At 44.2% G+C, this 60,948-nt stretch overlaps 3 protein-coding genes and 3 long non-coding RNA genes across 8 annotated transcripts; 3 read left to right on the forward strand and 3 right to left on the reverse strand.

The window, feature by feature from the left end:
- Positions 1–1,468: 1,468 nt before the first annotated feature.
- LOC111946259 (uncharacterized) lies at positions 1,469–4,272 on the forward strand. The gene is made up of 3 exons (XR_013655890.1): positions 1,469–1,650; positions 2,163–3,172; positions 3,408–4,272. It is a non-coding gene; the product is annotated as an uncharacterized LOC111946259 (long non-coding RNA).
- A 990-nt stretch (positions 4,273–5,262) lies between these two features.
- Positions 5,263–6,392, forward strand: LOC144992092 (uncharacterized). Its single transcript, XR_013655891.1, has 3 exons — positions 5,263–5,401; positions 5,471–5,592; positions 6,031–6,392. It is a non-coding gene; the product is annotated as an uncharacterized LOC144992092 (long non-coding RNA).
- LOC144992091 (uncharacterized) lies at positions 6,382–7,524 on the reverse strand. Its single transcript, XR_013655889.1, has 3 exons — positions 7,392–7,524; positions 6,858–6,966; positions 6,382–6,777 (listed from the first exon to the last, which is right to left on the reverse strand). It is a non-coding gene; the product is annotated as an uncharacterized LOC144992091 (long non-coding RNA).
- Positions 7,525–8,207: 683 nt separating this feature from the next.
- On the forward strand, positions 8,208–16,348 carry pdhb (pyruvate dehydrogenase E1 subunit beta). The gene is made up of 11 exons (XM_004086154.5): positions 8,208–8,361; positions 8,457–8,516; positions 10,453–10,560; positions 11,690–11,752; positions 11,826–11,861; positions 13,586–13,776; positions 13,881–13,975; positions 14,600–14,710; positions 15,249–15,340; positions 15,414–15,555; positions 15,950–16,348. Exons 1-11 carry the CDS (start codon positions 8,323–8,325, stop codon positions 16,093–16,095), a joined length of 1,083 nt encoding a protein of 360 aa, XP_004086202.4. The 5' UTR covers positions 8,208–8,322; the 3' UTR covers positions 16,096–16,348.
- On the reverse strand, positions 16,292–26,575 carry LOC101163393 (uncharacterized). The gene is made up of 5 exons (XM_004086153.5): positions 24,663–26,575; positions 20,573–20,734; positions 19,584–19,762; positions 19,269–19,509; positions 16,292–17,647 (listed from the first exon to the last, which is right to left on the reverse strand). The coding sequence occupies exons 1-5, from the start codon at positions 25,086–25,088 to the stop codon at positions 17,300–17,302; spliced, it is 1,356 nt and encodes a 451-aa protein (XP_004086201.1). The 5' UTR covers positions 25,089–26,575; the 3' UTR covers positions 16,292–17,299.
- Positions 26,576–30,673: 4,098 nt separating this feature from the next.
- pxk (PX domain containing serine/threonine kinase) lies at positions 30,674–60,655 on the reverse strand. Of its 3 annotated transcripts, XM_023954699.2 has the most exons (19): positions 60,348–60,655; positions 51,709–51,759; positions 50,747–50,794; positions 49,167–49,353; positions 48,376–48,453; positions 47,668–47,741; positions 46,015–46,089; positions 45,200–45,304; positions 44,998–45,099; positions 44,749–44,910; positions 44,558–44,675; positions 44,183–44,261; positions 38,483–38,531; positions 38,326–38,403; positions 36,897–36,983; positions 36,191–36,254; positions 35,336–35,395; positions 34,982–35,046; positions 31,462–31,597 (listed from the first exon to the last, which is right to left on the reverse strand). In XM_023954699.2, the coding sequence occupies exons 1-18, from the start codon at positions 60,447–60,449 to the stop codon at positions 35,030–35,032; spliced, it is 1,536 nt and encodes a 511-aa protein (XP_023810467.1). In that variant the 5' UTR covers positions 60,450–60,655; the 3' UTR covers positions 31,462–31,597; positions 34,982–35,029. The 3 variants fall into 3 exon arrangements, with proteins under 3 accessions (XP_023810466.1, XP_078802928.1, XP_023810467.1); XM_023954698.2 differs by lacking the exon at positions 34,982–35,046 and having other exon boundaries at positions 30,674–31,597; XM_078946802.1 differs by lacking the exons at positions 34,982–35,046; positions 49,167–49,353; positions 50,747–50,794 and having other exon boundaries at positions 30,674–31,597; positions 60,348–60,414.
- Between the last annotated feature and the right edge of the window lie 293 nt (positions 60,656–60,948).

The raw sequence follows: 60,948 nt of genomic DNA on the forward strand, positions 1-60,948 counted from the left end.
AAAGTAAGGACAAGTCCATATCATCCCAGAGGTAATCCAGTGGAGCGATTTAATCGCACACTTCTTAGTATGTTGGGTACGTTGACAAATGAGCAGAAAACTCACTGGCGTGATTACGTCAAAACTCTCGCTCATGCGTACAATTGTACGAAAAATGAAGTCACTGGATTCAGTCCTTATGAGCTAATGTTTGGCAGGCAACCCAGACTACCTGTTGACCTTGCATTCAACTTGCCAGTCAAAGAGGCACAAGCACCGACACACTCTCAGTACGTCAGTAACTTGAAAGCTCGTCTGGAGGAGAGCTATCAAAATGCCTTTGCAAACGCAGAGAAAGTTGCAAAAAGAAACAAGCAGCATTTTGACAAACGTGTTAGGGAATCCACCCTTGCTGTGGGGGACAGAGTTCTAGTAAGAAACTTGCGCTTGAGGAGCAAACACAAACTGGCTGATAAGTGGGAGCCCACAGTCTATCATGTTTTGAAGCAAATGGGAGATTTGCCAGTGTACATGGTTCAGCCAGTGAATGGGGATGCTCCAGCTCGAACCCTTCATAGGGATCTTCTACTACCTTGTGGAAATTTATCTGAAATGGACGAAAATGAGGGTAACATACCAAAACCTCCCTGTCGACCCAGAACTAGACAAACTCAGTCTCAGAATCCTGCACAAGAATGTTCTGATTCTGATGAGGATTATGAAGTACTACATAGTGAGCCGCTGAGTAACACTGAGACCTTTACCAAAGTTTATGACATTAACCAAGGAGGGGTCCTTTCCAGTGCTCCAGAAGGTCAAATGCCCAGTGACCAGGTTACACCTGAAAACCCTTCACTTCTCCCTGAAAGTGATTCTCAGCAAATGTTGGAAGGGGAGACAGGAAATGACATTTGTGAAAATATCGGTAATGAGGAGGTTGATAATGCAGCTCAGTTCCCTGGCATGGATGAGACGCAGTCAATTCCAGGCAGTGATAACAACCATACCGAGTGTTTGACAGATGCAGTGGAGCATATGCTGAGTCAGGGACAGAATATAACACCCCCTGTTGATGAAGCTGTTGTCACACAGACCGAAAAAAGGGAGGAAACGGTGGAATTAAATGACGATGACACAGCACTAAGAAAGTCTGAGCGGTTAAAAAGACCACCACGTCGGTTTCATTATCCGCAGCTTGGAACGCCTCTGATTTCTTTTGCTCAGAGTTTATTGGAAGGTTTTAATCGCGCACTTGATTCTATACACGAGACTGATCACCATCTAGTGTATGAGATATAGTTATTGACACGATGTAACATGATGGGACTCATGTTATTTTTTGGGGGGGAGGGTGTAACCCACTTAGAAAAAGCATTTATTTTTTCCTACAGGTTTTTAAAGGGTTAATTTTCCTATTGGCAATTAAAGGGTTAATTTTTCCTTTGCGGTAGAGATGGTTTGGCCCTCCAGGCATACCATGCAGGGCTCTGTGGAGGGTGCCATCTTGTGTCTGCGTTTTTTTCTTGCAAGCACGAGGCAGAGAAGGAGCTGCGTGACCAGCAGAGAAAGATCGGCAGTGTTATGTTACGGTTACGTTGTGTGCCGAAAGAACATTTTCAGAGCGGCTACGTTGTGAACGCGTGTCGTGTTTAAGAATTCTTGGAAACTCCGGTGAGTAGGAAAGAGTTGTATGTGGAGTTGACGGTTATGTTTTAAATTAAATTTTGTTAAAAAGGGGAACAAAACAATTCGGAGTATGTAGAAAATGTTAAGTTGTGTATTAACTGTGTTATAAATGTTTACTTTATTTGATCTCTTTCTGGTATACATATGCGTGAATATGTACTTTTGAAAAGTTAATTGAAAAGGTGGTTGAAGTATTCATTGTTTAAAAAGAATTGTATTATACCATGGTTATAATAATTTTATTTGTTAAAACTTTATTCATACAGTTATTTTTTTCAGATTTGTGGAAAGGGAAATTCCTTTTACTAATAGTAAATACTTGTTAAAAGGATTACTGAATTTTCTGTTCGTAAATTGGTTTTGGTGAACTAATAAAAAAAGAAAACCATAAAAACAATTTCCAAATTACAGGGAAAAGATACTGAGTTTATTGAAAGATGAGATCTCACTTGAAATATAGATTATAATGTGTCTGATTTATTCTGTACTATGTGCAGAATTGTTTTGATGACCCTCAATTGTAGCTCGGACTACAATTCTTCGTTGGAAGTGGATGGCGAGCCAGGCGTAGAACGAGAGTATCCTGTTGAAGATTGACGTACAGTGTGGCCAGCTGTTACTGATTCCCATCAACAGGATTTAACCCAATCTGACAGGACAAGAGATAAGGAATATTCCTATACACATTCATTTATCCTACCCGGGTAGAGAACAAATTGAGTGCACAAACGAGACAAAGGACAATTTATTTTATACTATTTTTTATAAAGCTGATTTATTTTGTAAAAGAATTCAGTTTTAGGAACAAATTATTGTTTATGTTGTTTTTCTATTTTGTGTTGTGAAAGGTAATGTAATAAACCTGCCCTCTGTTATTTAAACACATTGTTTTTTCTTCTCTTCATAAATAGAACCTAGTAACTTTGTATAGCTTTTGCTGGTTAAGTTTGACACAAGTGCTACATAAAACTTGGCGAGCCAGCCAGGAGAGATTTAAGTGTTTAAATCTTTAGAGTTAAATCCAAATACAGTTGGGCAGTTTTATTACAGAACCTTAATTTTTCTGATATTCCTGCTTGCACAATGGAGGTTGTAGCAGCTGAAAATGTAAAAGTACCAAACTCACTGCTTGTTAGTGGATTAACAGGTGCAGTGACAGACAATGAGGTAATCGAGTTTTTGCAGATGTATGGTCCAATTTCAAGAGTAGTGAAGCTTAGTAGTTCTGACCCCGATTTTAAGAATACTGCTATAGTTGAGTTTCAATCAGGTCATGCTGTTGAAGCACTTCAAGAGAGGTTACCATGCCAGCGACCCACTTGGCTGTGCCCTGTGTTGTGCCCAACGAGTTATATCACTAGAGGAGACGTCACGTGGTTCCTCATGGGAGGAGAGCACCGCCATCTTGGTGAGGTCAAGTCACTGCTGCAGTGAATGCATGTGAACACATTTCTTCCAAAATTCCAGAAAATGAGTCCACGAAGGAGGAAGGCACAACATTTCACAGGTAAGTATGATAATTTATTCTTTTAATGCTGCAGGGGCTTTATTAATAGAACACATGTTGACATGCATGATGCTGCAGGGCTGTTATCAACATGCTGCATGATGTATGTATAATTTGCTGTCGACATAAATGTATATTTTATTGTGTTAAACCTATATACAGTATACTAGGACTAGGCTATTATAGTAATATAGATTTATACATTTCTGACTCAGTCACTGAACTTTTCTTGCAGGTTTCCAATGGATTCAGACTTCAGGAAAAAGTGGTTCTTGGCTATCAAAAGAGCTAACCCAGATGGATCACTGTGGTACCAACTAGAAATACAGTCTGGATGTGTTCAAAACATTTTGTGGAAACTGGCCAGACTGTTAGCTTGAAACCGGGCACCATACCATCTGTGTTACAGAAATTGATCACTCACATGAATCAGTAATAATAATAATGGATTGGATTTTTCTGTGCTTTTCAAACAGTCAAAGTGCTTACATTGTGTCCATTATTCATTCACTCCTCATTCATACTTGGTGATGGTAAGCTACAGTTGTAGCCACAGCTGCCCTGGGGCAGACTGACAGAGGTGTGGCTGCCAGTTTGCGCCTACGGCCTGTCTGACCATCACCGGGGTCATTCATGCGCATTCACACACCAGTGGAGGCCACACTGGAGGCAAGGAGGGTGAAGTGTCTTGCCCAAGGACACAATGACATTTTTGGCTGGTGGGAGCAGGGATCGAACCGCCAACCCTTTGATCATTGGACGACCCGCTCAACCACCTGAGCCACTGTCGCCCCTAGTAAATCTTTTGTTTTTCTTTGTTTTTTTTAGGGTAAATCTATTGTTGAATTATGGACTTGTTGTTGTATTATAATTGATTTAATATTATTATTAATATTATTGACTTATTATCTATATATTGTTATTATTTATTATTAGTATTGACTTATTTGTATTTTTTTAAATAATTTTACTTACATGTCAAAGAGGTCTAAAATTTCTAAACGTTTGAAAGAAATTAGTTAAAAAAATTATTTGTTATAATTTTTTAGTTGTAAAAAGTCCTGCAACTTTGCATTTTTCATTAAAGTTTGAGCTTTTAAGGCTGACTGTTTGTCTTAATTAACAGCAACAAATGATTTATATATTTGAATTATATACATATATATTATGTATAAATATATAGAAATATGAATATATATATATATATATATATATATATATATATATATATATATATATATATATATATATATATATATATATATATATATATATATATATATATATATATATATATATATATATATATATATATATATATATATTACGGTGGCCCTGAAGTGCAAACCATTCAACAAATCACTCGATACAAAAACATTTTTAAGATCACAGCAACAATTTAAAAAGCGTATTACATATTAGAAAACAAAACAAAATTTCAGAAACCAAAACATAAAAAAGAAAAAAGAAAAAAAAGAAAAAAAGATTTCAGAAAACAAAATTAATTTCCAGAAAAAAAAGAAATATTACAAAATGAAAACATTTCAGAAAAAAAAATAATTTCCAGAAAACAAAATGAAATAAAAAAAAATGAAAACATTTCAGAAAAACAAAACGAAATATTAAAAAATGAAAAACATTTCAGAAAAAAAATGAAATATTAAAAAATGAAAAACATTTCAGAACACAGAATGAATTTCCAGAAAACAAAACGAAATCTTCAAAAATGAAAAACATTTCCAAACCGGAAGAAGCAGGTACTATGGGACAACGCTGATTGGATGTTGATGTTTGTCAATCATTTGAACTGAAAAGTATTTTAAATGAAGCGACGACGGATTTTATCGTCCAAACAACAATGTACCATGATAATTCCCGTATTTCCCATTTACATATTAAATCAAAAATGCAGCAAACAGATAATGAAGGTTTAAATTATTTTTTGAATATTTCGTCTGAAGCAGAACGGTCACCCGGAAGTAGTTTGTGTGGATGACGTCCGTTCTGCAGGTAAACAAAGAAAGGGATGGTAAAACGTTAACATAAACGTTAATCTTTGAATATTTAGCGGATGTGATGACAGAACGCACGCAGAAATATCAACACCAACCAGGTTTACAAATGTTTCAAAATGTCGTGAGAGGATTCTGTCTAAAGCAGCAGCTGCGAAGAAACGGGCGTAAAAGACGGCGCACATCAGGAAATGCAGTCCCGCCATCCACAGATAAGGTATGGAGGCACATTTATTTGATCTAATAAATGTAGCGTTAAACGTGATTTCTAGGTGGGTGTTTACAGACAGATCCAAGATCCTTCAGTCATACGTTAATGACAGGTTACCTCATCACCTGGAGAGGGGGGTCACGTGCGCAGGATTCTCAGACAGGTGTACCAGCAGCATAAATCAGCAAAGCTGTCAGGTAAACTGCAGCAGTTTGTGTCTCAGAATAACATTTATGAATGCTTCTTATTCACACTATTAAGATCTGTGACTTTAGACTAGAGTGTGTCAGTGCACAGAAACATGACAGTAAATGACTTGATGTGCACATCATCAGACACGTCCAGGTGTGTAACTAAAGGTGGCAAAGTCTGTAGTGTAAAATAAATCTTTAAAAAAAACATTTTAGTCTTTCAGGCAGAGGAGGAATACCAAATTGTTTTAGAATGTATTTTTTATAAGACTGAAATAATGTATTTTATTCTGAGTTTGGTGTTTTGACCCCTCCCTAATGAATTTCTGGTTTAACCCATTTTCTCCTCATTTTGATGAACTCAACTTTTTCCTGAATGAAAGATGAACGGCAGCTGATGTTTTTCTGTCAGGGATTTTTAATTTATTAATTTATCTCTGTCAGGGATTTCAATGGAGCTGGAGTCCAGTGCAGAGGAAGCTGCAAGCATGTACGAGCAGGAACTGGCGTCTCTTACCTGTGCATCTTCCTCTGGATGTGATGCTGAGCAGCAATGTGGACAAAACTTCCCTGACATGACTCTTTTTGATATAGTTGTTAAGCACAAACAGACTTTCCCAGATGCATTTTTTCCTCTAATGTGACTGACAGGTACGCTGAGTAAATGCTGAATGTAAGCGCAACATTTGATTAACTGCATGAAGAAGCCCATAAAGGAAAATCCACAACTGTTTCTTTGTTTCTGTTACTGAATAACGTATTCATGTTAAGTTTTCAATAAATATACTGCATTGCTATGAAACAAATTTGTTTATTTTCATATCCATTATTACAATCCTCACGTCAGCATTCAGTTTTTTCATTGACAAAAAAACATTTCTATACAACAGCTTTGAAAATCAAACATCATCTTTGTTAATAAAGCTTTAAAACCTAAAATGGTAAACATGGAAAAACTCCTAAATGAAGCAAGTCTAATATGAACATTTTAAACTGGAGTTTTGCTTAAAGGAACATTAAGTTGTTTGGAGTTGTACAAGTGTTTGATGCGATTCCTCAGATGTGATTTCCAGATCATCAGCCCGACGCTAAAGCCAGGAATTGTGCTTCGTTTTTCACTCCCCACTGCATCATTTACAACTAATCAGGCTTATGCAGCAGGTTAAAGACTTTTTTTTACAGGACCTGCAACTTAAAAAAAAAATTAGATATTAAGGTTAAATAATATTTATTGATTACATTGCACATAAATCATGGTGACTTGCCTTTACACTGCACAATGATATGAATGACTTTAGTCTTCTTGTATTCCCATGTAGAGCTGCCATCTGTTCTTCTGCAGCACAAACCTTTCTGGAACTTCGCTTTGAGAAACTTCACCTGCAGAAATATCACATGTTAATTCAATTAAGTATTTTATAAACTTTAAAGTTCATTTTTAAGTTTCAGTATATGTGTATATGCATGGTTCTAAAATATACAATGCACTTAAATATTATTTCCCATAAGAACTTGTTTACTGATTTCAGTCTTAAAGTCGATTTTTAGCAACACTGATGCCATATAATTACTGTAATTACTGTATAAATCACAGAATCAGGCTGGCTCGGAGCTTTTTCTCTCATGTTGTCACCGAAAACGGGAACGGCTATCATGTGAAGACGGTTCGTCTCCATCGGGTTCTTTTTGCGCATGCGCAAGATAAAAAGAAATTATCTTTTCAAAGCAGCACTTTAACATCCTAAAATTAACATCCTTAGAGACATGTGACTGACAAAAGAAAAGATCACAGAATTGATTCTTACCTAAAGATGATTGACAGCGTGAACCTCGCAGCCGTAGACATTAGCGCACAGCGTTCAAAGTAAAAGTGCTCACAAACTACTTCCGGGTGACCGTGTGTCAGGCGAAATGTTAAAAAAATAATTTTAAAGTTCATTAACAGTTTGCTGCATTTTTTATTTGATATATAAATGGGAAATACGTGGATTATTATAGTACATTGTTGTTTGGACGATAAAATCCGTCATCGCTTCATTTAAAATACTTTTCAGTTCAAATGATTGACAAAAATCATCATCCAATCAGCGTTGTCCCATAGTACCTGCCTCTTCCGGTTTGGAAATGTTTTTCATTTTTGAAGATTTCGTTTTGTTTTCTGGAAATTCATTCTGTGTTCTGAAATGTTTTTCATTTTTGAATATTTCATTTTTTTTTCTGAAATGTTTTTCATTTTTTAATATTTCATTCTTTTCTGGAATTTTTTTTTTTCTGAAATGTTTTTCATTTTTTAATATTTCATTTTTTTCTGGAATTTTTTTTTTCTGAAATGTTTTCATTTTTTTATATTTCTTTTTTTCCTGGAAATTAATTTTGTTTTCTGAAATGTTTTTTTTTTGTCATTTTTGTTTTTCAAGTTTTGGTTTCTGAAATTTTGTTTTGTTTTCTAAAATGTAATGCTGCTTTTTAAAATTTGTTTTTTTTTTAATTGTTGTTGTGATCTTAAAAATGTTTTTGTATCGAGTGATTTGTTGAATGGTTTGCACTTGAGATAGACTCTGATAGAGTCAGTGCTTCACGCGGGTGAAAGTTCCCGCCTTCTTTTCCTCTTCAGCGCGCTGATTTGCTTTCTTTTGTGACTCGTTTTCGACGCGTTTCTATGTGGAGCTTTGATTTGCTGACCCCTGTGACGTCATAGGAATCTCCTCCTACTCTCCAGTAGAGGACAGAGAAAATATGGCGTCGTCCCTGAGATCCTTCCTGCGGTCAGGAAAGGTGCATACATTCATATATATGTAGATGTTTTTAACCGTAATTTCTCCCCCAGTAAACAGCTGTTTTTTCCTGACAGACTGTCGTTTGTTTTTCAGAACGTCGTCCTGGTTCTGGGGCGGCGCAGGTTTCACGGGAGCGGATCCGCCGCTGTGCAGGTCAGCGTTAGCGGCTAACAGGCTAACAGTCACCGGACCATTGGTTTGGAGAAAAACAGGCTGTCGGCTGTTTGTTTTTCAGTTAATTGCGTGTTTTCTGACTGCTCTTATAATTTCTGGTGTTCAGTTTCCGATGTCTTCCTCTGGGCTTAGCTTCAAACGAGAGAAATGTACACGAACTGCTATGTAACCTGGATGACGTTAGCTAACTAGTGTGTTTCGTTCAGACGTTTGTGTTGTTGTTGTTGTTGTTCCCGTTTCATGGCTATGCTTTGGGGTATTCCAGAAAGCAGGTTATGCTAGCTCCCAGGGTAAGTTTAGGCTAAGGAAATTGATAACCTCAGTTTTCGGTTCCAGAAATGGAGGTATGTTTCAGAGTAGGTCAAGTTACCATGGCAACTCATGCTCTGAACATAACCTGGTCTGGAGCAGGTTTAGTTGAAGGTTAGTTTGTTTTCAGAGAGGTGAAGCAGAATGGCGTGTCCATTTGAAGATGATTTAGTGGATGAAAAAGCTCAGATAATACTTTTTCCACCATGAGAGGGTGATAAGACCACATATGGATGTTGGAAAGATAAACTTTTTTACTTTGATCTAACTTAATTATTTGCTTCAGTTAAGAAGCAAATTCGTTTTAGTTAAGTCAGTTTAAAAATAACACGTAGTTTCCAGACAGTTATTTTACTTTCATTCAAATTAATTCAATTAAGTAGGTGTAACTTTGGTGCTGCTGTTAGATTGGCACCGCAAGGGGTTGTGGGATACCATTCCCTTTGCCTGTCTGGACGGATTTGGGTTAAAGTGTGGGTTTCTGAAAAATTGTGTTTAGTTGTTGCTGTTTACTGCGTTTTGCCGAGTTATTTTGTCCTGTTATGTTTAATTCTTTCTGCACCATGAGTGAGAGGGAGGAAGAGGATGATGAGTTTATATAGCACCACTACTGGTTAGTGGTTTGACGATAAACTCAGAGACAAGGAATATGGTTAGATGAGTCAAAACTGTTTTGTTTCATTCATTTTAATGTTATAAAAATGAGAATATCTGCAGGCACAAATTTAGACATATGAGAGTTCAAGAAGTACAATAATTCAAGATGGAAAAAAATTTAATTGAATTGGAGTAAAATGACATTTAGTTTGATAAATATGTAAATTTGAGTTGTATAAACAATTATTGAGTTGGATTGACGTAAGAAATTAGGTTGAATAAATTTAACTCAATTACTTGTTATCAATTGAATCAATTTAAGTTGGATAAGTTATATATATATATGTTTCACATATGCGTCATAATGAAAATAGAAATTAGATCAGAAACTCGTACGTTCTCTTTGTCCGTTCTTTTCTCCAAGCAGAAACTCTTTCTTTTGCTGTTGATGCAGCCGTATTCCTTTTTTGATGGACGTATAATCTTCATACGCCGTCATTAAAATCTCAGACTCCGTCTCACTGAAGTATAACGCTCTCTCCAGGGTTACCAAGTCGAGCGTAATTACGCCAACTCATATCCGGTCTTTTGGAACCGACATACCCAGAGTAAGCAAGTTCAGGTGGATTTCAGCCAGAGTTCAGGGTTAAAGTCAGGCTAGTTTAAACATGCTTCCTGGAATACCCCCCTGGTCGTGAACTTGTCCCAACTGGTTCTGCTGGGACTTTCACTGCTGTCCTGTTGTTGTTGTTTTTTTAATTCTAGTAATGATTATGATCTGATCTGATCGTATGATCTAATTTAGTCCAGACTACTTCCTCCCCACTTATTCCATGCAGTCCGTGACTCTTTCCCGGTGTTGGGAGTTTAATTCCATTCACGGTTTCATGACTCTATTCCAAAGCAGGAGAAGCTGTTCCCCCTTCTACATGTGTGTGTTTCAGTGTAGGGAGGTGGGGTTCCGCTGCCACACGCGTGTTCCCTCATGCTCTTCTGCTGGTTCTGTCAGGTCACAGTCCGCGATGCCCTGAACCAGGCCATGGATGAGGAGCTGGAGCGGGACGAGCGGGTGTTCCTGATGGGAGAGGAGGTCGCCCAGTACGATGGTGCTTACAAGGTGGGCGGTTTCACGGATCACACAAAGATCAGTCGAGCGCTGGAGGCGTATTCAGGTCCCGGAAAAGAAGAGATCAGGGATGTTCCAATCAGGGTATTTTGGCCCCAATCCAATTATGAGTCATTTGATCTGAAGTCTGTAGATGCCAAGTCCTGATCCGATACTTTTGTGAAACATGTAATGAACAGATCCAGGCTGTCCCCATTTTTATTTTATTCCCCTTCTTTTATCATTTAACACCTAAACAGAGCACGTTTGGGAAGTAGCTCAATAGTAGAGTAAAAAAAAATTGCAAATATTACCTAGGAAGAAATAACTATCAGAACTATTGATCTTTTTTGATAAAGCTGGTCAAAGTCACGTGATCCATCAAGACGGACGGATGTGGTGAACAGAATCCGGTAGCTTTCCAAAATAAAACCTCCCTCAGAATAGAAAAATTTCAGCTGTTTTGGTCATCTCTTAAAAAATGCTGACTTAGGAAAGCATTATTTTGTAAGTAGCTTTTTTGTAAATTTATTTATTTTTATGATGTTATTCCTTTAGAATTTGTCCATAATGTCATGTCTTTACTGTCTGACATTCATTTCAAAAAATCCGCTGTTCCTCAGTACTCAAATATCTCTCTTTACTCCTATTAAAATACGTTTTTGGATGGGGATGGTACTTCCAATTTTACTTTAGTCAAAATATACTGCAGTGCTTTTCTTACTAGCGTACACTTTTTGGGGACTCTACCAAACCTCTGATAATACAAAATATATCAGCGATTCCTAAACAAGCTTGAAAAAATGTTTAGCAACGTGTGATATTATCTGTTGTTTTCAATGTGAATCCTAGAAATCCAGCTCCTGACATTTGCTTTCACATGTGATCCTTTTGTGTTCTGGTTTGGAACTGAAAGTCCTTTGGAAGTAATACTGTAAGACGCTGCAGATAAAAAGTTTCGTATCACACTGTCTGAGCGGTGCAGACGGTTGTCAGCTGAGCGAAGCTTTTGGAGCTCAGTTTCCGTTTCTGCTGGGCGGGAGACTCCTAAAGATGAAAGTCTGGATGCTGTGCTCATACGGAAAACACAAGGCTGAAACGGTGAGCGTCTGATGTTCTTCTGTGTGTGTGTGTGTGTCAGGTTAGCAGAGGCTTGTGGAAGAAGTATGGAGACAAACGCATCATTGACACGCCTATCTCAGAGGTGAGTGTACTGATGGTGTCAGTGTGTCATGTGTGCGTTCTCGCCTCACACCTTGTGTATCTGTGTGCTGCAGATGGGCTTCGCTGGCATCGCAGTGGGAGCAGCCATGGTGAGTTTGGGTTGTGACTGCCGTTGATCTTTCGTCAGTTAAGTGTGGGTCTAGTAAACCAAACAGGAACACAGAAAAATGACCTCATCTCAAACTTACTTTGATCAATTCTAGTTTTTACAAAAACCAGTAAGGAACCCAAACTTTGTTTTTTGTGATTGCCCTGGGGCAGTTTTGATGCACTGGTCGCTCCACCACAGTGCCACCGTTCCCTGGACCCAGTGTGGACGTGTTGTGAGCACACAATGTGAGCGAGAACATCTCCATGTCATGTACCTGGTTATTCCAGTCTTACAATAACTAAATAACTACATATAAGAGCATTTGGATTGAGACGGAAACCTTCCAAACACGACAACAAAGAGACTTTCTGGTCTGAGTTTCTGCTTGAAATTCAGACGAAACAGTCCACGAGTTGCTCTAGAAAACCCACAACATCTCACAAATAACCTGCAAAACCTGCAACCTTAGGAATTTTTGCGGATGTAACGATGACCAAAAATGTAGTGACACAATTAAAGAACACAAACCGGTGCTCTTTTTAAGGTAGATGAGCCACGATTTAAAGGCTCAGAAATCTTTGCTAGGTTTGAATTAATCACAGGTGAGAGCCAAAGTCATCAACATTTAAAAGAAAAGTAGTCTTTAATTATGTGTAATGATTCGAAATATGAACTTTTTCACTATATACATATAAAGTATTTATGTCTCTGGTAGGCCTGCACAAAAAATCACAAATTTATTGTTAGTACAATATCAAGTTGTGCAATATGCATATTTTAAAAGTCTGTGAAAGTTGCAATAAATGGTTCCTTTAAATGTGCTAAAACAGTTTTATGGCAGCTTGAAGTATTAAACAAATCCAAATCCATTTACTAGTCAGATGGAGGCCTTTATATAATGGTAGATGCTTGCCTCCTTTGTAGACGAGGGTCATTTGGGGAGTCAAGTTATGTTGACTCTTAGTTTAATTCAACTGTTGCAGTGAAATGGAAATGATATTTTTGATAGTTTTGCTATATATTCATGTATTGATCACTACTATCGCAAATTGTGAGTTTTCCTCATATCCTGCAGCTCTGGACTCAGGTGTTCTTGTCCTGATTTAATTCATTATTCACACGGAAACTTTTGGCTCACTGTTTATCATCAAATCAATAGCAAATGTATTTATAAAAAGGCATTCTCATGCTTTACATGAGAATGCCCCCTCCCTCCCTCCCTCCCTCCACTGACACACACACACCATGACCCCACACACAATGAAAACACGCATGGCTGTAATTATGAAGGAAACTTTGATTGTAAGGAAACAGTATTTGGGGAATCGTGCCAGTTGCTGGCTCAGCCATCGCCACAACGCCCACCCAGGTCGGTTTCCACTCCACAGCTGTGAGGCTGTGAGGGTGATCACCACGGCAACAACCACAGACCAGGCTGGCAGCCCCACAGGGGAAAAACAGTTCAAAGACATCAAACGTGTTTGAATACATCAGAAAATTAGATCAAATACTTAAAATAATAAAATTGGAATAAATAATCAGGTAAGAGTATCTGAAGCTGTGTCTTGAGCTTCTTCCTAAATGATGCCTGAGGTTCTCCTGCAGTCAGAGGACCTCAGCGTCCGCTCATGCTTTAAAGGAAGATCATTGAGATAAAATGAGCCAGACCATTACAACCCTCCTCCTGCAGCTAAGCCTGGTGTCTGTGTCTGATCTCCTTAGGCCGGTCTGAGACCCATTTGTGAGTTCATGACCTTTAACTTCTCCATGCAAGCCATCGATCAGGTGATCAACTCTGCGGCAAAGACCTACTACATGTCAGCCGGGCAGCAGCCAGTCCCCATCGTCTTCAGAGGACCCAACGGGGCCTCAGCCGGCGTGGCGGCACAGCACTCGCAGTGCTTTGCTGCCTGGTGAGTTTCTCTGCCTTCTTGTAGGAATATCTTTGCATCCTGATCATTTCTGCCATCAGGGGGCTCAAATCCTCGTGCCTGAGTGTCGGTGTGTTTATCTGCAGGTACGCTCACTGTCCGGGTCTGAAGGTTGTCAGTCCATGGAACTCTGAAGATGCTAGAGGTCTCCTGAAATCAGCCATCAGAGATGACAACCCTGGTGAGCCGCTGTCACAGCTTCAAGCAGCAGCAGCAGCAGCACATCAGCAGTCTGCTTTAAGGCCAGACTGAACATTTTTCTCCAGTTTAGTCCGTTTCACCTTTCAAGTCCCACTCCGGTCATCTTTTGATCCATTTCCAAAGTGTCCCCAGTCGTCCTTTAATTAGGATTTGTTTTTTTCTTTAGCCAAACTCAAAAAACCTGTGTCAGAATTCCTGCAATACTCACTAAATAGTTCACTAAATAGTGCATATGCCATTTTGTAGTGCTGTCTAAATTTTTAATTGCAAAATCGAGTAAACCAGTGTTCATCAATGCTCAATAGATTGGAGAATATAGATCACAATTCAGGAAGGAAGGAAGCTCATCGCTCACTGATTGTAGTTTGTATGTAACTACAAGCTTTTTCAAACAGCATTTCTTTCATCTGCTCCTGATTCACAACGATTTGAATTAAGAAATACAAGTATGTCCTCCATCATGAGAGAAATGCTACATGAAGGTGTTAAAAACACTAATAACACAGTTTTCTGTGGAGTGGGTCTTTAAAGAACCTCAGGTCAGGAGACTCTTCTACTGTCAGCGGCGTTGGAGATGACCCCGGTACTTGTGTTTTTGCTGCAGTTGTGTTTTTGGAGAACGAGCTAATGTACGGGGTTTCCTTCGAGATGACGGAGGAGTCGCAGTCCAAAGACTTCACCATTCCCATCGGCGAGGCCAAGGTTGAAAGACAAGGTCAGTGGGGGGGAATGTCAAAGCAGCTGAAACAGAACCCATGTTTCTGCAGAAAACCCAAATCTGTCCTGACTCGTCCTCTGTGGGGTTGTGTGTAGATTTCCTACCCACACAGTTATTCATCAGATTAAAAATGACCACAGCTCAGACGGTATGACGCATGCAGCCCTCCTGAGCTTTGGCTGCACATGGGAGAATGTTGGAGGGTGAAGGACACCTTGGGGTGCTCCTCCTAAAACCCAGATGTTTTTGGGTTTATTTTCTGGCTCCTGTTGTGAAGCTTTACGTTTGAACCAGGCTCCACGATGTAGGGGATCAGGTCCTACATACATCCTTAGCTGGTCTGTTTGGCCAGAGAAAGCTGAAGTTAGTTTGTGCCCCCCAGCCCAACAATCCAACAGGCCTTCCAGCTGAACCTGGCTTTGGCTGCATGACAACCATCAAAGCAGCCTGCCCCTCACCCACTGTAGCGGTTGTTATTCTGGGTTTCATGTCTGCTTCCAACGTTTTGCTCTGTGTGAACTCTGCTGCTCTGCAGGGAGTCATGTCACCCTGGTGTCTCACTCGCGCTACGTCGGCCACTGCCTCGACGCCGCCGCTGTGCTCGCAAAGGAAGGAATCGAGTGTGAGGTAGAGGAGGGCACTTCAGAGCCAACAGGTTGGCGTCACCGAACCCTTACCCTCCTCTCTCTGTGGGTTTCAGGTGATCAACCTGCGGACCATCCGCCCCATGGACGTGGAGAGCATTGAGGCCAGCGTGATGAAGACCAACCACCTGGTGACGGTGGAGGGCGGCTGGCCTCAGTTTGGAGTTGGAGCTGAGATCTGCGCCAGGGTCATGGAAGGTGACTGACGCACAAACAGCCCCCACCCCTCTAAAAGAAACCTCACCCTGCAAGAACAAAAGTGGGATGTTCTCCACTTCCAAAGGTTGACCCTTTAGAGCTTTTCCCCAGAAATCCTGGCTGAGCTTGGCCTTCCGCATACTTTCTAATTAGAACTACTTTACTGAAGGCCCCCTGGTAAAATTCTTCAATCAAAACCAAAATCTGGTCCTAACCTTCATTCCTGGAGTCCAGGTTCTCCGGTTACTTCTGTTACAACTCAGATCAGATGAACTCGTTTGGAGTCATCGGCCTTCCACATTCAATAGAACCACAGGAGCTCCGTCATGACTAGATGCTGGTCATCTCCACCTGAAGCTCTGCTGCTCTAAACTCCTCTTCTCTCTTCTGTTAGGTCCTGCCTTTAACTATCTGGATGCTCCGGTTACCAGGGTAACGGGTGTTGACATCCCCATGCCGTATGCTAAGACCCTGGAGGAACACAGTCTTCCTCAGGTCAAAGACATCATCTTCTCTGTTAAGAAAACCCTGAACATCTAAGGTGACCCCTCCCCAGGAAATGCTCCTCTAGGAAGAGTCTGGATGTTGGTCCAGGAAACCTTCATTCCTCAAAGATTTCTGCAGCTGAAACAGGTGTGGGGGGGATATTTATTGTGGGTATTTGCAGTTCTAAAATTAACTCCTTACATCCTTTTCTGGAGCTTTCTCTTGGAATAAATGGAATGAACCAATCAAATGATGTAAAGAACTTTTTATTGCCAGAAATGGGAAATAAACCTTTTCAGAGATTGAAGCAGCTTTGTTTTTCAGTGCTCTGATGGTGGGAGTGGTGCTGAGGCTGCACTGAGTGAGAACTCTGGAGCTGCTGCGGTGTGGTTAGGTCATCCCCTTTGGGTTCATCCCAGCAGAAAGGCACTTTACTCATACAGATCCTTTCTTCTACTGTGCTTAAAAACACTCAGAAACTCAACCTGCCTGCAGCTACCATGTTTATCAAACTCTGGTGAAGGAAGTTCATCACAGCATGTTGAGTATTAGAAACGGTTTGACAGGGCTTTCTGCTGATCTGTAGACATCCAGGCAGAAGCTGGAATCTCATCCAGCTATGAAGGACAGATTGCTGTTACAGATCTGAGGTGAAGAAGCGTTCAGGTAACAGACACATCAGACTAGCCTGCAAACACAGAAGCCCTGAAAGCTTTGACTTCATGAAGCTGCTTTAGATCCAGTGTTTTGATTGGACAGGACCTCACCGTGCTCGTCATCTTCCTCTGAACGTTCTCAAATGTTTGGCCTCCTCTTCAGCAATCGTGTGCAGATTTGTAACCCTTGTGCTATCCTAGGCACTTTAACGTTGGGAGTTGGGTCATCTAGACCCACTAGACAGTGCTCTGAACCTTTTTTCTTCAATGATTTGTGATCTTCACTGGTGTCCATGGATTACATGAAATCTTTCCACCTTTATCCACCTTTGTCATGGTAGGGAGAACACCTCAATGTAAGGAGGGGGGGGGGGGGGGTCATCTAAGATAGCACAAGGGTTAAAGCAGCGAGACTTTTGCAACGGAATCACTGGAAGGACAGGCGGTGAGTTTCAGAAAGCTGCTAGCTGGAGGCAGTCATGTGATCAGCGTGTGCAGAGGAGGGAGGGGGTTTCAGCCCAGCTACCACCAGTCTTCTTCAAAAGCACCTTGTAAGATGTCATGGAGGTGGGCCTCGAGTTGTGGGCGGAGCATGAGGCATCCTAAGGAGCTGATAGGTCAGATCTTCCCACCTCAGAGTGCCCCTTTAGGAGGCCGAGCCTCACCACCACCACCTTCCTCTTTTTCTGCTCTGACCCTTCTTCCCCCTCAGATTCCTCCCTTTGCTTTCGTCTTCCTCTAACCTTCCTCTTTGCTTTCTTGCGCCTCTTCTTAGCTTCGTTCACCTTGACTGCTGATTCATCATCTTCCTCCCAAATCTCATCCTGCACTTCTTCCTGTTCCACTTCCTCCTCTACGGTCATCACCATTTCCTCTTCCTCTTTGTCATCCTTGTCATCAGTTGAAACTTCTTCCATCTGTTCTCTCCTTTGCTCGTGTTCCTCATCCAGCTGTGGATGACATGACAAGGATTAGAAGGTGTGGCGCTGACCCCATGGGGACGAAACGACAGACAATGTCAAAAAAAAAAACCCAGACATCTAAAGATTCAGTGTCAAATCCTAAAATTCACGCAGAAAAGTTCAGATGTTTTCTGCTGCAAACGCCTTCCCTAACATCACACATTTTCAACACGATTAGAGCCGCACCACTGAGTACAGGTTTTAGAAGACCACCTAGGCACGGAGATGTCGGCAAGCAGAACCTGATGGGAAGCACTGACCACGGCTCCAACCTTAAATACCAAAATATACAGTTTCCACAAAAAAAAAAGATCATGAAAAAGTCTATATTCATAATTACAAAGTATGAGAAAACACTGGAGAAATCTGCCCAAATTGGAGTGGAATGAAGTGGAGGAACAGCTTCAATAAACACAACATTCAGACACATTCAGGAGACAGGCTACATCTACAACCGGGTCGAACCACTTCTGAGCCCGGACCACTGGAGGAAACGTCTCAACTGGACCAAGGAGAAGAAGGACTGGACCGTTGGCCAGTGGTCCAAGGTCCTGTCTTTCTTCTGGGAATCAAGGTCCAAAGGTTTGGAGGAAGACTGGTGAGGAGCAGAACCCAAGCTGCTGGAGGTCCAGAGTGAAATCTCCATCCAGCCAGTCAGGATTTCCAGCACTGGTGTTGGTAAACTCCTTCAATCCTGAATCACTGCAACCGACTAACAGAAAGTTCTAGAAAACTTCAGGATTCCTTCTGCTGAGGATCTGGATGGAGATGCAGATTTCATCTTCCAGCAGGACCAGGACCCTTCTGACCTGGACCAGACCATTGAAGCATTGAAGATAGAAATATTTTTTTGATTGATTTGATATGATCAGACTCTGTCTTTATATTTTTGCAAAAACTGAGAAGTAAACTGATTTCTCCAGTTTTCTGAAATCCTGGTTTTGTGGGTTTTATAAGCCGAAACCTCAATATATGTAAAAAATAAAATAGTTGAGATCAATTAAACAGAGGGCCCTGAATCAATATTCTGACAGTTACATTTTTTTATCGAAGTATGGAAATGAATACATTTCCCTAGTAAAATCCTATTTTTTGGGAAGGGTCTGCAGGGGCTTTTCCATAAGAGAGCACATTCAAAATGACCTCCAGACGCAGCAGTCGGCCCACCTGAAACACGTCACTTCAGTCAATCAGAGGCTGACGGCTCAAACAGGACGTGCGGTTTCATCCCTTTTTTCCAGACCTGTCACCAAATGTCAGACGATTTCAAAACAACTCCATTTTTTCCAGATCTTTTGGGTTTCTGTTAGACTGTCACACCTGGTAACTCAGGTGATCTGTGTCTCTGTCCTGAACTGCTTCAAACACAGAGATACTTCATCTAAAATGAGCAAAAAGAGACAACAAGGCTCAAGAGATCATGGAAAATGATATTAATACTCTGATTGTGTCCACAACAGCTGTGAATCAGACTGTTTCTGGGAAAATGTTCTCAGAATTCTCCTTGCTCCTCCCCTTTAGCTCTGCAGACAGAGCCTTTCCCGTCACTGATTGTCAGCACAGGATCTTTAATTCAAACAAGGGCAAACCGGATAAACGTCTCACTCACCGCATCTTTGCTGCTTCCCAGCCGCTGCAGCAGTAACTTGACGGTGTCTTTGTTCTGACACAAGCCCATGGTGTTGAGGGTGTCGAGGGCGGAGCCAGAACAGCCCTGCAGGTGTAGCTCCGCCCCCAGGGCAGCTTGCAAGAACTTGTTCCTCCAGTTGTTTCTGGTGAAAAGTGGGATGGACAGTGCCACCACGGTGCGGCGCTCCAGCAGCGACACAGCCTGCTGCTCCGACAGCTGACTGTACGTCAAACAGAGGAGGCTCAGCACGCCCAACGCCCCCAGAGACCACCCGACCTTCAGCCACTGACTTACCGACTGGTTTTGAGGATGGCGTTAACATCGGGGAACATGGAACGCAGGCAGGTTCCCACCAGCGGAGCGGTCTCCTGGGCCCAGTTTGCACACCGCCGCCAGGGGAAGGTGGACAGTGGCTTCCTGCCCGACACCTTCAGGTGGAAGGGGCTGTCTGCCTTCCGAGACAGCTCCTTCATCTGCAGCGGCATGCAACGAGAAACCCAACAGCTGCAGAGCCTTAAAGGATAAAGGGCCTGTATCATGCTATATCAACTTTTGGAGCTTTTGTTAGGTTCATTTCTCACTAAAAACAACCCCACAGCGGTATTTAAAAATACTCTAAAAATGCCCTCTGACCAGCAGCCCCTCTTAACCCTTGTGCTATCATAGATGACCCCCCCCTTCCATTGAGGTGTTCTCCCTACCATGACAAAGGTGGATAAAGGTGGAAAGATTTCATGTAATCCATGGACACTAGTGAAGATCACAAATCATTGAAGAAAAAAGGTTCAGAGCACTGTCTAGTGGGTCTAGAAGACCCAACTCCCAATGTTAAAGTGACTAGGATAACACAAGGGTTAATTCATGAAAACCAGCTGGTCCTCACATTGTGACATCACAAAGTGAGGACCACACACACACACACACACACTTTTTCTGTGGAGCTAGCGGTGATTGGCTAAACGCTTTCCTTTTCTATGCACAGTGTGAACGTCCATCTTTGCAAAAGTTCAGATGTTTGTCTTCGTGGGAGAAACGCTGCCGAGGCCGACTCTAGGCTGACGTCACCCTCAGAGAGCGAGAGGCGGGGCCTCAGAGATCAAGTTGTTTTACTTCAGAGTAAGAAGATGAACTGCAAAAATAGCTCATATTTAGTAAAAAAAAAAAAAAACGTTCTTTAGTGTGCCAAAGGTAATATCATATATGTGGATACAGTTTGCTCTGAAAGGCTGAAGCACAGCATGATATAGGCTCTGTAAAGATCCTTCATTCAGCCCCACTCTCACCTCCATCTTGAGCTGCTTACTGAAGAAGTCTAACATGGGTTTGCGGGCGCCTTTGGCTGACCAAAGCACCTGGAGAGCGGCCTTGTAGCTGGCCTTGCTGACCAGCAGGGCCGCTGTGCTCTTCTTGCCCATCCTGCAGCCAGCCGCCTGCTTGTCCTTGGTCTGCAGAAAGAGAAAAGGTCAGCAAAGCCCCCCCTGCATGAGTCTGGACCCCAGTAAAGGAGGTGTGATGCCTGTAGTGCAGCCAGACTGCTCAGTGATGCACAGCTATAGTGGGGGGAGAAGTATTTGACACATCAGCATTTTTATGGGTATGCAGAATTGTCCACCGGCCACTGTTTCGAGCTGTTGGGTCTACGTGTTGAGCAGCTCACTGGAATCTTGAAGGGGTCGGGTTTGTCAAAAACGGATATTCTGAGCGATCCTACAGCTATTAAAATTGAAACACTTTTTATTGCAAACAAGATGTCAAGTGGAGAACATTTGCACCATGGCAACAGCCATCATGTGTGACAAATGTGACAAATGCACTAGACACTGTTGCCGGGGTAACCAACGAAGGTGCTGGCAGCCTGAAAAGGGGAAAGGAAAGCGCAGTCAGCGCCACAGGTGCGTCTTCTTGTTTTCCTAAAGAGACTCCAGGTGTTGAGAGCCGCAAGGTCTGCGTGATTTCCAGATATTCTTGCCCTACTCATGGCTGATTACCAGGTTCATGTGTGTCCAGCCAATTAGAACATGCCAGAGCAGGGTATGCTGGAAAACATCCAAGAATGCGGTCTGGAGTTACCATCCCTGATCTAACCAATAATTAGTTATTCTACATATTTCATCAGGTAATGACGGATGCAGCAACACCTGACCAGAACTTATGGGTCTTCTGGACAGCCAAATTGGTTGCGTTTTTTGACTTTTAAGTTTCACTAGGATTTTACATTAGGCTACATAACTGAATGTCATCTAGTTGGCCATTTATCCCTTCTAAAAAACAAAACAACTCCAATCTGATCAATTATATTTGATTGACTACTTTGTCAAAGAAAAGACGAGGACTACGTCAGTATTAACGCTAGTTTCCCTCATCTCACACCAGCAGTCAGCTGTTTGATGATGTCACAAGCATCGACACAACGGGCTGATCCGCCGCTGAGTCAACTTCCTGAACAAGGAAACTGCCTGATGTAGGGTACGGCTCTGGTTCTGGGGAATGAGGAGTTCCTGGAGGCATGGTGGTGCCTGACCAACCATGCATCTGTAGGTGATGATGAGAAGTTTATATTCAATCCGGGATGAAACAGGGAGCCAGTGGAGCGATTTCAGGATGGGGGTGATGTGCTCAGACTTCCTGACCGCTTTATTCTGGCTTCACTGTTTTGGATGTACTGAAGTTTTTTAAATATTTTTGTTTGGAATGCCAAAAAAGGGAGTTGCAGTAGTCCAGCCTTGAGGAGATACAGGCGTGGACAAGTGTTTCTGCGTCGGGAAGTGATAGAAGAGGCCGGAGTTTGGAGATGTTTCGTAGGTGGTGGAATGAGGTCTTGTATAGATCATTTAAGTGGTTGTTGAAGTTTAACTGAGGGTCAAACTGTACATCTAGGTTGGTGCTTGAGGAGGAGACAGTGATGACCTGACTGTGGAATGTGAACTAGGATATTGAGGAGGAATTAATCTGCAAGGGGTACCAACAAGTAGTGCCTCGGTTTTGCTGCTATTTAGCTGTAGGAAATTGCTGTTCATCCATCCCTTAATCTCCTCAAGGCCATCCGGTGAGATGGGATGGAGCTGCAGTGGAGTTTGGAGCGTTTTTTTTATAGATCCGTGTGTCATCAGCATAACAATGAAAGGACAACCCATGTTTACTGATGACACGTCCAAGGGGAAGCATGTAATGTATGAAGAGAATAGGGCAGAGAACTGACCCCTGCGGGACACCACATGTCACATGGAGCGGTCTGCACTTGCATCCTCCCATGAGCACGTATTCAGTTCTATCAGTCAGATATGATCGGAACCACTGCAGCACATCTGCTGGCAGTCCTAGAGAGTTTTTGGAGGCAATGCAGAAGGACAATGTGGTCCACTGTATCAAAAGCTGCTGTTAGGTCCAGAAGAACAAGCAGAGATGGTGATCCTGAATCAGCTGCCATCAGCAGATCATTCGTCACCCTAAGTAGAGCAGTTTCCGTGCTATGGGCTGATCGAAAACCGGACTGGAACTTTTCAAAATGGTTGTTTTGCAGCTGTGAAGCGACTATCTTCTCCAGTACCTTTAACAGAAAAGGGATATTGGAAATAGGCCTGTAATTGGCAAGCACTTCTGCGTCCAGCAAGGGCTTGTTGGGAGCAGGACGGATGACAGCGGTTTTTAAGGAGGGTTGGGATGTAGCCAGTACGCAGTGAGATATTTACAAGCTCAGTGATAGTTGGGCTCACAGTAGGCAAAACAGACTTGGCAAGAGCCGTCAGAAGGGGATCCAAAGAGCAAGTGGATGAATTCATTCCTCGCAAAGTTTTCTCAATGTGGGTTCTTGACACCACAGTGAAAGATAGGAAGGGTGGTGAGCTTTCAGATAACCTAGCTAGCGCTCAGAGCGAGCAGCCGCTTTATGTCACGCGACGCAGCAAGACAAGCGAATGTGGTCAACAGAATCAAGTAGTTTTCCAAAATAAAACTTCCTTCTGAATCAGAAAATAAAAAAGCGGAAAGCAACAAAGTTAGTGTATGCATTTTTCCTGTCTGCGGCTTGGTACCAGGAGGCTTTCTGACTGGCACTGGTTCGAGGCCCGAGGGTTTGGGACCCCTGATGTAATGGGAACAGGCAGCACATTGAAAAATGATGAGTTGGGGACCCCCAAAACGTCAAAAAGACAGAGGGAGCCCCTAAAATACGTCCATGTATGACAAGTTGGGTGTGAGGATGTGTTGGTTGCAACGAAAACAAGAGCTGCAACATTTAAATAGAGGCACCCATCATATTAGTTTTGCATCCGGGTCTGGGTCCACATGACCCTGCTAGTTAGCTACTAAGAAGACCAAGATCACTTTATTACATGTTTATATTGATGTAAATGTAATTTTAAAATGTGTCAATTGGTTGTGAAGAAGTACTTTTGATAGGTTTTTCTACTTTAAAATGTTTTATATTCAGTAAAACTGTTCATTTTCATTCGTTGACTTTGTGCAGTTAGTCGATGTGTTTCAGGTAACATAATGCCTTAGCATGTGTGTAGATATGCGTTTGTAAGCATGTACATGTTCACAGTTGTTTTACTTTACGATATACTCACCATCACAGGAAATGGATATAAACACATTTTATGGAAGGAAACCTTCAGTGAGGAAGATTCCCTCAGGAAGTGGAGAAATGGATTCATGAATCAGCTTTAGGGACACCTATGAACTTAGGGTTCAGTGTGAACAGTAAATGTGTGTGTGCTTTAGCAATTATGTAATTATTTCTCTCCAATGCATTTTCCTTTTTTGGGCACGAAATGCAATAGGGACTTGTTTCACACCTGTCTGCTTCCTCAGGTTCCACGGCGAGTAAAGACGATGAGAAATGTATAAATGTATAAATACACGTTTGTAGATATATTTTGTTGTTCTGATGTTCCATGAAATGTTTCCATAGTTTATATGCTGTCTGTGAGTTACTTCATGTTTGTTGTACTGTAAAATACAAATACAATACGAGGTATCAATACAATACGATGATCATCTCATCGCATAGAGTTGCCTTGAAGCAACGAACAAATATCTGGTTGGGGGGGGCAATTTTAGGGTTAGTATTATTTTAATGACCTCAAAGCTAGCCCCCCACCCACCTAAAAAAATAAAACTTAAGAAGTCATGTGGTAGAGGCAAATGTTCCGTGTATGAATTCCACATTTGTGTGAACATTTCGTGTCAGAGGATCTTAGATCAGTCCACGGTAAAGATGATCCTTGGTTCCTGTCTAGAATCTGCTCAAACTGTCTGGAATTATTTTTCTCCATTTAGATCAGTGATGCAAACAAAGTTCTGCTGTTTGAATCCGGTGTGCGCATGCGCGTGCTAGGGGCATCAGTGGGGGCAGTACGGACGGACACGCACCTTCTTGGGCGTGGGCGGCTTCAGCCACAGGCTGCGCTTCCCGCTCTGTTTCCGCCTCCCCTTGGTGCGGATCACCTGCGCGCACCTTTCGCACAGGAAGGACTTCTCCGTGACCGTGGACTCGGGGAACACCCACCGCACGGTGTCCGGGGTGGTGAAGGTGTACACCGCCCTGCGGTTGAAGGAGCGTCCGTGGCGCTCGAACAGCAGCTGGCAGCACGAGCAGTTCCTGTCCTCCGGCCGCGCGGGGTGTCGCGGCGTCACCCGGGAGTCCGGGTCCGTTCCGGGACAGCCTTCCTCCACCGGAACCCTGTACTCCATCCCGGCGGCCACAAACGCAGCCGCCGGCGGGCTGCCACGGTCACCGTCCGCCGTGTTCGCGTAGTCGTGCTCCGCGGCGGGTCGGTGCTGCTCCTCGCTGGCCATCAAAACCCGACCTCCTAATACCTCCTAAAGACCAGGAGCGCAGACGGACTGGAGGGTCATCCACCTAAAGCTAGCCAGGAAGAAGAACCGCCCGGTGGGGGCGACAGCAGCAGCGGGTGAACCGACGGACCTTTGTTTATGGAAACCGGTGACTTCCGGAGTGGTCACGTGCAGCTCAACTCTGACTGAGGCGACGATAAAAGACTGAAAGCAAGAATAACCGACACATGAAGCGTGCCATAAGCTGGCGGAAGGCTCCACAGGAAACAAACGCCACAACTTCCGGCTCTCCGCCACCTGATGGCCGCAGGTGGCGCCCCTAGCGGCAGGCGGCGGGCCTACACCCGACAGATCCAGTTTTTGAGCAGAGGGATCACTGAAGGGGTCAGGAAGAGGAACCGAACGTTGTGTTTATATGGTGTGAGGCTGTGCAGGACCTGATGGTCTGTGACGCTGCTTCATCGGAGGAAAGCTTCATGGAAAACTCAAGTAGAAAGGATTTCCACTGGAACAAAATGTCTTTAATAACCATTTATTAAAGGTTTCATAGACTTTTACTGAACATTTGCAAAGAAGACAAGTTGCTCCTCCCCAGCCCCCCAAAGCTGCCGGATTCAGAGGTTTGTCTGATTCCCCCCGACTCGAATGCTGAGCGTTCTGACATCAAATTTTTTTCAGGTCCACCTTCACCAGTTTTCAGGAGGAAAATAACCAAACGGATCAGTGAGTCAGGAACTCCTTTAAATTCACTGCAGGAAGATGTAGAGAAACTGTCAGCTGATGAGCATTAATGGAGACCAGCCAGTTCAGGCTTCTTCTCTGCAGCTCATTTGAATGAAATTTTACCAAAGATGGAGCAGAAGCTGCCTCTAGCTCTCAGGGAGAATGCAGTTAACAGGATACAGGGGCCTGTTCTGCAGCACATAAGGTTAAGAGCATTGGCCATTCTGTACGTGCAGTCAGAAAAATAGTGCTGAGCCTTTTGAAAAGATGGAGTTTGAAAACGAAGCTTCAGCAGTGGCTTCTGAAGGTCAAAGCAGAGCTCTGGAGGAGCAGATGATGTTCCTGCTACATCCATTTCTGGTGTCAAATGTTGGATTAGAGCTTTTTCTGACCAGATCAGAGTTGCTGAACAGGGCAGAAATTCTTTTATTGAAAAACTTTAGCACAGGTTACTGGGACATCTAACAGAAGTTTTGAAATTATTCTGGATGGTCACATGACCTAATGCTTGGTGGCCATTTTGTGGCAAAGTGTGAGATGTCCAAATTTCCACCCTAACCCCCTTACTACTAAAAAAACTATATAGTGCCCTGGATTTTAAAAGCAACTCAGACACCATGCTCACTACTTTTTGTCTTCTCTAAATGGCGAACAAGACGTGATTGATTTCACAAAGTTAAAATCGAATTGATAAGAGTGTTTTTTACGACAATCTTCCATGAATCCACTGTCTTCTGAAAATAAAAACGTTAATGGTTTGTTTAAAAAAATACATTTAAATACATTTTAAATGTATGCATGAATGCACACTGGTTTTTTTCGCAGAGACTTCTGGGAAATTTCTAGGGCCCTGGATTTTGGAACTTTAGATTCGGACAGCACTAGAAAATAGTGAAGCCACTATGTAGTGCACTATGTAGTGAGTAGTGAAGGAATTCAGACACAACGATGGCGATTTTCCCTTTAAATTTTACACACATGCTGCCAGCTTAAGTCTACAACAACCCAGAGTTTCATCGACCTTTGACAATGGGTACAGGCTCATTCCTAACTTCTCAGCCATCATTAGCAAGCAATTATGGAGAAACATGTTCCAAGTAGAAGTATGGTGTTTCATGGCTGCCTTTAATTAACCTTTGTTCTATCCTAGGCACAAGGCCTGCACACTTTAACCACAAATTTATCGTTATCGCGACATCGAGCTGTGCAAAAGACGGCGAAAATCGCCATAAATGATTACCTTAAATGTGCTAAAACAAAGTAATGGCAGCTTGAAATATTGAACAAATGAAATAAATCCCTTTATGCATTTAACCAATCGGAAGGACCCGTTTACGTTGTTGATCAATCAGATGAGCCCTTTTATGTTTGATGTTTGCCTCCTATGTCGACAAGGGTCAGTTGTTGTATCATTTTTAAACTGTTGCAGTGAAATGGAAATGATGTTTTTGGTTGTTTTGCTATTTGTTTATATACCACAAATTATATCGTTATCGCAATATTAATCACCAATATCGCGAGTTTTCCTCATATTGTGCAGCCCTACTAGGCACTTTACCGTTGGGAGTTGGGTCATCTAGACCCACTAGACAGTGCTCTGAACCTTTTTTCTTCAATGATTTGTGATCTTCACTGGTGTCCATGGATTACATGAAATCTTTCCACCTTTATCCACCTTTGTCATGGTAGGGAGAACATGTCAATGGAAGGGTGAGGTCACCTAAGATAGCACAAGGGTTAAACGAGCGCAAAGATAACAGAGTGAGTGAACCTACCACTGGAAAAACACAACGCTAACCAAGCGACCCCACATTTTACAACTGCGCGGATGCAATCCTAACTGAGCGACACTCCTGCGCGGTCACTGGGTTTGTGAGCAATGTTCAGGGGGTGTGTCTGTCACTTGGGGGCGGTAACCTTTCTGGTTGGTCAGATTGGCCAAAATTTGCAGGTCAAATCCGGGTAGGCAGCAGGGCGGGACTTTCCTTTTTTTTAGGCTTTAATACACTGACCAAAAATATAAACGCAACACTTTTGTTATTGCTCCCATTTTTTATGGTATGAACTCAAAGATGTGAAACATTTTCCACATACACAAAATAACCAGTTCTCTGAAATATTGTTCACAAATCTGTCTAAATCTGTGATAGTGAGCACTTCTCCTTTGCCAAGACAATCCATCCCACCTTACAGGTGTGCCATATCAAGATGCTGATTAGACAGCATGATTATTGCACAGGTGTGCCTTAGACTGGCCACAAGAAAAGGCAACTCTGAAATCTTCAGTTTTGTTTTATTGAGGGGGTCAGGGGACTCAGACAACCAGTCAGTATCTGGTGTGACCACCATTTGCCTCATGAAGTGCGACACATCTCCTTCGCATAAAGTTGATCAGGTTGTCTATTGTGGCCTGTGGAATGTTGGTCCACTCTTCTTCAATGGCTGTGGGAAGTTGCTGGATACTGGCAGGAACTGGAACACGCTGTCGTATACGCCGATCCAGAGCATCCCAAACATGCTCAATGGGTGACATGGCCGGTGAGTATGCTGGCCATGCAAGAACTGGGATGTTTTCAGCTTCCAAGAATTGTGTGCAGATCCTTGCAACATGGGGCCGTGCATTATCATGCTGCAACATGAGGGGATGTTGTTGGATGTACGGCACAACAATGGGCCCCAGGATCTCGTCACGGTATCTCTGTGCATTCAAAATGCCATCAATGAAATGCACCTGTGTTCGTCGCCCATAACATACAGTATGCCTGCCCATACCATAACCCCACCACCACCATGGGCTACTCGATCCACAACATTAACATCAGAAAACCGCTCACCCACACGACGCCACACATGCTGTCTGCCATCTGCCCTGAACTGTGTAAACCGGGATTCATCCATGAAGAGAACACCTCTCCAACGTGCCAGACGCCATCGCATGTGAGCATTTGCCCGCTCAAGTCGGTTACGACAACGAACTGGAGTGAGGTCGAGACCTCGATGAGGACGACGAGCATGCAGATGAGCTTCCCTGAGACGGTTTCTGACAGTTTGTGCAGAAATTCTGTGGTTATGCAAACCGATTGTTTCAGCAGCTGTCCGAGTGGCTGGTCTCAGACCATCTTGGAGGTGGACTTGCTGGATGTGGAGGTCTTGGGCTTGTGTGGTTACACGTGGTCTGGGGTTGTGAGGCCGGTTGGATGTGCTGCCAAATTCTCGGAAACGCCTTTGGAGACGGCTTATGGTGGAGAAATGGACATTCAATTCCCTGGCAACAGCTCTGGTGGACATTCCTGCTATCAGCATGCCAATTGCACGCTCCCTCAAAACCTGCGACATCTGTGGCATTGTGCTGTGTGATACAACTGAATATTTCAGAGTGGCCTTTTCTTGAGCCAGTCTAAGGCACACCTGTGCAATGATCATGCTGTCTAATCAGCATCTTGATATGGCACACCTGTGAGGTGGGATGGATTGTCTTGGCAAAGGAGAAGTGCTCACTATCACAGATTTAGACAGATTTGTGAACAATATTTCAGAGAACTGGTTATTTTGTGTATGTGGAAAATGTTTCACATCTTTGAGTTCATACCATAAAAATGGGAGCAATAACAAAAGTGTTGCGTTTATATTTTTGGTCAGTGTAGAAAAAAAACGACGAATGTAACGTGGATTAAAACGTTAACGAACGGCCAAGACCAAGGTGAGAAAGTGCAGCAGGTTTTTTGTGCTGCAGGTTTTCCTCATGTGAAAATCACTATTAGGTAAATATACATGAACGCTTTAGTCTGAGAAAGTGCTACCACGCTATTCCAAGTACAGGAAGCGTGTGTTAGCCTGTGGTTAACAAAAGCTTCTCATCTCACCCTGTAGTCAAATGAATCTTTGTTTTACCGCTTAAGATTTAAATATTCTTTTTGATCTTTGAATGTTTATAAATACATTCATATCTGTTTGTTAGTTAGATAGGTGTCTTACTTAACGTTTGATTTTTGTTCCCAGGCCTTAACATGACAGACCCAAAAGAGGTAAAGCTGATGGAATGAAGGAAAAAAGATCAACATTAGATCAACAACAGTGAGATGCTGCTGCGTTGATTCTGGATCACCGCTCTGTTAGGATTGCATCCATGCTGTTGTAAAATGCGATGTCGCTCGGTTAGCGGCGTGTTTTCACAGTTGTAGGTTCGTTCACTCAGTACCTGACGACACTCGCTCAGTTATCTTTGCGCTCGTTTAATAAACGGCAGCCATGAAACGGCATATAGAGGACGTAGATTTTGAAAGGCATGCGTGTGGTGAGATTAAACTAGTGTCGATCTCAGAATACTGTGAAAATGTAATGCATGGATCCCTGGCTGGAGCTGAACAAAAAAAAAATATAACACTGTGGGCGTGGTTAGCAAAAAACCTCTGTTGCTAAGGAAATCTTCTTGCGTCGATCTGTTCAGTGTTCCCAGGCAACCAAACCTAAAATGGTTTCCATGGAGATAAAACCAACAGAAAAGCCACAAAAAAAAGTTGTGTTTTTTTTTTACATCAATTTGTAAAATTGGGTCTGTGTAAATGCTAAAGGGTCTGTACTAAAGGCTGGTAGCGTGGGTTAAGGGTGACCAGGTAGCGCCTGCGGGCCATTCGATGCTGCTCGCAGCTTTAATTTATGTTTGAATTAAAAAAAAAAAACGAACCCAGTCAGCAGGCCTCTGTCTGCTGCAGGGTCCCCAGCCTTCTCTGTTAAAACTTTAAACTCATCTGAGCATCTCAGAGCTGCAGCAACGATTCGGCACAGCTGAAGATTGTGGAGCGGGATGGAATCAAACCAACAAACCGTTCCAGTGGAAGACAACAAATGAAGTTAAAAGCAAGAAATGTTCAAACTCCTTTATTCTTGGAAGAATCCCAAACCCAGAGGCCATCCAGCAGAGAAGACTTGTTCCTGTTCTGTTCCCTGAACATGCATTCATGTGCCTGACAGGCACAGCTCAGGGTGAAACCTCCTGGACCCTGGCAGGACACAGTGACATGGTGAGGGGGTTGCTGCAGAAAAAAGGGTCAGGGAGATACAAAAGTCCCTCACAAAGGCTTCAGTCCTGTTGTGGCTTTTGGAGAGGAGAAAGGAGCAGCAGTTTCTGGAGACTGAGGCTGCACTGGACCACCTGGATCAACGCCATGATGGGATTTTGGCTGAAAAATCCTCAGACCAAGCGTACAGCGGAGTGTTGCTTCTGCAGGTGGAGGGAAACATCCCCTCACAACCCATTTTGCCCTTTTGAAATGGAGAATATTTTGGCAAAGCTCGATCAGATTGTTGCAGCACAACTTTTATCTGGAACCCAAAGGGGGAGGAACCGAAGCTCAGTCTTTTCTGGACGACAAACCCTTCAGGATCCAGGATCAGCAGGCAAGATCCCAGATCTAAGGTGCTTCAGTGGTTTTTATTCTTTGTCTTCAAGTCTGACGGCCATTCCTGACATGACGCCGAGCTTCTGGGTCCAAACGTTCAAACTCAGAGAAAAGCTGAGCTTATGGGAAAAAGGATCAGGAGGTCCGTTAGGGGGGGTTCCAGTGATGGGGGAGGCAGGGCAGAGATTGTGTTGTGGTTCTGATGCCATGGACAGGGTCAGATCACGGGTTTGCTCCGGTCCGTCGTGTTGGCCTTCTTCAGTTTGCCTTTACTGAAGGCCTGGATGGAGCTAAGCAAGGCGGAACGGCCCCCTCCCGCTCCGTCAGGCAGGGGGGGCTGGGGTGGAGTCGGGGAGCGGTCCGGGACGGGAGGAGCAGGTGGAGGAGCTGTGTGCAGAAGGAGAAGAAGCCTGATGAGAAACTGTTTTCTTCTGAATCTGATCCAACAAATCCAGAACAACTGGAACCAGGTCCAACAAAGCGTGCATGCATGAAAGGGAACAAATCCAAGCATGCGTCTGAAAGCTGACCCAAAATGAAGAGAGCTTTTCCTGTTTCTACAAGTTCAAATCCTAAATCTACCCTCCATCAGTTCTGATGGTTGAAAAACATCTGAAGCTGTGAAGGAGACCGCCTCCAAATGTGAAGCTCTCATCCAAAAAGAAAAACAACTCAGATTCAATTGTCTTTTTAGTTCAACAGAAAGAAAATCACCAAGAACTTTCCAAACTGACTGCAACTAATTGAAGAGGCTGAGGAATTCAGGGAAGAGGTGAGTTCAGGAGAGCAGCTGGAACGCTGTGGCTCCATCACAGCCCCCTGTTCCTCAATGCTCTGCAGATAAACCCCTTCAAACCACACTCACAGCATCTCTGACCCTCTCTAAGTGTCCCGGGACAACAGATCAGCCAGAGCCTCCCCCTCAACATAGGAGACCCTGAACCAGGTTCAAGTCTTCAGAAAGCCTAAGGTAGAGACTGTCTTCACGCCGCTCAGATCAACATAGAGCTAACCCAAAATAAAAATCTCTCATTTTTTCTGTCCAAATTCGATTTTAATCATTTATTTCTCTTCCTGCTTTTACTTAAACAAACATTCCAAATGATGGACTACTGTATGTTTTACAAAAACTATTTTATTTAACATCTCCTTTAGAAACTGGCTTTAACACCAACTTCAACAAAGTAGCAGCTGTAAAAATGTCTGCAGAACATTGCAGCAGATGTTTTGGAAGCTACCGCTAACTTCAGCATCTCATAAAGAGAAATGCTAGAACGACTCAGCACAACATTTTTGAGAGCAGCAGCCTTGAAACTGATTTAGTTGTTTGTGGTTTGATGCTCCAAGTTTGAAGTCACAACCAGAGAACAAAACCTCACTTTTGACCCAACAGATGAGTTGATAAAAAAATCTACCAACCAAATGAAACTATAGATGGTATTTCAAAAAATGATATTACAATAAATGCAAACAGAGAGGAAGTCACAACGTAGTGAAAACATCAGATAAAAAACAACCGTGTTGTTCTAAAGATCTCCTGTTTTGATTTCTAATCAATCTTTGCTCTGCTTTTTGCGTTTTCAAAATGTCTAAGATTTTCAACCACAATTGTGTTGTTTCTGTTTTCCTGCTGAAAAGTGCCCCCCCCCATGAGAAGAGTGGCGTCAGTCCGTCACCTTTAGTCTGAACCAACTGGAAAATTCAAGCCTGCTGAGAAAACAAGGACAGATTTCCTAAAGGGGAGCAGATTGACAGAGAAAACACTTTTTTACTAAATTCTGCCTTCAGTTCATTCATTTGTAGATAAAGATGCAGTGCTCTCACGAGGGGGGGGGCTTTTTTCAGCTCAATGTTACAAAGACACTACTGATAAAGTTACATACAAAGTACCTCTTATTATAGTTATTAAATACAGTTTTTATACATTTTCTATGAATTAATTTGTCGCGTCTTAAATCCATGAAAATATAGTTAGACTTTAAACCGGTGTAGGTACCAAAACTGTTCGGCCAGCAGTAAGTGGTCGGGGGCCTGACACTAATGATAAGGTCACACTACGGTGGCCCCACTTGGACAAACTACGTATAGCGTGGAGACCTGCTCGGGCTCTACATATTTTCATTTCATGTTTCCTTTTGTAACCTAAAGTTATTTTCCCTCATAAATTGTGTCTGACATTATTCTTTGTAGTGCTTATGGAGAGATTTTGCCACAGCCCACTCTGTGAAAAGATCTGTGGCTGTTAGAATGAACCTGCTGCTCCACAGAGAACCGTGTCTCTGAGCAGAGCAGCCGGACTCGTAGCTTCCTGTTTGCAGGCAGGGAAGCTGCTTTGTTACTCTGCGTGAGCGAGCTGCCAGACTCTGGAGTATGGAAGCATTTGTGTAACTCAATGAAAAATAAAAGTCAAAACCAGAAATGCTTTTTCATTTTCAAAATGAAAAGCATTTCTGGTTTTGACTTTTATTTTTAATTATGCTACAGAATCGCTTCCATACAGGAGAACCGTGTCTCCTGGGAGATTAGTATCTCCAAGCTACTCTGCTTTGAGATACTCGGCTATGGGACGGTGTGTGAGCTGGCAGAAGGACTTTTGAATGAACAGTCCTGAGAAACCATGCCAACAATCATGTGAACTTGTGTTACCAGCCAGATCCAGACAAAATAAAAGCTGATTTATTCCATTTGAATTTCATCCCCAGCTAAATGTTGTCATCATGTATTAGCCTAATCCTAACCCTTCTGCTGGGTTCGTTCTGCCAATAATAAAGCACTGGAAGCAAGGATTAAAAAATCTATAAGCAAACAGCGCGCTAATGTTGGTTTTTCCTCAGCCTCGTGGAAGTAGCTCATCTTTGCCTACTGCTGTTCTAACATCTGCACTTTGAGAGAGACCGACGGACCGACTCTACTCTGAACAACTGAAGTGCAAGAGAGCAGAGAGCTGGGAAAATAAAATCTCCATTTTCCCAAAAGTAGTCTGAAACAGCAAATTAGATTCCATTGATTGATGGCCCAGCCCTGGATGAACCTCAGCTTTCATCACATCCTGAATATCAGCTCAAAGCTGAATCACAGCAGAAGAACTCCTTTCCTCACTCCCAGTCCCTTTATTCGTCTGCGGTTAGTAGCATAGACCGCAGATTGGTTTGGATTCTGTGAACAATCAATAACAAGATAAAAAAAGAAATACTGAAAGCCTACAGAGACCCCCCCCCCCCCCCCCCCCCCCTCAGGTTTGGGGGCTTCAAAGCTAGAATGAGGAGTTCTTTCATTGAGGAGTATCTGCTCAAATGAACATGCTGAGATGCAGGTAAAGAGCAGCAGATGCACTACAACCATGCAGATTTGGAAAGAAACGGCAGAAACAACTTCCACTTGGAGCGCCATGTTCCGTGTAACTGCAGCGCCGCATCGCCGCGCTCACACGATCCTCCAGACTGCACTACACTCTTCATCTGAAAGGGTTTCACTTTGAATCTCAGTGACTGCATGTGGAAAGAGGAGTGGGGCTAAAATCAACTGGAATTGAACACTTGACGTTTGTCAAACTCAGAACCAGAGCTGAAGGGAACATTCAGAGAACTTCTCATCTAGTGGCCCCCATGGGTATAACATTCCACAGTATGTTGTTCCTACTCTCACATCATCTGAAGACTGTAGATGCAGTGAAGCAAAAGTTCTGACAGGATTTCTGGTAAAAACTCTCCGGCTCAGCTCTGCCTCCACTTTTTGTGACTGAAAGCTTGATGGAGTGAAAGGGTACTGCACCTTTAAAACCCATCAGAGACCACCATCACTGTTCTACTTTACCCAAAGTCAGTATGAAGCATGCTCTATGGAGGAAGAAGAAGAAGAAGAAGAAAGAGAGAGGAAGAAGATGGTTATTTAGTCATTTCCCATCAATCTGTATTTCCGGGGGGGGGGATTGGGATCCCATCTGTGTTCAAACATTTTAAAAATAAATGAGGGTAAAATCATCCTGCAGACAGAACAGGTCATATAGCCAGAAATAGAGACAGACAGAAGCTGATCACACCGTTTTAACTGACCCCCCCTGCATAGATACAGAACAGACCGAGGGGTAAAGGTGCAGATGTATAGAAAAACAGGAGGAGGACCCACCTGTGGTGGATGAAGGTGTGGGAGAGGAGGGGCATGTGGGGGGTGAACTGGCTCCAGAACCTGCAGGAGAACAGAGACGGGTTAGCCCAGAACCACCGACTGAAGACCGCAGTCCTCATGTGATCCCAAGACCCAAACTGGACAGTTCCTATGGAAAAGACCAACACAAACTGGAAACAGGCCTCCTGTGCCAATAATCACAACCTGTTACTATAATCTAAATCTATTTTTAATCAAACCTAATGATCGCTGTGAAAAGCCTCTTCTTCAGGTATTTTCATTTCAATTTGAGACACTGTGTTGCAGTAAAAGATCAAATTACTACTAAAAAGTGGTCTTCTGAGGATTTCCTAAAGTGACAGACTTCCACAGCTTTACTTTTACAACAAGGAGAAGTTTTTTTTTAAATCTTGAACAATGAGGAAACCCCAAAAACAAGTCACCAGAGTCTTTAAATGAACACATAAAAACTGTAGAAGCACTTTGCTTAATAATCCCAAAAGTCTTCACCACAAACTTCTCATTAATACCAGAACATAAATGTTGGTTAGGGTTTTGTTAATTTGTTTGTAAATAATTGATGGCGATGAACGCGACACATTAACACCGCTAGTTTGGGATTCCAACATCCGTCACGTGACCTCACAACACAAAGCTGTTTGGAACCCTGTGATCTTATCCAATATTCTATCAATACCTATAAGGACCAGACAGAAGAATAGAGGGGCAGAACAAAAAAAATAAAGAAAAAACAAAAATTGAATCTCAAATTCTCCAGATTTTATTGAAGTACTATGAAAGATGTAAAGACATTAAAGCCATTAAACACATATACGTGATGAGAAAACTACCTACCAGAGTTGTTGCTGTTTGGAACAGAAATATCCTCTTTGTGCTCTACATTTGTCTGTCTGGACTTCTACAAAGAGAGAAGAATGAAGATGTTTTCTGATTTCTGGGAGAACGGGAGGTAAGTCATTCTGTTATGGCTGGTGGAGCCAGACTAAAGAGACACTGGCTAGAGACCAGAGTGAGAGTCCGATGCCTCAGAAGTGGGAATGTAGGTAGCGTCTGCGTAAACCAAAACTCTCACATTTGTTCCATTTTCCTGTTTTTCTTAAGTCATGAGAGGCTGCAGCGCTGTGGGACTCTGCTAAACTCTTCCTATAACCCTATATCTGCAATAAACGGCGCGTCTAACAGGTGCTCCCTCGCTGCTTTAGACACCGGTCTCTAATAGTGGCCGGACTCCATCAAGATCTGAAAGGGGCGTGTCTCCAGGAAAACGATGTGCGTGAAAGCGAAGAGGATTTCTGATACGGAGGTTGACGATGCTTCAAAGAGAAAAGAAACGATCAGAACGTCATACAATGATGTGTTGTGGAACCAAATTTCACCTAAAAATGAACCCGTTAGCCATCACCATTCTGTCTGTGATTACATAAACGCCGTCTCCAATAGACAAACGTCTCTAATAAACGCCAGGCCGGCAGCCACATTACGTATAGGAATAAATGCCAGGACTACTATTGGATGATATACAGGATTTTTGTCAGCAGACCTTCCTCGCTAGAATCTTCCTCCTCTTCTTCTCCTCTTCTGAGCTGTGGTGGGACTGCGCCCGGGTCAGCCGTCTATGATGGTGGAGCTATAATCACACAAGATGGCACATTGTCAATCAGCCTGTGATTCCCCACGCCGTTATGTCCAGAAAGACTATAGCTGTGTCCAATTCCTTCACTACTCACTCCAGAGTTTAGTAGTGAGAGAGTAGGGTGGGAATTCAAACAAAGCCTATGCCTCTAGCAAAATTAGAAAAGAAAGAAGAAAAACATTTTAGTGTTTGCTTGCGATTAATTTATTACAGCCTGTAATGAATGAATCTGTTTTTCATCTAACCTAATACTTGCTGTGAAAAGCCTCATTTTGAGGTATTTTCATTTGAATTCATGACATTGTGGTGCAGTGAAGGATTCAGCAGAGGATCTGAATGGAGATGTAGGATTCATTTTCCAGCAGAACCTGGCCCGTACCGCCAAAAACACCACCATGTGATGCCCATGCCATCACAGTGCTGGACTGGCCTGCAGACTGTGGTGACTATCACTATCACCACTATCACAAAAGACCGTCGTCATGGATGTGATCAGAATCTGTCTTTATCTTTATGCAAAAACTGTAAATGGAGATTTCTCCACATGATTCTAGTTTTCTGAAGTTCTGTTTTTGTGGATTATGAGCTGAAACCTCAATTTATGTAAAACTAAATAATTAAATAAACACTTGATACCAATTAAACAGTGGGCCCTAATTCTCTATTCAATGAAAATTTCATTTTTTATGGACTTATGCACATGAATACACTTTTCCACGATATTCTAGTTTTTTTGGAAAGGGTCTGGACTCCACTGCAGAATCCAGTGAGTTGTAGTTGTTGAGCTGGAAGGTGGGTTCCTAGTTTTCCTCCTCCAGCTCACCCAGAGGTTCTCCAATGATCCTGCTGGAAGCTGGACCTACGGCTCTGGTTAATTAGATTACATTAGAACCTGAAACTCTGATCAAATATTTTCTTCATAGCTGAAGTAACTTTTTACTCTGAATATGGGGCTCCATGACGTTAGGTTTCACTCTAAATTCTATTAGGAAATTCACCCAAATTTTGAGTTGATATAATAAACATCCAATAGAAAAACACGACTAGTTTTATTTCTTAAAATAATTTAACTGTTATAGGCCAAAGTCAGTGGACTTAAACACAGACCTGCTGTTTCTCAGTGGGAAGGATGAATGTATGTTCATGATTTCATTGAGGATGGATATTTCTAATGTGACTTAAATTTAGATAAAAAGTTTTTAGGCCTAAAGCAGAGCTGCTTTATTTCTTCTCAAAGCCTCACAGAATTCCTGAGAAAAGATTTCCCCTGAAAGGAAAGGATGTAAGAATGAATCAGAAACTTCAACGGCATCATCCAGATGAAGAACGGACGCACCAGCTTTTGCTCTTCCTGCAGACGCTTCTCCAGCTTCTCCTTTGCTGCCCTTAGCGCCTCTTTCAGCTTGCTAGGAACCTGCAGGACAAGCAGAGACGTATGACGGCTGACCGCCCCCCTTTGAGGTTAAACACAGGAAACAGAGAGCCGAGCTCACCTTGATTTGGAGCTTCTCTGACTGTTTGAGCCGGACATCAATGAAGAGCCTGAGAGACATCAATGTGAGTCCTGGCCAGGCCTTCCACAGATCAAATGTCATTTCTGAGTGTGTCTAGGTCTGAAGTGGGTGTGTGTTGGTGTGCGTGTGGGTGAAAGAGCTACAGGGTGTGTGTTGGTGTGCGTGTAGGAGCGACAGGGTGTGTGTTGGTGTGCGTGTGGGTGAAAGAGCTACAGGGTGTGTGTTGGTGTGCGTGTAGGAGCGACAGGGTGTGTGTTGGTGTGCGTGTGGGTGAAAGAGCTACAGGGTGTGTGTTGGTGTGCGTGTAGGAGCGACAAGGTGTGTGTTGGTGTGCGTGTGGGTGAAGGAGCTACAGGGTGTGTGTTGGTGTGCGTGTGGGTGAAAGAGCTACAGGGTGTGTGTTGGTGTGCGTGTAGGAGCGACAGGGTGTGTGTTGGTGTGCGTGTGGGTGAAAGAGCTACAGGGTGTGTGTTGGTGTGCGTGTAGGAGCGACAGGGTGTGTGTTGGTGTGCGTGTGGGTGAAAGAGCTACAGGGTGTGTGTTGGTGTGCGTGTAGGAGCGACAGGGTGTGTGTTGGTGTGCGTGTGGGTGAAAGAGCTACAGGGTGTGTGTTGGTGTGCGTGTAGGAGCGACAGGGTGTGTGTTGGTGTGCGTGTGGGTGAAAGAGCTACAGGGTGTGTGTTGGTGTGCGTGTAGGAGCGACAGGGTTAGTGTTGGTGTGCGTGTGGGTGAAAGAGCTACAGGGTGTGTGTTGGTGTGCGTGTAGGAGCGACAGGGTGTGTGTTGGTGTGCGTGTGGGTGAAAGAGCTACAGGGTGTGTGTTGGTGTGCGTGTAGGAGCGACAGGGTGTGTGTTGGTGTGCGTGTGGGTGAAAGAGCTACAGGGTGTGTGTTGGTGTGCGTGTAGGAGCGACAGGGTGTGTGTTGGTGTGCGTGTGGGTGAAGGAGCTACAGGGTGTGTGTTGGTGTGCGTGTGGGTGAAAGAGCTACAGGGTGTGTGTTGGTGTGCGTGTAGGAGCGACAGGGTGTGTGTTGGTGTGCGTGTGGGTGAAAGAGCTACAGGGTGTGTGTTGGTGTGCGTGTAGGAGCGACAGGGTGTGTGTTGGTGTGCGTGTGGGTGAAAGAGCTACAGGGTGTGTGTTGGTGTGCGTGTAGGAGCGACAGGGTGTGTGTTGGTGTGCGTGTGGGTGAAAGAGCTACAGGGTGTGTGTTGGTGTGCGTGTAGGAGCGACAGGGTGTGTGTTGGTGTGCGTGTGGGTGAAGGAGCTACAGGGTGTGTGTTGGTGTGCGTGTAGGAGCGACAGGGTGTGTGTTGGTGTGCGTGTGGGTGAAAGAGCTACAGGGTGTGTGTTGGTGTGCGTGTAGGAGCGACAGGGTGTGTGTTGGTGTGCGTGTGGGTGAAAGAGCTACAGGGTGTGTGTTGGTGTGCGTGTGGGTGAAGGAGCTACAGGGTGTGTGTTGGTGTGCGTGTGGGTGAAAGAGCTACAGGGTGTGTGTTGGTGTGCGTGTAGGAGCGACAGGGTGTGTGTTGGTGTGCGTGTGGGTGAAAGAGCTACAGGGTGTGTGTTGGTGTGCGTGTAGGAGCGACAGGGTGTGTGTTGGTGTGCGTGTGGGTGAAAGAGCTACAGGGTGTGTGTTGGTGTGCGTGTAGGAACGACAGGGTGTGTGTTGGTGTGCGTGTGGGTGAAAGAGCTACAGGGTGTGTGTTGGTGTGCGTGTAGGAGCGACAGGGTGTGTGTTGGTGTGCGTGTAGGAGCGACAGGGTGTGTGTTGGTGTGCGTGTAGGAGCGACAGGGTGTGTGTTGGTGTGCGTGTAGGAGCGACAGGGTGTGTGTTGGTGTGCATGTAGGTGAAAGAGCTACAGGGTGTGTGTTGGTGTGCGTGTGGGTGAAGGAGCTACAGGGTGTGTGTTGGTGTGCGTGTGGGTGAAGGAGCTACAGGGTGTGTGTTGGTGTGCATGTAGGTGAAAGAGCTACAGGGTGTGTGTTGGTTTGCGTGTAGGAGCGACAGGGTGTGTGTTGGTGTGCGTGTAGGAGCGACAGGGTGTGTGTTGGTGTGCGTGTAGGAGCGACAGGGTGTGTGTTGGTGTGCATGTAGGTGAAAGAGCTACAGGGTGTGTGTTGGTGTGCGTGTAGGAGCGACAGGGTGTGTGTTGGTGTGCGTGTGGGTGAAAGAGCTACAGGGTGTGTGTTGGTGTGCGTGTAGGAGCGACAGGGTGTGTGTTGGTGTGCGTGTGGGTGAAAGAGCTACAGGGTGTGTGTTGGTGTGCGTGTAGGAACGACAGGGTGTGTGTTGGTGTGCGTGTGGGTGAAAGAGCTACAGGGTGTGTGTTGGTGTGCGTGTAGGAGCGACAGGGTGTGTGTTGGTGTGCGTGTAGGAGCGACAGGGTGTGTGTTGGTGTGCGTGTAGGAGCGACAGGGTGTGTGTTGGTGTGCGTGTAGGAGCGACAGGGTGTGTGTTGGTGTGCATGTAGGTGAAAGAGCTACAGGGTGTGTGTTGGTGTGCGTGTGGGTGAAGGAGCTACAGGGTGTGTGTTGGTGTGCGTGTGGGTGAAGGAGCTACAGGGTGTGTGTTGGTGTGCATGTAGGTGAAAGAGCTACAGGGTGTGTGTTGGTTTGCGTGTAGGAGCGACAGGGTGTGTGTTGGTGTGCGTGTAGGAGCGACAGGGTGTGTGTTGGTGTGCGTGTAGGAGCGACAGGGTGTGTGTTGGTGTGCATGTAGGTGAAAGAGCTACAGGGTGTGTGTTGGTGTGCGTGTGGGTGAAGGAGCGACAGGGTGTGTGTTGGTGTGCGTGTGGGTGAAAGAGCTACAGGGTGTGTGTTGGTGTGCGTGTAGGAGCGACAGGGTGTGTGTTGGTGTGCGTGTGGGTGAAGGAGCTACAGGGTGTGTGTTGGTGTGCGTGTAGGAGTGACAGGGTGTGTGTTGGTGTGCGTGTGGGTGAAAGAGCTACAGGGTGTGTGTTGGTGTGCGTGTAGGAGCGACAGGGTGTGTGTTGGTGTGCGTGTGGGTGAAAGAGCTACAGGGTGTGTGTTGGTGTGCGTGTAGGAGCGACAGGGTGTGTGTTGGTGTGCGTGTGGGTGAAAGAGCTACAGGGTGTGTGTTGGTGTGCGTGTAGGAGCGACAGGGTGTGTGTTGGTGTGCGTGTGGGTGAAAGAGCTACAGGGTGTGTGTTGGTGTGCGTGTAGGAGCGACAGGGTGTGTGTTGGTGTGCGTGTGGGTGAAGGAGCTACAGGGTGTGTGTTGGTGTGCGTGTGGGTGAAAGAGCTACAGGGTGTGTGTTGGTGTGCGTGTGGGTGAAAGAGCTACAGGGTGTGTGTTGGTGTGCGTGTAGGAGCGACAGGGTGTGTGTTGGTGTGCGTGTGGGTGAAAGAGCTACAGGGTGTGTGTTGGTGTGCGTGTAGGAGCGACAGGGTGTGTGTTGGTGTGCGTGTGGGTGAAAGAGCTACAGGGTGTGTGTTGGTGTGCGTGTAGGAGTGACAGGGTGTGTGTTGGTGTGCGTGTGGGTGAAAGAGCTACAGGGTGTGTGTTGGTGTGCGTGTAGGAGCGACAGGGTGTGTGTTGGTGTGCGTGTGGGTGAAAGAGCTACAGGGTGTGTGTTGGTGTGCGTGTAGGAGCGACAGGGTGTGTGTTGGTGTGCGCGTGGGTGAAAGAGCTACAGGGTGTGTGTTGGTGTGCGTGTAGGAGCGACAGGGTGTGTGTTGGTGTGCGTGTGGGTGAAAGAGCTACAGGGTGTGTGTTGGTGTGCGTGTAGGAGCGACAGGGTGTGTGTTGGTGTGCGTGTGGGTGAAGGAGCTACAGGGTGTGTGTTGGTGTGCGTGTGGGTGAAAGAGCTACAGGGTGTGTGTTGGTGTGCGTGTGGGTGAAAGAGCTACAGGGTGTGTGTTGGTGTGCGTGTAGGAGCGACAGGGTGTGTGTTGGTGTGCGTGTGGGTGAAAGAGCTACAGGGTGTGTGTTGGTGTGCGTGTAGGAGCGACAGGGTGTGTGTTGGTGTGCGTGTGGGTGAAAGAGCTACAGGGTGTGTGTTGGTGTGCGTGTAGGAGCGACAGGGTGTGTGTTGGTGTGCGTGTGGGTGAAGGAGCTACAGGGTGTGTGTTGGTGTGCGTGTAGGAGCGACAGGGTGTGTGTTGGTGTGCGTGTGGGTGAAAGAGCTACAGGGTGTGTGTTGGTGTGCGTGTAGGAGCGACAGGGTGTGTGTTGGTGTGCGTGTGGGTGAAAGAGCTACAGGGTGTGTGTTGGTGTGCGTGTAGGAGCGACAGGGTGTGTGTTGGTGTGCGTGTGGGTGAAAGAGCTACAGGGTGTGTGTTGGTGTGCGTGTGGGTGAAAGAGCTACAGGGTGTGTGTTGGTGTGCGTGTAGGAGCGACAGGGTGTGTGTTGGTGTGGGTGAAAGAGCTACAGGGTGTGTGTTGGTGTGCGTGTAGGAGCGACAGGGTGTGTGTTGGTGTGCGTGTGGGTGAAAGAGCTACAGGGTGTGTGTTGGTGTGCGTGTAGGAACGACAGGGTGTGTGTTGGTGTGCGTGTGGGTGAAAGAGCTACAGGGTGTGTGTTGGTGTGCGTGTAGGAGCGACAGGGTGTGTGTTGGTGTGCGTGTAGGAGCGACAGGGTGTGTGTTGGTGTGCGTGTAGGAGCGACAGGGTGTGTGTTGGTGTGCGTGTAGGAGCGACAGGGTGTGTGTTGGTGTGCATGTAGGTGAAAGAGCTACAGGGTGTGTGTTGGTGTGCGTGTGGGTGAAGGAGCTACAGGGTGTGTGTTGGTGTGCGTGTGGGTGAAGGAGCTACAGGGTGTGTGTTGGTGTGCGTGTAGGAGCTACAGGGTGTGTGTTGGTGTGCGTGTAGGAGCGACAGGGTGTGTGTTGGTGTGCATGTAGGTGAAAGAGCTACAGGGTGTGTGTTGGTTTGCGTGTAGGAGCGACAGGGTGTGTGTTGGTGTGCGTGTAGGAGCGACAGGGTGTGTGTTGGTGTGCGTGTAGGAGCGACAGGGTGTGTGTTGGTGTGCATGTAGGTGAAAGAGCTACAGGGTGTGTGTTGGTGTGCGTGTGGGTGAAGGAGCGACAGGGTGTGTGTTGGTGTGCGTGTGGGTGAAAGAGCTACAGGGTGTGTGTTGGTGTGCGTGTGGGTGAAGGAGCTACAGGGTGTGTGTTGGTGTGCGTGTAGGAGCGACAGGGTGTGTGTTGGTGTGCGTGTAGGAGCTACAGGGTGTGTGTTGGTGTGCATGTAGGTGAAAGAGCTACAGGGTGTGTGTTGGTGTGCATGTGGGTGAAGGAGCTACAGGGTGTGTGTTGGTGTGCGTGTAGGAGCTACAGGGTGTGTGTTGGTGTGCGTGTAGGAGCTACAGGGTGTGTGTTGGTGTGCGTGTAGGAGCTACAGGGTGTGTGTTGGTGTGCATGTAGGTGAAAGAGCTACAGGGTGTGTGTTGGTGTGCGTGTGGGTGAAGGAGCTACAGGGTGTGTGTTGGTGTGCGTGTAGGAGCTACAGGGTGTGTGTTGGTGTGCGTGTAGGAGCTACAGGGTGTGTGTTGGTGTGCGTGTAGGAGCTACAGGGTGTGTGTTGGTGTGCGTGTAGGAGCTACAGGGTGTGTGTTGGTGTGCGTGTGGGTGAAGGAGCTACAGGGTGTGTGTTGGTGTGCGTGTGGGTGAAGGAGCTACAGGGTGTGTGTTGGTGTGCATGTAGGTGAAGGACTCACGGCGTCTGGATGAGCGCTGACACCGAGGGCATCCCGCTCTTACACGCCTCAGAAGACAGGATGGACTCCAGCACCGACACTGAGGCCCAAACGGACAAAACCACACAAAAAAGCTGAAAAGGATGGCATGACCCCCCAAACATTGTCTAAAGTCTAAAGTCTGCTCTTCTTACAGATCATCACACTTTAAGCAAAAGCAGGAAAAACTAGTTTTCCACGTTTGCTGCATCACTTCTCAAAGACATCAAGAACTCTTAGATTTTAGGTTACGGGTAATCCGGCGGTCAGACCACTGTTCCACTTCAGACACCTCCCTTTCTCCCAGATAAGCGTAGAAGAGCCGGCTAGAGGTCAAAAGTGTTTCCAAGTACACACCCACAGACGTATGGGGGCCGGCGGGGAACTGATCCACAGGCACGCTGTCGGGAGGTCGACCATATGTCATCTCGTAAAGTGAATGGCCGAAGCAGAAGACGTCGATGCTCTCTGTGGTCTGCAGACAACAACGCCGTTGTCACTGACAGAAGCTGGATTCCCCATCAGGCTCATCTGACCTGTGTACGTACGTTGATCTTCCTCAGTTGGCTGAACGTTGCTCGCAGCATAGAGGGAACTCCCAGAATGCCGTTCTCCACCTCCAGCAGCTGACACACGTCTTCTTCCACCATGACGTTGGACGTGTGCAGGTGACCAAAAAACATGCCGTTGTCGTGGAGGAGCTTCAGGCCCTGAACACAAAGCCACAGACGCCACTGCAGCACGCCAGCACATGTGCACATGTAGCCCCGCCCACGCAGGTGTGCGTGCGTGCATACCTCCAGAATCTGACGGCCGTACAGTTTGATCTGCTCCAGCTCCAGGCCCTGACTCCTTTTGGGATTACAGTACTTCTTCAGGTAACTGTCTCTGGGCTTCACCTGCAGAGAAGAGACTTGAAAATCCCAAAGAAATGACAAAGACCTTCCAGCCGCTGGCTTGAGCGTGGGGGCGGAGCTCCAAGCTGACCCCGGGACTCACCTTACAGATGTGATCTCTCAGGCAGCCGCTCTCGTTGAAGGGCCGGATGAGCAGAGCAGAGGACTCACTCACATTGGAGAACAACAGCGGACAGAGGTACGGCGTCTGTGGAAGACAACAGGTTGAATACTTGAAGGCTGCATTTCCACTGCAGGTCTTGATGCCCAAATACGATTTTCTGACTATATCAGATTTTTCTGATGACCCGCTTACGTCATCTTTTAAAAGTGACCCGTATCCGATTTTTGCATTTACACTATACAATGCTGAAACTATCAAACGTAGAAGTTCTGAGGACTATGTAACGTAGCAGCATTTCTGCCTTCCACAGACCTGAGCACTGACCGCACGGATTTAAAAAATTATGAGCGAGCAGGCCCTTAATAATTATCATAACAGTCCAAACGACAAATGTTTAGCATGGTGAGACCCTCCCCCTTTTTTTGTGTGACTGCGGTTGTCATGGAGACAATGCAGCGACGGAAGGAGGCGTTGCCATGGGCGCTCCTGGATGAGGCAGGAGAGGGGATGAGAGGAAAAAGGAGGGCTGCTCGGCCGGCTTATGTGCTCTCTCTGAGTTTTGAATGAGGAAGTGTTTGCAGACGTTGTGCTGTACTAACAGTTTGATCCGAGCAAAGAAATAAACGATTTCTAGCCTGTTCCAGAGCAACGGTATCCCGCTTCATTGGTTACTGTTTGCGTCCTGACCGGAAATAACAGCGGTTTCCGACTACGGTCTGAGTTTGTGATGGTTTGTGATGGTGGCTCTCAGCTCCAACAGCACAAAATGTTACTTCTGCATCTGTGGCACCTACAGAAAAGCTGGTCAGCAGCTTCATGGCCGACTGCAGGTCCTTGTCCGACAAGACCTTATCAGGACCCAGATCCACCTGTACACAAGGAGAAGCAGAGTAAGTTCAAGAGAAGCTGAATGGGATTTCAGTACCAATTCAACAGGTTTCCTCTTTCAGAAAAAAAATAAACAATAGAAAGATGCCAAGCTACTAGCATCAAAAAGTAATCCCCCTCAAACAGTAATCCCCCTTGATTACGGTACAGAAGTCTGGCTTGTGTGGAGCAGAAGACCTGACATCAGACTGAGCAGGGTACCCAATCTAACTTTAGGTCTGTGGCTCATACACAACAGTGCAAAACGGACAATAAAGCTTTTAAAACAACAACCTACAACATGCATCACAGCTCCTGGTGTGCCATCCAAGCACACCAGGAGCTGTGGGTTCAACTCCAGCATCAGAGAAGACTCTGACCTGAAGGCCGGCGAGGATTCCAACGTTTGAAGACGGGGTCGGCGTGGTAAGTAAGGTGTTACTGAATTAACATGGACAATCATTTTAACGCACTTTAGGGTCTTTTTGTGTTAATCTAAATCATGTAAAAGTATTTTAGAGCTGAACACTGAGGCAGAACTCTGGACCAGTTCTTTATTCTGTGGCAGCGGCGGCTTTAGCATTCATGGTTAACAGGACTGATTGACAGAAGTTTTTTAAGATGATTAAGAATCAAACATGGAGATTCCAGTCTGGTAGAAAATCCTTCACTTTTATTTCCACTATTATAACATAAAAGAAGACTGGTATTCATAAAAGCATCAAACATGTACTTTATCCTTTAAATGTTTGGCTGCAGTAAAGGAAGTGACTCTTCCTCAGGTTAGGCTTGTTTAGAGAAGGTTAGGGTTAAAACATGAGTTTAGTAAAATGTAGACGGAACAAAACGTTCCATGTGAAGAAAGTCTGAGCTGTGATTGGATGAATTTCTGTTCAAACTGTTTTTCTCTAAAACCTGATGACTGACCACCACAGACTGTTTCTGCCTCAGGTAAACTGGAGCCACACTGACACTTTGTCTACTCCTAAACAGTGGAACAGATTCATAATTACTACAAGCGATTTGGATGTACTTTTTGGATTTGGAATGAATGGAAAAAAAACTAATTGCTCCACGATGGAGAATTTGATTTGTTACCATTTTAATGAACATTATACACTATAAGTCTATTAAATGTTGTTCCTCTCCATATATCACGTCTCTTGTACAAACAAGAGACAACAACAATATTATACTCTATTTCTTTCAAACAAACTAATTTTTACATTTAAGCAATGCAACAAATCAAGTCGAAAACTCAAATAACTAGTTTAAAGTAAATGAGTAGGAGCCTAAAGACCTTCAACTGATTACTAACAACATTGTGTCGTCAGACAGAAGAGGACGTTGGACAAACACAGCTTAGCTGCAGGTTTTTAACACAACAGAAATGACGGTAAACCCCAGAACTGTTGTTTCTCTGTTTCTCCATCTGCGAATAAGAAGGTTGACTGACTGACTGACTGACTGACTGATCCAAGCACAACAGAGAGAAGAGATGACATGAAGCAGAGCCACGCTTTTCTGAAGACCTGTCCAAACATAGGTGGACCTATAGGAGCAGCAGCAGTTCCACTCACCCAGCTCAGAAGGTACTTCTCTTTGGGCAGCTCTTTGTTTTTAACCAGGAAGTACTTCTTCTTGATCCTCCAGCCTGGAAAACACAGAACAGCTGATGCGTGTTCATCACCACATGTAACATGGGCTGCTAAGGTGTCAGCCTTTATATCTGTTAGGGGACCAGCAGAAGACACTAGTGATGTGAAGTAGGGTCTCAGCACCTGCAGTGGTGGAAATCTGGTGTCCTGTTGTGGAACAGTGGACCAGCTCTACACTTTGTGGAAAGCATCACTCACTCACATTCACACCTCAGGGCAATTCAGAATCATCCGGTACCCTTTGAATCCTGTTTTGGACTGTGGAAAAAGCCAGAGTTCCTGGAAAAACCGACACCCCCATGAGGAGAACATGCAAACACAAAGGATTCCAACCAGGACCTTCTCACTGGGGGGTGAGAGTGCTAACCACTACTCAACCGTGCAGCCCCCATCTGAATCATTAGTCTAAAAATGCAAATGAAGGCTTTGATTGTTTAAACTAAAAGGCTATAATTCTAATTTTCCTTTTGCGTTTCTTTGCTGCTTTTATCAATCTGATGATAGCATTACAACCTGCAGATTAAATATTTATGTGTGTGTGTTGGGGGGGGGGGGGGGGGGGGCATAATTAATGGAAAAGATGATGATGAACATCAACCAAAAAAGACAGAAGCAGTCAGTTAGTCTCACCCATGTCCCTGAGGGGCTCCAGAATCTCCCACTTTGGGTCCGACCTGAAGAACATGGAGACCTGTTGAAGTGCGATTTCTGACAAAGAAAACACAGTTGAGGTAAATAATGTAACCTTGAAGAGAGTTAATGGCTGCTTCTCTATGGCAGAACATTTAAAGTCCCAATCCAATGATCAATGGAAACCACAATTAGACATCCGTCTAGTGTCATTACTACAAACAGGAAAAGTGTGATGCTCTCCAGCAGTTCACAGAAAATATTAAAGTTAGGGTTGAAGTAAAATGTAAAAACAAAAGCACCATTTTGGATCCTCAGTATCATCATAAACTTTAATTAGAGGGGTGGGGCCTCTGTTTTTCACTCCATGATACAGACTAGCGATGCACACTGAACCAGGATTCACTTCAACAGTGGTTTTAAACGGAAAACTGTGGCACCCCCCATGTGCCACAGGATTCACTTCAACAGTGGTTTTAAACGGAAAACTGTGGCACCCCCCATGTGCACGTCTGCCCCTCTGTCTACTTAAAGAAAACTTATCAGCAGTTTCCCCTAAAAAACGTCTGAAAATAATAACAACATCTGGGGACCAGAACTACGGGAGGGGCAATGGGGGGGGGGGGGGGGGGCCCTAACAGGCAGGAGGGTGGGTAATTAGAAACACAGTTAAAGCCAAGAGGCATCACCATGAAAGGCCGTCAGTGAACCAATCAGGATGCTGGGTGCTGGTGTAAAAGGTTTGGTTTAAGGAAGGGACTAAATGTCTTTGGAATGCACGGAGAACAAACCTGTGTAGTTAGCAGAGTAGTTGCTGGGGTCTAAAAACTTTTTGACTGTCAGAGAATTTGAGAGCAGGGGATGCTGGGTAATGGAGTCCAAATATGTTTGCAGCCCTCTCTGCCTCTCAGCAATGAACTCTCTGTCCATATTTCCAATCAGCTTCTTTGGAGGGAGAGGGAGGCTGATGCCACACACCTGGGGACAGGTAAAGAGGAAAAGGACAATTACAATCTGACTACTGTATTAACTTTGGCTAACAGGAGACGTGCGCTCCCTGAGAGCCCGGACAAGGCATTTAAATCCAGAGGTGCAGCAGCATATAGTCTGGCAAGGAAAAACCTGATCGGAGAGGCGAAGAAGCTGTACGCACAAAAACTGAACAGTCACTTCGTGTGCGAGAAAGATTCATGTCAACTGTGGCAGGGGTTTCAGTACATCACGGACCATAAGCCCCCCCTCCTCGACAATATGCCAGAACAACCGCTCTCTACCAGAGGAACTGAACAACTTCTACGCCCGGTTTGAAGTTAACAACTCCACCCAGGCACAGATGCTCCCGCTGTCTTCTAGCGACACAGCATTGCAGCTGTCAACCGCTGAGGTGAGGAAGGCCTTCTCCACCATCAATCCATGCAAAGCGGCCGGCCCGGACAACAACGGTCCCAAAAAACTCAAATCCAGCCTGCCCAAACGACTTTCTTCCATTTGTGACCAAATATATGGAGCACCTAGTCCTAAAGCACATCAACAACAGTCTTCCAATAACTATGGACCCTTTACAATTTGCATACAAAGCAAATAGAACCACGGAAGATGCCATCTCCACCACTCTCCACATCACACCGTCGCGTCTGGAGAGGAAGAACACCTACGCCAGAGTCCTCTTCATCGACTTCAGCTCGGCTTTGAACACCATCATCCCACAACAGTTGGTGGAGAAGCTGAGGCTACTAGGCGTGGACACGGCAACCCGCAACTAGACAGTCGGCTTCCTGACAGACCGGCTGCAGACAGTCAAGATCAGCAGACACACATCCAGGCCCATCTCAGTGAGCACAGGGACACCACAGGGGTGCGTCCTGAGCCCCATAACCTCCAGTTCAACGTGGACAAAGCAAAAGAAATGGTGGTCGACTTCAGGGCATCTGGCAATCACCACAACACACATCTGACCATAAATGGTGCTACTGTGGGGAAGGTCAACAGTGTCAAGTTCCTGGGGGTGCATCTCACTCCTGACTTCTCCTTCTCCACCAACTCCACACAAAAGCGTCTCAGTCAAGGTGTTCTTCTGCCTTTCAGATTTCCCCAACACTGAACAAGTGAATCTCAGTGCAGACTTCCTGGTTTGGACATTCCCATCCATCCATCCATCCATCCATCCATCCATCCTCTTCCGTTTATCCGGGACCGTGTCGCGGGAGCAGCAGTCTTAGCAAAGATGCCCAGACTTCCCTCGCCCCGGCCACCTCTGGGGGAGGACAGTCCCACCCTTGCATTTTGGTCCACACTTGTGGGTCTGATCTGAGTCTTGGCAGGACTTTCAACAAAACTTTGCAGGTTATGAAGGAAAGTTTAAGATTCTCACCATCAAGCTGCTGTGGAGGATGTCGAAGTCACTGTAACGGCGAATCACCTGCAACCAACACACCTGCATCAGACACTGCCACTAGTTACATCCGCAAAATATCTTGATGGGATCAATGGTCTGATTAAAATCAGGACCACTTTTCAGGTCACACTTTTCGGCCTGTTCGCTCATCATTTTATTTTTAATCCGTGTCATCAGTGCTTTTTTGTGGAAGAAGAACGGCGCTGGAAGAAGCCAGGGTCAGGAGAAGGCTAACACGTGATGACATTTAGCCTTTGATTCTGCAATCTGCATCCTGGCTGCATGTAAATATGTGGGAAAAACATCAGCCTTTATTTTGTCGGGACACTACTGGAAACACAAATCCACGTGATTGTATGAACGGTTTCTAAGGACTGAGCCACATTTCTGCTTTGAAAAGCTCACACACCGTCCCAAACAAAGCCGCTGTGTGAGCGGACGGTCCGAGCTCTGATTGGACACACGGTTCTCCTGAGTCCGGCAGCCGGTCGGTCCTGTTAGAGCTCTAAAGCTTTCTCTGGAGCGCCACACCGTCTATGCATGACGTAAACTATAGGCAGTAGTGACACGATCGGAATGAACCGTTTACATGAACAACAATCGGATCTACAATCAGCATAACCCACCTATCTCAATCAGAAAGAAATTTTGATCCAAACGAGTCTGATCGGGACAGACTATTCAGAACGGCGTGTTTACATGACACATTTTTTGTTTGATCAGGCGTTCTTTCCGATTACTTTTGTCCATGTAAACACAGCGAAGGTCTGAGCAAATGTAGTCACATGTGTGTGTGTGTGTGGGGGGGGGGGGGGGGGGGCATAACCTGCACAAGCTGGAGGGTTAACATCCAGGAAGCTGCTGCCCCTCATCAGCAGGCCTTAAATGACAGTACAATACTTGTATTTGCTTGTTCAGGTTGTGATTGGTGGGTTTACCTGCCAGCTGTTGTCTGAAGACACGCCCCTCTGGACTCGGATGATGTACTCCTGACAGACAGAGACAAAGCTCATCAAAATGTAAAACAGTTTGAATTTCACATGTTTATCCTTTTACAATAGCAGCCTGATTGTTCTACAGTTTTGCCTGATGCTTTAGAGTCAAATGTCATCAAACTTTGGTCGGGAAGCCAGAGTTTCCTCACAAAACAGAGGGAACTCAAACTGTTCCACACACCAAAAGGTCAGCTGACACAGCAGAAAGTGTCCTAAAGCTGCTGAGTCATCCTCTGAAAGGCTGACAGGAAGCACACAGTCTGACGCTTCCTTCACTTTCAGTTTTCAGTGGATTTCAGAGTCCTGCACTGCTGTCCAGAGCCCAGTCCAATCTCCTTCAGGAGTTTAAAATTCTGGTTTAACGCCATTCCTCTGAATATCCCCCAGTCAGTATCTTATTCATGCAGGCCGGTTCCACAGCAGTCGCCTGGGCCTCGCTTTTTTAGGCTGAAGATGTTTCACCTTGTATCCATTATTAAGAAAAAATGTCTCGGCTAACTTTAGCCAAAGAACAGAATCCTGCCGTCAGACTGAGAAGTTAATGGTTCAGTCTTACGGCTCAAACAGAGGTGGAGCTTTCATTGGTGTGAACAGCCAACAAGAATTTAACTAAAAAGACTTTGATGAATTTGAAGCAACGATTGTTTGAGGAAGATCAGCTCAGATTGCTTTGTATCCAACCCTCCAGAAGAGCGAGCGGCCACAACGCTCAGCCGTCCACAGCTGCAGCCACATTGTCTCTGATGTTGGTTCTGACAGAACCAACTGGATCTTCAGAGAGACTCCGATAGATCCACTCGCAGAAAGAACAGTGTAACTGCAAACCACTGAATTCGGTGGAGCTATGTCTATAGTTGCCAATGTTTGGATGCATTAAAATGAAAATACACATCAATGCACATCCTCAGAGAGAAAATCGCTTTAGGTGCAAAAACTCCAAACTCTTTAGGTAAAGGTGCCTCTGAGATCAGCTCTAGTGACAAAATCCAGGAAAAACTGCAAACATCTATAAAAGAATGTTCTGAGGGTCAGACAGCAGAAGAAGAGGAAAGATGACATTTTGGCCTTTGGTTTTAGATCAGGGCACAAAACATGGCAGCTGCTGGACAGAGTGAAGGTGACAGGCATCTCCTCAGGAAAACTGCTGATCCAGCAAAGACTGCAGCAAAATCTTCCATAAAAGTTTCGGACAAAAGTTTGCCTGTAAAGACATTTCTTCTGGAAGAGAATAACTTGAATGAGCCGCAGAGGAACCGATGCCGGTAGAAGAGCAGCAGCCAGATGTGGGCAGGGTGTCAGAAATGATGACTGACAGTTGAGCCGTGTTCACCATGACATCAACATAAAAACAGCCTGTAGAAATCCATAACAAAACATGGCTTGAAGAAAAAACCTCCAATTCTAGTCTGTTCAATTCAGGCTAGTCATTTTTGGTTAAGGTGGAGAAGCAGGATTGTGTTTCATTAAGCCAATGCTTCTCAATTATTTTTTCCAAGGCCCCACTAGGTAAAAGAAAAAGTCCCCCCGCCTGCCCACACACACAAACACACACTCGCCACAGTGACTCTAAATAAGATCAGTATCTATAAAAATTGTGCAAGTAAACCTAAAGTTGTATCTTCTAACTTTAACAAAACAAAACAGCAATATAAATCCACTTTCAACAAATATTAACTTTATTTTACCACAGAAACTCTGTTCTAGTCTAAAACAGAAAAGAAGCTTAAAGTGCCTGAAATAAAAAATCTGGCAGTCCTTATTTAAACTAGAAACATTTTGACCAACTGAACCATTTGATGCTGAGAAAATTAATTCAATAAATAATATTAAATGTAAATTGATCGGAAACATTAACAGCACCAATATATTTAACGTTTTTAGTCTGAAGAAATAGATTAAAACATTGCTCTAATTTTTTTTCTCAATGATGGATTATTTATTTATGATCTCAAAAAAGTGCAGCTGTTTTCCTGCATTACCTGCTGTCTGTATGTCAAATACTGACACCAACTAAACCACAGGCAGACAAAGAAAACATCTACCATCATTTCCGGAGATAGAGCACACCTGATTATAAGCCATTTCATTTTTTAAGGATAAACCATTTTGTACAAACATAAGCTGCACCTGTCTATAAGCCGCATGGGCCCACATTGAAATGTGTTGTAGAATGAGGATGTGTATGTGCTGAAACCACGCGTGTGTGTAAGAAAGAGGAGGGAGAGTGTGCAGCAGAAGTGTGTTGGGGGTGTGTGTTTATGTTTATTATACAGAGTGAAGGGGAACTGTAATTAAAGAAGGTTCCACCCAGAAGAAGATGAATGATTCTTTATTGACCCACTTTGAGGGTCCGAACGGGGAAGTGAAGAACTGAAGGAAGATCCGCCTTCAGCAGAGAGCATCTCCCCTGCATTTTCACGGTCAGAAAGAAAAAAGTAATCGCAGAGAAGGTTCAACACATGATATATTTACAAAGAAAGACCGTACACAGAAAGAGTTTTCAACGTTTTAATGATATACCTGAGCTTTTCTTTCCAAAAAGTGCCTGTGACAGTAACACGGCAGCAGTACGGTGGTAACAGCACTAACATGGTAAAAAGACATAAACGTAAAACTCACTGAGAGCTTTCTTCATCTTCCTCCTGTGCACTGAAACCATGGAAGTCTTCCTCCTCAGTGTTGGATTGGAACAGCATCAGATAGTTTCCGCCACACACTCTCTCAGTCTCTCCTTCGTTGTAGCGGTCAGTGTCACTCTGAGGCAAATTCTCTCCGGAGCTTGCCTGTCCTTTCCGTCACGCAGCAGAACGGCTTTTCCAAGCCCGTTGATGATGGTGGATTTTTTCACACTGCTTTTACCGATTGCTTTGAACTTGAAAGCTGCTCATATGCATTTCTTCTTTCATTTCCATGATGAGAGTCTCTTAGTGCTATTCATTCACAAAGCGGGAATTTACATTAAACTTGTGTCTTCCTCGACACATATACTGTTTTCCCACTGTCTCGCTTTTACCCTTTCTGCTCGAGCGCCCCTAGCGGCTGTTAGAAAAAATGCATAAATTAGCTGCATCATCGAATAAGCCACAGAGTTAAAAGCGTGACAAAAGTAGCAGTTTGTAATCCGGAAATTACGCTATATGGAAAATAAAGACACATCATAAAAATGTCTACAATAGTTAATGAATGAGCTGAGGATACAAAAAGCAAACAATGATCCTGGTGTTGCACAATCGAGGCTGTACTCCATACGCCGTTCAACGTCACAGCCTGAGCCCCCTCCCCCTCCCCTTTCCTTCTCACAGACGACAGCTGCAGGACGGCAGTTCACAGTTTCAGGCTGTTACAAACTGTCATATAACATCATAGGAAACCAATAGTGGAGCAGATGTTTCATTCCAAGCACTGAGCTGCTGCTGCCACCGCCCCCCATTAAATTTGCGCCCCGGGCAATTGCCGTATTGCCAGTGACTGAGGCCGCTACTACTGCCCCCCCCCCCCCCCGGCATCACATATTTGAGAAGCACTACATTACGGGGTGTGTGATGAAAACTGGTCCCAGTAAACAGTCCTGCAACAGTTCTTCATGGCTGCTGTGACACCACAGAAGCTTCCGGAAGATTGCAACATCAACAGAGACTGATCAAGTTGCCCTCACGGAAAGGGTAGCAACTGCCAGAAACTCGCAATCAGGCTCATAGTCTGATAATTGCACCAAGTCAGCATGACCGGTGGCAGGGGGCGAACAAAGATGGCAGCTGGAGCAGATGCTCTTTTTCCATGTGCCGCGCCAAACTTTTTAAATATTATGGAAACAGCTTAGTTATACATTACTTTGAAATTTCTTCTGGTTATAAATAAAAGCTGAAATATTTTAATCGATTCAACTTAGTCTCAAGAAAAGAAAGAGCCTCTCAAGAGAGCAAAGTCATGGCTAACAGCAACAGCCGTTAGTGCTGCGGGACACCACTACCCACAGAGGGCGGATGATCATCCCAGATGAAGACGATGGCCTAAGGTCTTCCCAGGTTTGGATGGTAAAGACACAAAAACCTCCTCGAGAAAAAAAAAATCCCATGAAAATCTCTGCATTGAAGTTTCAAACCTTTGCAAAGGGAAAGCCAGGTGGATCTGCAGAAAAGAAGTGCTCTGCTTCTGATCTGCTCCTCTAGCAAGCAGTTTTTATTATCCAAGAGAATAACATGTAAATCAAATCATGGCATACAACTGCTCTGTCTGTCCGTACAGGCATGAGATGAAGAGACCAGCAGTTCCTGTGTGAAGGACAGTTGGGTTGGCATCCCTTCACATGTTTCCTCTCTGTTCAATAAGCCATTCAGCACAGACACAAAACAGCTTCAGCGTTCAGCACTTCCATGCCCTTATATGGCAGTCAAGCCAGTTCCACTAGTTCAGTTTCCAGCAAGCGAGCACAGTCGTTATTACAACACACACACACACACACACACACACACACACATTGTTCCTGATTATAAAGAACCAAGTAAATGCATAATTAAAAAGGTATAATAAAATACATAATCATTCCATATTGGTCGGCTTCGCTTTTAAATAGGCTGACACAATAAATTGCAAATTTATCGTTATCGTGATATCAAGCTGTGCAATACGCATATCGCAAAAGACGGTGGAAATTGCAATAAATGGCAATCTGAAATGTGCTAAACAATCTTATGGCAGCTTGAAGTATTTAACAAATCAAATAAATCCATTTATGCATTTGACGCCTTTTATGTTAGATGCTCACCTCCTATGTAGACGAGGGTCATTTGAAGTATAATTCAAGTTATGTTGACTCCTATTTAAATTAAACTATTGCAGTGAAATGGAAATGATCTTTTTGGTTGTTTTGCTATTTGGTCATGAATCGCCATCTATATCATCATTGTAATTTTGATCACTAATATGGCACATTGCAAGTTTTCCTCATTTCGTACAGCCCTACCTTTAAAGACTTAAAATCAGCAAAGAAAAGGATCAATGTGATTGTAAAAAAAAGCAAAGAAAGAAGAAGCTACTGGAATTTAAAACTCTATGGGGTGCCAGAAACAGTGTCCAGGGAAGATGTGAAACTGCCAATATTTGTCAAACTACTTTCCTGGTTGAAAAACAAAAGCTGTTTTATGTGAATGAAACTGGACGCCGTTGAGGAAAGTTGAGGAAAAACGAGAACAAACAGGGAGGGATCATTCTCCAGTTTCTCCGTGTGCAAAGCAGCGAAAAATAATTCCATCTTGAAGGAACGCCATCTGTGCTTCACTGAGGACCTGATCACAGCTGAGTGGGAAACCAGAGCAGTGGGCTTTGATTTGAGCAGAGAGGAGAGAAGGTAAAACAGTCCACCACCCGGGGTCCCTGCCTACATCAACTGTAAAGAGGTGGGTCTTCCTGAGGGCTCAGACTAACAGAACTAACTGCATCCCAAGCAGCTTTGTGTTTTCTACATCAAACATGACTCTTGTTCTGATCTCAGCTGTTCTGCCGTCCAAATTCTTAAGCCCACATTTACCATTAATTATACTGAAATGCTATGAGTATGTTTATGTTCATGTTTTAAGCAGTTTGGCTGCTGAGTTCTGATAGTGATGTTTAAATGCAGTTACTTAAATTCTTCAAGGTTATTAAAATATTGTTTTCACTCTGTGTGAACATTGGCACATAGTTTGGAAGTAACACAAGACACTCTTATTTACTCAGATTTTTGTTTTCTCTTCTTTAAAAAAAATCAATTTTTATCTTTAAGATAAAGATAAGAAGTATTTATCTTTAAGTTCTTTGAATGCCAGGTTAAAGCACAAAAGTAAAACTCTGTTTCTAGATTTTAAACAGTTCTTATAAGAATCACATTCTACATGCAATAATACAAACTTCTAGAAATCTCAATGGGTTAAAAATATTTAACCGTCACATGCCAGCACTTAGCTGAGATTCACACAGTTTTTCAAGGTGCCATTCCCATGAGCAAATGTGATGACCACATGGAGCAATCATTGTGGAGACGAGCAGGGCGGGAACTGAACCTGTGATCTTCTGATCGGGGTCGACCGCCCTGCCTCTGTACCATGGCTGCCCAATTTTTTACTGGTCCCTGACATGCCAGAAAAATACTGCATCAGAAATGATTGATTAATAAGATGAGAGATGTCTTGTACAAACTTCTACATGCTAATCAATACATGTTAAGATATGATAAAACAATTGATTCCAACTGTACACTCTGTAAAGAACATACAGAAACAATTAGTCATCTGTTTTTAAAATGTGAAAACACTAGAACATTTTGAAAAGAATGTACATGTTTCATAAATGTCATTATACAACGGTCCGGGTGAATTCTCGATTCTGATTGGCTGCTGGTTGTGCATTAAAAAGTGATAATGCACAGTGATATACCACACCTACAAAAGAAAATCCGCTCACATCGCATAAATGTTTTGTATCACTGCGTTATCTTCTTTAAAGCAACCTTTTGCTTCATCATCTGGAAAAAAACAAGCGGTAAGAGGAGAACTTTCTCTCTCAACTGATGCTTTATTTAACCTGTCGTGATCATCAACATTTATATCGCTTTCCTTTGTCGCCTGCACTCGAGGTCCGTGCAAATAGTCTGCTTTTTGTGAAAAAAGCGATCCAAACTAAAAAAATATAACAAGAACAAGATACTAAAAACTGGTTGAATATTTATTTCTTTTGTAAGTGACCATGGTATAAAGCGGGTTGATGGTCTTTGAAGTATGCATTATCACTTTTTAACGCACTTCGCGGAAGCAACCGTCCTCCGCTTCTGTCAGACGGTTCTTACTTGGCGTGCGTTAATTTTGGATAATGCACACTTTTTTTGGCCATTAACTCTTACATGCTGACTCCAAATTTCAGATGAAATTTCAGCACATCATATTTGGCTTATGTGTGGAGAACATGGGACGTGATCACAAAAAAGGCATTTAATCTACTAATTATGTTTTTTATGTTTTATATTAGGAAATCTAAATTTTCTTCATCAAAAATGTTTTCCCTGTAAAATTTAAAAATTGAATCTTACTTCTTTATCATTTCAAAAAGAGTAAACAAGAAAACTATAAAAACAGTTTTAATTAGGGGTGTTGGGAAAAAAAATTGTTTCGGCGATAGATCGCGATCTTTCATTTGGCGATACTTGTATCGATTCAAAATGCTGTCCGGACGATATTTATTTATTTATGAGCGTCTTTCAGCGTCTGACTCTCGTTTTCCACTTAAAGCCCCGACCGGGTTGGCAGCAGAGAACACGGAGCCTCTTTGAGCAGCTCTACACACACAAAACAAGATCTCAGCGACAAGCAGCTTGTTTTGTTGATATGACACATGCACCACTTAGTTTTTACTTGGTATGAGCACCGAACCGAAACTCTATGCCATGTTGCTGCAAGAATCATAGAAAAGCGGACTGCGGTGCTTTGTAGCGGCTCAGATAAGAACGAGTGAAGCAATGCAGCGGCACAGCAGCTACTGCACGCAACATCAAGCAAAATGCTGTCGGCAAAGCGGGCCAAAGTTCAGCAGAACCTCCAAGCAATGGATTCTAGTTTGGTGACCTGATGGGTCAGAGCGATGGCCAAGGTCGTGGCGATGAGGCTGTTTACTTCCGTGTGTGAGAAAGCGTGGCGGCAGCGCTGCAGTGCAGTTTGTCACGTAAATAAAGCATCTTTAAAAAGCGCCCTGTCATGTTGCATCATCACACTCTGTTGTTTCTGGAAATAATTTATGTTTTGTTTTTTTTTCTATTTATTTTTGAAGCACCGACTTGTTCCTGAACCCTTTAAAAATACTAGAGAAGGTATATTAAGTAATGTAAACAGCACTTTATTTCCTCAATCATACTTTTAGAAGCTTATTGGTTGAGACAAATTCACTTGTTTATTTATTTATTTTTTAATACAGAAAAATATTTTGTTGTAAAGATTAGACAATGTTGACCTTTCTCTTTATATATTTTAAGTTACCAAAATAAAATAACTGTGAATTTGCTTGGGTAAAAACAATTAATTTATGGGATACAGCTGCAGTGCTTAACATATAAATAAACTGAATTTTACAATTTTATTGTACTGAAAAACGTATTGATATTCAGATAGAGTTTTTTCTAAATCATGCTTCAAAAAAGTGTTCCGGTACATCGGGATTATATGTATCGTATCGCTAGACTTTTGCACCTGTAGTTCAAATATTGTGTCATGTATGTTTTGTAATGCATATGCCATCCCCTGGCACTACCACTGTTATATTGTTCAACCTGTTCTGTCTATTCGTTGTATTTTGGACATTAAAAAAAAAAAGCTGCATTAGGTTCTCTGGACTGTCACGTGCCCGGAAGTGAAGGTGTTTCCGTGATTCAGCTCCGGCAGACTTTGACGTGAAAATCCGTTCAGTACAATAAATGTACGGCCGACAGACCAGACGAACGGCTCTATTTTTCAAAACACTCTACTCGTTTAAGGTTTCGGAGCGAGAGGCCGACCCACACCAAACATGACGGTTTATAAAACTGGTGTTCGACTGTATTTTTATTCCAGGTTACAACTCACCGTGTGGGACTGTAGGTTCTGGCTGGCTTCGATCACCGCCGTCAGCGGCACCGTATCGTCCAGCAGCAGCCTACCGGGAGGCGGCTTCTCAGAGAATGACATCCCAGATGATGGCCACTAAAAGCCCGACAAAAGTGTCCGCTTGTCACCGGGACCAAAGTCCACGGAGCCGGATGAACACCCGCAGAAGTCACCGGCCGTTGGCTCGATCCACTGTAATACGGAAGCGCTGCTGGTCTGTCAGAACTTCGGGGGAAAGCGACAGCGCCCCCTGCTGGGCGGGAGTCGTAGCGCTCTCTGCGGGGCCCGGTTCCAGCGAAGACCGCACATTTTTAAAGAGCCTCCTCTATCACTTAACATGAACTTTTTTCACAAATGCATGTTTAAAACATCCAGTCTAAGTACTAAATGGTATTTACCCATCAAATCAACTTTTTAAAGAAAAAATCAAAGAAACAGTTTGAAAAGTGTCATTCTATACAGCGTGTACTGTGAATTATGATCCAACATTATCCAGATCTAAGATTATCCTAATCCATCACTGTAGATTTGTAGGGTTTTGTAGGTATAGCTGCCACACCTAACAAAATTTGAAAGCAAA

Source organism: Oryzias latipes, chromosome 5, assembly GCF_053564925.1.
Source record: "Oryzias latipes strain Hd-rR chromosome 5, Olatipes_Hd-rR_3.1".
Taxonomy (NCBI): domain Eukaryota; kingdom Metazoa; phylum Chordata; class Actinopteri; order Beloniformes; family Adrianichthyidae; genus Oryzias; species Oryzias latipes.

Bases quoted from the DNA above. Each gene is read 5' to 3' on its own strand.
- pdhb (XM_004086154.5), top strand. From the start codon at position 8,323: ATGGCGTCGTCCCTGAGATCCTTCCTGCGGTCAGGAAAG. The intron at 13,976-14,599 runs GTGAGCCGCTGT...TTTTTGCTGCAG, and splicing joins CATCAGAGATGACAACCCTG to TTGTGTTTTTGGAGAACGAG. The intron at 14,711-15,248 runs GTCAGTGGGGGG...GCTGCTCTGCAG, and splicing joins GGCCAAGGTTGAAAGACAAG to GGAGTCATGTCACCCTGGTG.
- LOC101163393 (XM_004086153.5), bottom strand. From the start codon at position 25,088: ATGGCCAGCGAGGAGCAGCACCGACCCGCCGCGGAGCACGACTACGCG. The intron at 20,735-24,662 runs GTGCGTGTCCGT...CTCTTTCTGCAG, and splicing joins AGCCGCCCACGCCCAAGAAG to ACCAAGGACAAGCAGGCGGC. The intron at 19,510-19,583 runs GTAAGTCAGTGG...TTTGACGTACAG, and splicing joins GCCATCCTCAAAACCAGTCG to TCAGCTGTCGGAGCAGCAGG.
- pxk (XM_023954698.2), bottom strand. From the start codon at position 60,449: ATGTCATTCTCTGAGAAGCCGCCTCCCGGTAGGCTGCTGCTGGACGAT. The intron at 44,911-44,997 runs GTATGCACGCAC...CTTTGTGTTCAG, and splicing joins ACGGCCGTCAGATTCTGGAG to GGCCTGAAGCTCCTCCACGA. The intron at 36,984-38,325 runs GTGCGTCCGTTC...GTGTGATTATAG, and splicing joins TGCAGGAAGAGCAAAAGCTG to CTCCACCATCATAGACGGCT.